Consider the following 72,089-nt stretch of genomic DNA (forward strand, 5'->3'; position numbering starts at 1 on the left):
AACAATCTCCTGCTACTCTGCTTGAATTTACTTTATAGTATTTATCACCACCTGTGATTCCATCATATGCCTTTCTTCAGACTCTCTACTAAGATCTAAGTCATGAGACAGGAATGTTGTGTGGCAGTGGTCCCCAACCTTTTTAGCATCAGGGACTGGTTTTGTGGAAGACAATTTTTCCACACACTTGGGGGAGGGGGGTAGGGATGGTTTCAGGATGATTCAAGTGTACATCATTTATTGAGCACTTAATTTCTATTATTATTTCATTGTAACATATATAATAAAATAATTATACAACTCACCATAAGAAAAGATGTGGATGGAAATGGTAAATAAAACAATGGGTGGGCCATGTGTGAACTAAAACAGTGTCAGATTCTGACTTAAAGCATGCCACCAGATGCAGCTGTACAATTAGAGTACATCAACTCACTTGCCACTCACTGATAGGGTTTTGATATGAGTCTGCAAGCAATTATGGTCTCTGTGCAGTCAAACCTCACTACTAATGTTAATCTGTATTTGCAGCTGTTCCCCAGCACTAGCATCACTACCTCAGCTCCACCTCAGATGATCAGGCATTAGATTTTCATAAGAAGTATGAAACCTAGATCTCTCACATGTGCAGTTCACAATAGGATTCATGCTCCTATGACCAATCTGACAGGAGGTAGAGTTGAGGCAGTAATGCGAGCTATGAGGAATGGCTATAAATACAGATGAAGCTTTACTCATTTGCCCACCGCACAGTTCACCTCCTGCTTTGTGGCCCAGTTTTTAACAGGCCATGGACCAGTACCTTTCTTGATTAGTTACTGCTTTGTCACCGGCATATGGAACAGGCCTGATATATTGAGGACTTACATGAATTACGCAGAATGAACAGCTCTACAACTAATTTATGGATATACTGAAGATATAATGATCTTCTAAAGAATATATTAAAAGAATTTATGTTTTGGAAAAATCTTGAAAAAAGTGGAGAAAGCATTATATATAATCAAAATATACCTTATTCATTTTAAAAATTGATCACAAAAATTTATGAGCAAAAAATTTTTCTAGGCTGGGCACATTGGCTCATGCCTGTAAATTCTAGCACTCTTAGAGGCTGAGGTGAGGGAATTGCTTGAGTCCAGGAGTTCTAGACCAGCCTGGGCAACATAGTGAGACCTCATCCCTATAAAAAAAATTCGAAAACTGGTAAGTCAGCATTGGCCTTATTTGATACTCAGTGACAATACTTATCATAACTTTACAGTGTAGATCCTCTAGGCAAACTTGTAAACACAACTTTAATATGTTCCATTTAATAAAATGTTTTGCAGGTCATCACTATACTAACACTAGAGAAAATCATTATACTAACAATGGAGAAAATGAAATACAAATAGGATTAAGATTCTCAAGAGAGGAGTAACATCAATGCAAGCTGGTTGATTGGCTGACTATAGATGTCTGGTGCTCGCTCTGTCACCCCCCTTCCCCAGGAAAGGACTAAAGCAATAAACAGTTAAAACTTGACTAGAGTGTTGATGTGAGAACGCTGGAATACAGTAGGAAAGTGGAGACACATAGCACCCAGCTCCCTTGCCCAGATGCAATTGGCTAAGAGTCAGGAGTGGCTTCCCTTTGTGTGGAAAAGGTAAGCAGAAGTTTCTCACCATTGCCACCAGAAACACCTACAGTTCTTACTACAGGAGAATCTCACAGTCCTCACAAGCTGTCAGCCCAGTTGGGAGAACTGCTGGGAATTCATGCAGCTGCATTGTCCCAGATTAGGAACACAAAGTATGCACTCTCCACCTCTGAGCATGCATACGCTACACACTTGCCGGGTTAAACTTTCTATTCTGGGGACACAGTCACTGCGCTGACCTGATGGAATTGTCTCTGGAAGATACGGAAGGGAAAAAATTGGGAAATAGTGCTGGAAACACTGGAAAACCAGGACTCAGTCACCTGAGCTCAAAGGCCATCTTACTTTTATTCACTTATTTTCAGGTATGGTTTCCTTGATGTTTATTCAGAAATATTTTTTGGTTGTCACAATGATGAGGAGGGGGAATTTTCCATTGGCATCTAGTAGGTAGAGGCCAGAGATGTGCTAAACATCTTAAAGTGCACAGTACAGCTCCTTAAAGAATTATTCAGTCTAAAATGTTAGTCAAATCAAGGTTGAGAAACCCTGGGTTATAGTTACAACTAGGGTTTATCATTGTTCCTTCCCAGTTATTTTGAAAAACTAGAAGTATCTGATTTAAAGAAAAAAAAGAAGAGGAACATGTCTGTTCATATGCAAGTAGAGACCCTTCTTAGCCTGAGATAGTGCATATTAGAGGTTTAAGAGCATGGATTCTGGAGCCAGATGACCCGGGTAGAATGCCAGGTCTTCCACTCAACAGCTGGGTAATCTTGAGCAAGTCACCTATTCACTCTCTTGCTTCAGACTTCTCAACTATAAAATGTAGACAACAACAACAGTTCTTCCCTCATAGGTCAGTGCATATACGAAAGATTCATATATGTAAATAATGTACATCAATCCTAATTTACTATATAGCACTACATATATTACTAACCATTGACTTTGTCAAGACTCTGATTTCTGGCCATCTTAATGTTTTAATCCTAGATATATATAATGAGAATTTCTTACAGCGCGGTTGGAGAAAAATAGAATAACACACAATTGAAAACTGGAAAACATCATACAAATATAAGTGGATATAATTCCAGGGAACTCTGCTGCCAATTCTTGAACCACAAATACTTAAAAAGCCTGCTTCTGGGATGGGTGGGAACCTTCTTCTAGTATGTAGAATCAAAGTCATAATTTGCTTAAGTAATCTTTTTTCTTAAAATCCAAACTGCCTATTTTCTAGGGTCAATGGGAGATTGGGAGACTCCCAGTTATCAAGAAAAAGGGAAAGGGTACATCTGTGAGGTCATCTATGTCTCTGCACCTTGGCCTGCAATTCACAGAGTTCTAACCTACTGAGAGGTGGTCAGAAAAGATGACAGACTGAAGGCCAAGAACCCAGGCACAATATGATTAAAGTCCTCATGTTCTGATTCTAGGACAAGGACACATTTTCTTTTCTCACAGTTCTACATCATACTAGTACTGATATCTCCATAGGGAACAGAAAGGAGAAACACTGACATTGGGTTCTGTATAGGGTTTTAATAGACAGATGGTGCTGGGGAGGGAGGGAAGAGACTAAGAGATGCATTGGTAGTGTTTTTTCATACCTCTGTGACCACACCTTTTCCTCTTCCTCTTAGCTGCACCTCACCTCTGCAATCTTATATGCTCACTTATCACCGAGCTGTTTGAGGGATTCGATACTGTTGACCATTCTCCTGTAGATGCTGTCTCATCTAATGACTTCATTGGAACTGTCTCCTGTTTTTCTCTCCTTCACTCTGTTCCAGTTTATGGAAGAGGCACATCTGTCCCTTCATGTTGCTGTTATATAGGATTTCTGTTCTCCTCACACACTCTTTACTCTTTCTGTCATCTATAACAGCTTCAATTATCTTTTTTTGTTAATGATTTTCTAATTTGTAACCTTTACCTAGGCTTTTTTTTCCCTGAGAAAATCTTTATCTAGACTTCTCATCTCATACTCAACATGTCCCAGTTGAGCTCCTCCACTCACCTAGTATCACTATGCTTCCCTACCTGTATTCCCAGTCTTGGTGCATTTCATCCACAAACACTTCATGGCAAAGATTCCCATGATCAATCACCTCAGGTCCTTTGCTCACTGTTTCTGTAGGAAGCTTGCTTATTTCATCTCCACTGTCACTATAGCTTCATATCATTTTCATTCAGTGTGCTGTGTCATCATTAACTCTTGTCACCTTCTCTGAACCTTCATCCACAGTGCTGTCAGAGAGAACTTTCTAAATGAGGTCACTGCTTAAAATCCTTCAGGGACTCTGCATTATTTACAGGCTAAAACTCTACCTCATGTGACGTTCAAACTTGTGTAATTGGAGCCCCTCCTACTCCAGGGACATGTCACTGCTCCCACTTGTGCTCCGTGCTCTGCCCAGCCTGAACACCCTCTTGTATTCCATGAATTTGCCTGACTTCCCTTTGTACCTCTCCACATGCCACTCTCTCCATATGGTAAGTCCTCCCCTCTCTTTCTCTGATGTATTGAAAACTGACTTAAGACATTTGCCCTGAGAAACCCTCTCTGATCCCTAATTTGGACTGAGAGCCTCCTTTATGCTTCCAAGGTACCTCTTCATTATCATTATCATTATTATTATTATTTTGAGGTGGAGTCTCACTCTGTCGCCCAGACTGGAGTCCAGTGGCCGCTCCCGGCCACCGCAGCCTTGACCTGCTGGGCTCCGGCGATCCTTCCGCCTCAGCCTTCCGAGTAGCTGGAACTACAGGCGCGCGCTACCACGCCCAGCTAACATTATCATTATTTATGTGTGTTTCCTTACTAGTGTTCCACCCACTCGATGGGAGGCACCATCAGAACTGATCCACTGATGTGTTCTCAATTTCTAAGCCTAATCACAGAATGAATAAGCAAATGGATGATTTAATGATATCAAATGTATTTAAAATCTGCAGAGACATAAGGTGGTTGACAAAAACACACCCAGAGAGATGTCATTTGAGAAAAGGCTTGAATAAAATGGGTAAAGAACTGCAAGCGGGTCTGGGGGAAACAGGTAGTATAAAGACCTGTGGTAGGAACAAGGACAGTGTATTTGTGGAGCAAGAAGGCTAGTGGGGTGGGAATGGAAAGTGTGTTAGTGCTGGGAGATGAGGTTAGGGAAAAGGACTGAGTCGACTGAGGCATTCTGAATATCATGAAAAGCCACTGCAGGTTTTCAAGTAGGGAAAAGATGATCAGATTTGTGTGTTTTAAAAGGCAACTCTGGATGCTGTGTAATTATTCTGTAGGGGGATAAAAGTGGAATTGAGAGATTATTATAGTAAAGACAGAAAAGATCTCAAGAAAACAGATCAGTTGGTGACCCAAGAAAACTGAGTGAAAATGTTGTGGGAAGGATGGTGGCTTGACCAGGGTGGTGCTGGTGGAAGTGATGAGAAGGGGTCAGATTTGGGGTATATTGTGAAGGTAAAAGTGGTAGGACTTGCTGCTGAACTGAATGTGTGGTGTGAGGGAGAAAGAGATATTAAGGATGACTTCTAGGTTTCAGATCTGAAGAATTGAGCAGTGGTATCACTCAGATGAATACTGGGAGAACAGGTTTGGGTTTGGGAGATACTAAGTCTGGAGGTCAACTTAAAATTTAGTTCACATACAAGTAGGAGCCCAGTGAATAGGGGATCAATATCTGAATATATTTTTCTAAAATTTTAAGCCACACACACTATTGATTATGCAACAATCTGATCCTTGAGAAAGTGTGTCATATCCCAGAACTGCACGAGTACACAGTGTCCAGTTTGCTCCTGATACACAGGCAGAACCTGTCCATTAAGGTGTGTGTGTGTGTGTGTGTGTGTGTGTGTGTGTGTGTAAAATCTCTGTAATTGCTGGTGTGATGGGCATTTATAGTGTATTTGTGATAGCCATTCATTGTAAACATTTATGCTGTGTGATATACTGAAATATGACTAAAAGAACAACTTTGCTTGAGATTTAATTGCTATTTTCATCCAATCACATAATTCATGAACTCTTGTTAACAGTTTTCTGTTAACAAGAGAGTATGTAGTATTGTTAGCAAAGGAATACGTAGCTCCAGTTTTCAACAGTAGAGCAATCTGCCAATGATACCAATTGAGAGATTATGTGAAATAAATCAGTGTTTCAACATTCCCAAATAATGCGCACTGGTGTGTGTGCACATGCATGTTTCAATCAGTTTTTACTGAGGTACAGTGTTCTGTGAATAAAGAACTTTAAGAAAACTACATTGATGAGTTTCACGAACTTACATCCCTATAATTCTTATAGGAGAATGAAACTGCACAGGAATGTGAGCTGATAACACTTGACACTGAGTAATTAGTTCATGGAGTGATCTTGTATTATTCTGTCTAGTTTTTGCTGTATTAAAATTTCCATTAATAAGAGTAAAATAAAATGAAGAACAAAGACAAATGGGTCTTTTCATCAAGATATCTCTGGCTGGCATATCTGGGAAAGATGGACACTCAATATATGTGGGTTAGGACTTTAAGGAAAATTTTAGAGTCCTACAACAAAACCTTTTCTCTTGAGGGAAAGGAGAAATACTTCATTGGATTCCCCCAAATGAGGAGTAAGTGGTGGATATTCAGGAGGAAAAAGCATCAAAGGACTCTTGGAAAGTAAAATTTTGACTCCTGCTAAGTCCTGAGACCCATGTAGGCTCAGAACATTGGGAAGAAAATTCATGTAAACAAGTCAGTGTTCTCAAGAAAACAGGGATCAGTTGGTGACCCAAGAAAACTGAGTGAAAATGTTGTGGGAACAATGTTTGAGTGCAGAAAAACCCACAGTTAACAGCCAAGTATGTAGCTCCAGTTTTCAACAGTAGAGCAATCTACCAATGCTGCCAATCGAGAAAGCCTGCAAAACAAATCAGTGTTTTAACATTCCCAAATAATGGGCACTAGTGTGTGTTTGCACATGCATACATGTCTCAGTTTTATTGCAGTACAAGTTATATACAATAAAATCCCATTTATGTAAATAGTTCAATGAATGTGGTCATGTAGCCACCCCAACTGAGAGAACATTCCCATCCCTCATGACTTTGCAGTCAACCACCTTCTTCCCACAACCACTGAACTTTCTTTCATTATAGATTTGCCTCTTCTAGGATTTCCTATATGCTTTGCAGCATTTTGAGCCTGCTTTCTTTCACTTAGCCTAATGCTTTTGAAATTCACCTTTGTATCAGTAGCTTCTTTTTATTTTGAAAAAGGTATTGTACTATATGGATACTCCATAATTTGTTTACTCTTTCACCTGTTGATACATAGGTTGTCCCCATTATGAGTATTATGTCTGTTATGAGTAAGCCTGCTGTGAACATTCACATAAAGGCCGTGGAAGAGCATATATTTTCACTACTCTTACATACCTAGGAATGGGATTGTCACATGGCCGTATCGTTTTGCATCTGCACCAGCACCGGCACCTTGCTCTAATTCTTGTCAACCCTGGTATTATGCCTTTTAAATTGTAGTTCTACCAGGTGTTTATGGTATCTCATTGTGGTTTCAACCTGCACTTCTCCAATGATTAATAATGCTGAGCACCTTTTGATGAGCTGGCCATTTGCATGTCTTCCTTAATAAAATGCCCATTCAAATATTTTGTCCAATTTTTAGTTAGGTTGTCTTTTTATTACTGGGTTGTAAGAGTTTTTAAAAATATACTATTCTGCATATGAATCCTTTATCAGGTATATGTTCTGCAAATATTTCCCCTCACTCCATAACTTTTTTCTTAATATGAAGTTCCAAACAACAAAAGTTTTAAAACTAATGAAATTCAACTTAATTCTTCCTTAAAAAATTTTCTTCTCCTATGTAATGGATTTTTAGAAACTTTTTTTAAAGTTTATGTTTATATTATTCATTTTTCAATACAAATATTCAGTATCTTTGTTGAAAACCAATTGAAAATGTATGGGTAGGCCTAATTCTGTTCCACATATCTATATATCTATCTTAACTCTAATACCACACTATTACTATAGCTTTAGTCTTGAAAGAAGTTTCAACTTAAAAAAATTGTTTGACTTTCTAGGTCCTTAAGATTTATAATGCATGAATGTGATATATATACTTATTTAAGACTTCTTTACTTTCTTTAAGCATTGTTTTGTAGACTTAGGAATACAGGTCAGGCACATGTTCTGATAATTTTATCCCTAAATATATCTCATGATTTTGATGCTGTGATATTTTTATTAAACTTTAAATGTTTATACCAATATATTAAGCCTGTATCATGTGACCTTACTAAACTCAATGATTAGCTTTAAAAATGTTTTAATAGCTTTCTATACTTTTCTATATAATCATGTCACAGCAAATAGTTTTACATGTTTCAAATTCTGTATCCTTTTATTGTCTTATTGCACTGGCTAGAACATCTGGCACAGAGTCGACTGGAAATGGTGAGAGTAGACATCTTCCCAATCTTAGGAGGAAGGTGTTCTACTTCACCACTGAGTAGGATGTTGGATGTAGGTTCTCCTACAGATGCCCTTTATTAGATAAAGGAAACTTCCTTTAATTCCTAATTAACTGAGAGGTTTTATTATGAATGGGTGTTGCAGTTTTGCAAATGTTTTTCTATATTTAAAACAGATTATATGGTTTTTCTTTTTTAGTATATTAATATGATGAAACACATTGGTTTCTGAATTTTAAAGCAATCTTGCAATTCTAGGATAAACCCTACTTGGCCATATGTACTATTATCCTTTTATAGATTGTGCTTTTTTTTTTTTGAGTTGGAGTCTCACTCTGTCCAGACTGGAGTGCAGTGGCCGCTCCCAGCCACTGCAGCCTCGACTTGCTGGGCTCTGGCGATCCTTCCGCCTCAGCCTTCCAAGTAGCTGGAACTACAGATGCACGCTACCACGCCCAGCTAATTTTTTGATTTATTGTAGAGATGAGTTCTCTCCAAGTTGCCCAGGTGGGTCTTGAACCCGCGGGCTCAGGCAATCCCACTCATCTCAGCCTCCCAAAGGCGCGGGATTTCAGGCTGAGCCACCAAGCTGGCTTAGATTGAGCTTTCAACTTGCTGTTTTAAAAATAATTTTTACATCCATGTTCATGAGAGATATTGATCTATGTTTTTCTTGTGATGTCCTTTCTGGCTCTGGTAACTGGATTATATTGATCTCATGACTTCTGTGGGAAGGTTGTCAGCTACAACTTCCATTTAATAGGGCTACTCAAGTTATCTCTTTCTTCGTAAGTGAATTTTAGTTATGTGTGCCTTTCAAGGAACTTTTCCATTTCATCTAAGTTGTTGAATTTATTGACTATAGGACCTGTAGTGATGTTTCATTCCTGAGATTGGCAATTCTTTTAGTCTTTTCAAAGAGCAAGGTTTTGATTCCATTGAATTTCCTCTATTGTTTGCCCATTGCTATTTCATGACTGTTTAGCTTTTAACTTTATCATCTCCTATTCTTTTTGCTTTGTGTTAAATCTGCTATTTTTTGGTTTCTTATGGTGGGAGTTTAGATTATTGTTTTGAGATCTTTCTTTTTACATACTATAACTATTTAAAGGTATGATTTTTCCCTCTAAGCATTGCTTTAGCTGTATTCCACAAATTTTGATATAGTCATTCAGTTTGTAATATTTCCAATTTTTTAAAGTTATTGTCTCTTTAGCCTGTTGCCCATTTAGGAGTGTGCTGTTTAATTTCCAAGTAGTTGGAGATTCTTCAGACATCATTGTATAATTTTCATTCTTTAAATATTTTTATTTTTTAATGTATGTATTTCATTTTAAAGATGTGGGTACAAGTCAGGATTATGTATCATTCTTTAAATATTTTTAAGACTTTTCTTTTTTTTTGAGGTAGGTTCTCACTCTGTCATCCAGGCTAGAGTACAGTGGCACCATCATGACTCACCAGAGCCTTGACATCCTGGGATCAAGAAAGATGATCCTTCTGTCTCAGTCTCCCAAGTAGCTGGGACTACAAGCACACACTACCACACCCAGCTAATTTTTTGTAGAGATGAGGTCTTGCTATGTTGTCTAGGCTGGTTTTGAACTCCTGGGCTCAAAGAGTCCTCCCTCCTTGGCCTCCTGAAGTGCTAGGTTTACAGGCATGAGCCACTGTGCTTGGCCAAGACTTGTTTTATAGTCCATAATAGGTGCACTTGAAAAGAACGCATATTATGCTGTTAAGTGTTCTATAGGTGCCAATTAGTCAAGTTAGTTGATAATGCTATTCTAGTCTTATATATCCTTACTGACTTTCTAATTGTGCTATAAATTACTTGATTATTGAAATATCTAGTTATAATTTAGAGGTTGCTTCTTTAAATTCTATCAGTTTTTATTTCATGAATTTTGAATGCTTTGTTATATGTATATATTAGAGCTGGAAAGATAGCTGCTTTACTGTTGGCTTCCCAGATGCCAGAATATAGAGGTCTTTTCTCTGGTGCCAATCAACGGCTGCAGAGAAGAAACTTCCCATCTCTTGCTGGAGGATAAACCCCTGGTTGGCCATGCATGCACAAAGTTTGCAGAGGAGTATGCTATGTGATTGGGGGGGGGATGTTCCACATACTACTGGCTATTAGTTTCAATGCTTTCTCTTCATGTCTTACTCCCATCCTCCAGTGTTAAGCATTTCTGAGCCTAGATCCAAACTGGTTCCTTTTTTTTTTTTAAAAAAAACCTTATCTCCATATGCAAGCAGCATAACTGTGCCTGCTTCTACTTTGATACAACAGTTATCCTCCCGTCTTTTTCATCTTTCACATTTGTTTTGAGATCTTGTGTGCTGATGGTTTTTCTCCTGTTCTTATTATTGCTGTGCTTTTATAAATTTAAAAAATTTCATTCCTAGCATTTTAATGCTGTCCAGAGAGATCAGATATGTGTAACAAAAGCACATTCTCTAGTACTTTCTGTGCTAGCCAATTTTAGTTTACAAAGCCCAACATGAGTTCATAGGCTTTGGTGGTCAGCTGCCACAATGCTTCCTATGTATTAGCTTTCCCAAGCCCTGCTTCATTTGTTGGTACTACCTGCTCTCAGGTACCACCCTTCTATGCCCGCTTTACTCTGGCTAACTATTTTAGGTATGTTGCTTTGGACCTTCCTTTGCTTTCACTCTGGAAGTACCTCAGTAAACTAGCTATACTCAGGAAAGAGTAACTTATGTTCCTGAACAGTTCCCTGGGAGGGAAGGGGTTGTTTGACTTCCTGTCAAAATTGTATATGGGGGTATACTGTATGAATAACCCTTCTCCATCTCCTTGTTGTGTGGTCAGAAACTACTGTACATTTTTGCAATAAACACAAGAGATTTCCATGTCCATTATATCTCCAACCACCCCCTCAGCCTAAAATGAACATACTGAAAATCAAAGTTTGGAGAGGGTGAAGCAGGATTGGAAGGAAGCATAGATAACAAAAGGCACATAATTTCAAGAGAAACCAGAGTTTCAATTTCTCAGAGAATGTCAACAAAGGGAAACATGCCCTGTTTGGACAAATATAAAGTTCTTGCAGTTAAAAATGCTGGGTAGTTCTAATAACACTGGCTGAATTGCAAAGTACAGAAGTTTTCATTCTACCCACCTGAGAAACCAGAACAATCTATTCATTATATAGTATAACAAAGTGCTTGGTACTTAAATACTTCAAATGAATGGATAATTTTTCAGTAAGGGAACATATCTGAATACCCCTTACCATCTCCTTTTAAACTATAAAGGTAAGAATGATATTACAAATATTTAACAGTTTTTACAGTAAGAGCACTCTGAAGACCTGAGTGGGTTCACATCACTTAACAGGGATCTTTCCTGTGAACACGCTGATGGATATGAAGGTTTGAGCTCTGGCTGAAGCCCTTTCCACACTTGCTGCACTCATAGGGCTTCTCCCCAGTATGCACCCTCTGGTGGATGAGGAGTTTGGAACTCTGACTAAATCCCTTCCCACACTTGCCGCAGTGATAGGGCTTCTCTCCAGTGTGGACTCTGAGATGGATGCGAAGATCTGAGCTCTGGCTGAAGCCCTTCCCACACTCATAGCATTGGTAAGGCTTCTCTCCTGTATGGATGCACCGGTGAATGTGAAGGTTTGAGCTCTGACTGAAGCCCTTCCCACACTCACCACACTTGTAGGGCCTCTCTCCTGTGTGGACTCGCTGGTGGATGTGCAGGTTTGAGCGCTGACTGAAGCTCATACCACACTCCCCACACTCATAGGGCTTCTCCCCAGTGTGGACTCGCTGGTGGATATGCAGTTTGGAGCTCTGACTAAAGCCCTTCCCACACTTGTCACATTTATAAGGTTTCTCGCCTGTGTGGACGGCATGATGAATGAGCAGACTTGAGCTCCTGGTGAAACCCTTCCCACACTTGTCGCATTTATAAGGTTTCTCATCTGTGTGGACTGCTTGATGGATGAGCAGACTTGAGCTCCTTGTGAAGCCCTTCCCACACTGCTCACATTTGTAGGGTTTTTCTTCTGTATGGTCTCTCTGGTGAAGCAGTAGCTTTGAGCTTTGACTAAAGTCCTTACCACACTGATCACATCTGTACAGTTTCTCTGCAGTGAGGATTTTCTCATATGGATGAACATCTGGGTTGATGTTCAGTGTTTTCCCACAGTCATTATGGTTACTGGGTTTCTCCTCTGTATGAGCTGCCTGCCGACTACAACTGACCAAGTGTGATTTCCATCCATAAATGCCTTTGCAGTTACAGTTAAAGGGATCCAAAGATTCTTTCAATTGACCATTCTGGCAAATTGCCTCACCACTGTACAATGGTGAAGCCAATTCTGCTACCTCAGACAAAAGTCTAACTTGAAGGTTCTCTGAACAATGGTCCATGGAAGAACATTCCACCCTTATTACTTTTCTCTCTGTGCTTTCTTCAGTTACAAAGATATGTTTGCTTTCCAGAGGATCTTGAGGCTCACCCTTATGGAACTTCACTGAAGAGTCTTGTGTAGCCGTTTGGCGTGGGAATTTCCAAGACAAATATTTTTCACTTTCAATGTTTTTGAAATCATCACTTGGAAGAGTCAACACACTGTTCTTGTTTCTGGAAATGTGAGAAGATGCTTCTCCCCACATTTGACAAGGCGACAGATCTAGTTCAGACTTTCCATACACCTCCCCTGGAAAACTCACAATACAATCCTGACTTCCATTTGTTGTACTGGCCATCTCTTCCAAAATTAGCCAGCAGGAAAGCTCATGTAACAGAGATCCCGAAGTCCTTTTTTTTGGAAGATGCTCCACAGGATTTTCGTTCAAGTCTCCTAGGAAACAAAGATAATTCAGTGATAAGAATAAAGGATATATTTAAAGATTTCAGAATGGAAGTACCTAATGCCTGAAGACTTAGTAACTAGAAAAACGTTCAGTTTGTGCTTACAGTCATGTCCTTTGGATTAATTCAGTAGAGAAGACCCGGGTACAGAAGACAGAAATTTTTTCTCAGCTTTTAAGCTCAGGTAATAAAGGTATTCCTTTACTAATCCCAGAGAAAGCTATGAATCCTATATCCTTGCCAGTAATAACATTTCATTTCACTTCCCCTTATTTTAAGTAAATTTGCTTTTATTTGGTATTCTACTTTTATAGATTTTAGGGATACAAAAAGGAAAACAGAAATTCTTTAGCTTAACAAGCTAATGCCTCCTGGGAAGAAAGACAAATATACCAAATAATGATAAGGTTTCAGTTGAATGCTCCTACTCTGTGGCTCTTGTGGCTGGTTGTGTATACATCTGTTGTACTGTCTTTTACTATACATTCCTCTATACCAAGTAATAGTACAACACAACCAGCCACAAGAGCACAGAGTAGGAGCATTCAACTGAAACCGTAGGACCCTGGGAAGATTTCTGAAAGAAAATGACAAGGAAAAAATGTGAAATGTGGAGAGAAAATATAATGTGTTCAAGAAAACTACAAGCAGCTTCTTTTGCAGGAGGTTAAAAAAGGAAACAGTGTGCCCCAGAGGAATATGGGAGCCGGAGAAAAGGGCTTGATGTTTAATACTAAGGATCTTAAGGCTAAACCATGTAGGGACTGAAAACTATTAAATAACTGAAATTTGGAGTGAATGACTTTGTGATTATAAACACCACTGGAAAGCAGCCTTTAGTTAGAGAGACAGCTGCTATAGTAAATGAGAAGAAAAATGGCAAGGATGATAGTTGTTGAAAGTTGTAGATCACATGATGACAAATTAAACATGGAAGGCAAGGGAAAGGAGGCACAAAGCTTGCTCCCCTGGTTCCTTGCCTGAGTGGTGCTATAAAATAAGATAGGAAATACAAGAAGAAAAGGCTAGAGTGGGGAAGCAGACAAATAATAAACTCAAATCTGCCTTGCTTAATTTGTGGTGTTGGTGAAGAATTCTTGTTACACTGTTCAGTAAGCATGAGATATATGGGTCTGGAACTCCTGCAAGAGAACTGTTCTAGGAATACAGAGCTTAGACTTTCTGGTATATAGGAGGGAAAAGAAAAACCCCAGACTTATCTGTGTCAAAACAGATGGAGTGAATAACCTAATATTATACTGAAATGAGAAGAAATCCACAATAACCTTGGAGAGATATAACGGTTGTCATCACCAGAATGTAAATGTTCAGGAACTCCTATATGATAAAGAATAGCTGGAATAGAAATGATGGAGAAACTAGGGGAAAAAATGTAAAGTTCAAAATTATGTACAGGAGAAGGCTTCTTTAGGGGTAAGGCATATTCTTAAGAAGTCCTAGAAATTCAAATTAGAAATTCAAATTCCAAATGCAGAATCAACAATTATAAAGTAAGAGAGTATTGACTCCATTTCTCTGGAGTCTGCGTGTCCCAGAAAATCAATCAATCAACAATTATAAAGAAAGACATTTATTAATTCAAGTTAGGCATTCCTAATGGCTGGACTAATTGTTGCCATCAGCAGCATCACTCTCTCAACCTTCCTTTTCTTTTAAAAACAAAAATATTGGGTGGCTAACAGAAGTGGTCCCATATAAAGCCTCGAGAATAAGATAAATGATCTATCAAAGAAAGGTTGCAAAAGTATTGACTGGGCTGAAGAGAGAAGCAGAGGTTGAAGTAATGATGAACCACACAATGATATGATTGGTTAAAGTACCAATAAAAACCAAAAACCAAAAAACAAAAAAACCCCCAAAAAACCAATTGTCAGTATGTGCCCAGGATGAAGCCTCATGCTAACCTCTGAAGTGGGAGTTCTGATAAAACATATAGAGCACAGCTGGAACTGAAGAAGCAGGACATGCCCAGATAATTTACCGGTATGAAGAGGTGGTCTTAAAAAATAGCCTGTACCATCTACCATGTGGATTTTTATTACCTCACTCCTAAGCCCAGTCAGCAGAAGCATTCCCAAAAGCAGAATACACATTTGTGCCAAGTGAGTTGAGCATCAGCTAAGGATGCACAGTCCAGTATCATACTGAGAAAACAAATTTTTGAAAAAAATATATAAACAGACAATTAAAAAAATATATAAGCAGACATCTCCACAAAAGTAGAAAACTAACAAGAGAGGCACAAGAAATAGTAAACAGAGGAAACAAAATTGAAAAGCTAATTAAAATCTCAGAGAAATCAAAAGAGGATATCACACTTAAACACAATCTAATAATAAAATATAAACACACTACTATGAAAATGATAATTCTAAATTAATAAAATGACTAAAGAAGATGATAATCATAAGTAATGCCTACTGTGTAAGACTGAAGCACTCAGGCACTGATTGCACAATCTTATGTGACAGGGAACTATGAGGATACTGATTTAGCTCATGAAGAAACCAAAGTTGAAAGAGGTTAAGTTAGCTGGGCTTGGTGGCTCAGCCTGTAATCCCGTGCTTTGGGAGGCTGAGGTGAGTGGATTGCCTGAGCCCGCGGGTTCGAGACCCGCCTAGACAACTTGGCGAGACCTCATCTCTACAATAAATCAAATATCAGCTGGGAGAGGTAGCACATGCCTGTATTTCCAGCTACTTGGAAGGCTGAGGCAGAAGGATTGCCGGAGCCTAACAGGTCGAGGCTGCGGTGGCCGAGAGCGGCCACTGCACTCCAGTCTGGGCGACAGAGTGAGACTCCAACTCAAAAAAAAAAAAAGAAAAAAAAAGAAAGAATTTAAGTTATTTGCTTTATAGTTGAGTGTCTGGCTGTCTTAGCCTGAGAACTGTAATCTAGGTGGGTTAAATAGCAAAATGAAAACATGGTAAAGATGGGAGATTGAGTAATTCTCCAAGAATGCATATCAAAGGATAGGCAAACAGAAAAATAGAAAAGCCCATTTCCAAGGAGTTCCATGAGGACAGTGAAGATACAACGAAGGGAGAGAAAATGATCAAAGAAATAACAGAAACAAAGTTTCCTAGAACTCAAGATTCAGGGCTCACTGAATGTTAAAAATGATATGTGAAAAGACACCCAACTGAACACAACTTTTAAAACCTCAGTACCTTGGGGAAGGGGGGACACACCTCATCAACAAGGGTACCCACATAATGAATATTTGTATACCTAATCCTGAATTGTACCTCACATCTTTAAAATAAAAAAATTAAAAGAGAAAAAAGCCAAAACACTTTTAGGATTAAAAAAAAAAAAAACAAAAACAACCCCTCAGGACTTCAAGGAAAAAAAAAAATCCCAGAAAATGCTAAAAGCATCCAGACAGATAAACCAGATTATGTACAAATAAATGAGAGTTATACTGACTTTGAATTACTAATTGGCAATGTTCCTAACGTGAAACTAATAGAGCAATAATTTCAGTTTTGGAGAAAAAGTTATTGTGAAATTATAATTATATACCCAAACCATTCAATGGGAGGGAAAAATAGAGACTTTTTCAGACAAGAAAGAATTTAATTACTGAAACAATTACTCAGGGATATGCTGTAGCAAAATTTTTAAAAAACTAAGAAAAATATATATGATACAGGAAGTAGCAGTAAGCAGTCAATAAAATACATAATTTAATTAATTGTTGATACATATAAGAAAAAATACTAAAAACTCTAAAGTAACACATGTAATGAAAATTCCCCAAATAAGGAATATTTTTAAAAAGCATGTATTCACTTCAGGGGGAAAAAAAAGGAACTGTAATCATAGTATACTACTTGACTATACAGTGAACAATTATTATAACATCAAAGCAATGTAAGCATTAATCACTGACAGGACTCTAACGTAAATTCTTGGGAGGCTGGGCATGTTGGGAGGTAATATAAAAAAGCTATATCTTCATCTATGAAATAAGGACATCAATATAAAATATAAAATATTGATAATTCAAAGTATATCACAATACAATAAATTCAAGTTAAAATGATACTGAGATACCATTTTCTGTTATATGAACACCAATCAGAAGTTGAAGATAAGCATTGCTTGTGAGTGCAAACTGGTATCATGAAGGACAAACATTTTGACAATTATCTATCAAAATCACAAATGTATGCATTTAGCATTCCAGCTTGGAAGTTTTACTCTTCAAATTTCTAGGCATAGTTGTGAAATGACATTTATATGAGATTACTCACTGCAGATGCTGTATAAAAGCCAACTGATTGATCACAACCTGGATAGACAGAAGTTACAGACATGAAAAAACTTCTCATTGTGTAACTTTTTGTACTTCTTTTTTAAACCACGTGAATGCATTTATAAGAGAGAGAGAAAGAGAGAGAGAGAGAGTGAGAAAGAAAAAACATGCTGTTTGGAAGTATGAAGACAAACCCAATAAGAAAGTTGAAAGGATTAAAACACAGGGCCTTTGAGAAGCCACACTATGGATGAAGGATCAGCAGAACTTGGGAATATTTTCATTATAAGCCTGTTGATACAACTTGCTTTACCCAGGTGACTGTATCACTTTGTTTACAAATTTCAAAAGTAATGGCAAAAATAAAAAAGAAAAACGATAAAAGAAAAACAGCACAGCTTGTAGCAGGGAAATCATGAGGTGGGCCAAAATTATTAAACAGTTAAAGAATATTGCTTCAACATCCCTATTGTCTACTAATTGGGAATGGCTAGTGGCTGCAGAAATTGTAGGCATATGATGAATATCAGTGGAGGAGGAATTTTCTTAATGGTATGTTCTCTCTTTTTTTTTTTTTGAGTTGGAGTCTCACTCTGTTACTTAGGTTGGAGTGCAATGGCACACTCATGGCCACTGCAACCTCACTCACGGTCATTGCAACCTCGACCTGCTGGGCTCAGATGATCCTTCCCCCTTAGCCTTCTAACTAGCTGGAATTACAGGCGCAAGCTACCATGCCCAGATTATTTTTTGATTTATTGAAGAGACGAGGTCTTACCAAGCCCAGGCTGGTCTTGAACCCCTGGACTCAGGCAATCCTCACACCTTGGTCTCCCAAAGTGCTGGGATTATAGGCTTGAGCCACCATGCCCGGCCTAATGGTATATTTTCATAAGCAGTAGTAAAACTTTATGATATTAGTATTTTTAATATTTAACATAATATGAAGAATGAGTGGACAACAGAAACTGCTGGCACAGAGAAAGGGCTTCTTTTACAGGTAGTTAGCATGGAATAAAAAAGCTGTTTAACATATATTGTGTAAAACAGCAAACTAAAAAATACAGCATAATCTCATAAAATTTTAACATATATTTGTAATATGAATACATATGTATAGAGTACACAGAAAAACTATTAGTGATTTGATTTCATATTATACTTTTAGTTTTGAAATTTTGAGACTTTTATATCTTACATGCATAAAACAAAATGTTGAACAACTATGTTCAATGTTATATCAAAATGAAAACCTAGAGCAGAACTTAAAATTGGAACCTAATCTCCTACTTCATTTTTGCCCCTATGTAAACCACTCTGCAAAGCAGTCACAGTGATCCTGGGTCAATCAGAGCATACCATTTCCTTGATCCAATGGCTGCCCATAGAACTTAACATAAATTCACTTTTTACCAGTACCTTCATTGCCATGAGTGAGCCAGGCCCTGCCCACCACTCCTCCTTCCAGGTCTTTGGGTCTCCCCTTACATGGTTCCCCCTGCCTGGAATGTTCTTCCCCTCTCCAGTCACCTGCTTAAACAATTAATCCTTTAGTGCCTGGTTTAAATGTCACTTCAGAGGCTTTTCCTAAAACTATCAGCAACACACATATAACCCTCATCCCATCATGTGCCTTTATTCTCTCAGGGCACTGTTCTATCCTTCACAGGATTTGTCAAAATTATAGTATTATGTTGTGCTTCCTTAATGTTTCTCCCACAGACTATAAAAGTAAATCCTGTAGCAGTCAATTATTAAATATATCAAATATTGACTATGTACCCATAGCATTGGAAGTATTAAATACATTGCCTTCTCTCCAGGAATGTGGTTGGGAACAAGGAAAATAAATCAGAACTGTAGATCCAATGGTTAAAAGAAAAGCATAAAAATGAATATGTAATCAGGTCTGAGACTGTGAGATATAAATGGAAAATTTGAGAAGGGGGTCAAGTGGAGGGGCAGCCAAAGATTTCACATAGGAAATGGTCTTCAAATAAAATCTTAAAGGACAAAATTAATCAGAACATGGGATAATCAAAGTTTCCAGAGCAAAAAAAAAAAAAAAAAAAAAAGCATGGAATACCTCAGGAGAATGGAATTAGCTAGAAAGGAAAGTAAATTTGAAGCAGTAGAAAACAGTGCCAGGCCACCAAGGACCTCGAATGCCAGACAAAGAGTTTAGAAACTTGATGCCAGTGGCTAAGGGTAATTTCAGTTTTTCATCCAAAGAGTGATGTGATAAGAAATATGTTTAAGGCAGACAAGTCTACTTGCGATATCTAACTTAAGCTTGAAAAAATGATGGCAACAATTTGACTAATTTTTACCATAATTCAAGCATTAAATAGATCAATTTTAGAGTGATATCTGTGGAATTTAAGAGTATTGATAAATGTAAAAGAAATTAAAGTTAAAAAAGAATTGGTTGCAAAAAAAAGAGAAAGAATTGGTGAAAGACTTTCAGACACTGAGGACAGGAAGAGAGAAACTTAATATAGTAATGGTCTATTCTAAACTAGGGAACTAGAATAACTTTAATACTGACAAAAATGGGAAATAGGAAAGGAAATTTAAAAGGAAAAGAATTTTTAAAATTATCAACGCACTGAACATAAAGTAGCGCTGGATATTTCAGTATAGATATCCCATAGACAAGAAAATACACGGAATAGAATTTAATACAATAGGAAATTAAGGGTTATTAAACTAGAAATGATACTTGAAGCCAATAAATGTGTACTAGCTCTTTATACAAATTGTACGTACACATACACCATTCTCATCAGGGGCAATATTGCCCCCAATGGATGAGAACTGGTTCTTAGGGGGCACAAAAAATCTTACCTATGTACTGGCTTGTGGCCCACAAAAACACAGTACTACCTGACAAAATCTTATTCCTTAGTATTTAATTTCTCTAAAGGAGAAATTTAATTTGTCTCCTTTTGGTGAGGGAGAAACATTGATGTATAGTGAATGAAAAGCAAAGAGCCCTTTGGGATTTTCAAAGTTAGTGGAAACACAGAGAAGCCACTGGATCTGCAGAGAAAAGGAGTAAGAGAAAAGCCAGGGAAAACAGAAAAACTATGATTTCATACAAGACAAAGAATTTTAAAAGAAGGCCAATGCTATAAAAGCCATCAGTAAAACTGACAATAGTAAATACTCTAAAAGAAGAGGACAAAAATTCAGTGGTGACCTTCAAGTGAGCAATTTTGGCACAAAGAAAGAGCATAGGCACTGGGTTTATATAAAGAAAATGGAAATGCTGGATTCACCACCTGAAGGCAACAACTTTACTGCTCTGTAGCACTCTCCTCACTCCTCAGGCTTAGCTGAGAATGGAGGCTGAAGAGCCACGGTCAAGGGGCAAGAACCAAGGCCCTCCTGTGGCCTAAGGAAGGAAAAATTCTGAAAGCCAGCATGAAGGCATACTTCTTTTCAGTGTTTTTTGTAAAGTGTCTGCTTTTGACTACAAAATGGAAATTTCACATGTTTCTACGTAGTAGGTACACATTCATCTTCCCACCTAATTAAAATTATTTATCAACATACTTTAATGGCTACATACTTTTCTATGATCCATGACAATGTCTGACCAATCACTTGTGATACATTTAGTGAGTAACTAATTTTTTCACTGTTTAAATAATTCCATATTGACCATCTTTGTATACTATTTTCAGTTGAAGTTACTGTTTCTTTTGGATAGATACCTAAAAGTGAATTACTTCATTTGAAAATGCTTAAGGCACTTTGATTCAGGCAAAGTGTTTTCTAGGAAAACTGTCAATTATACCCTTATCTATTTCTATCTTGTCCTACCACAAGCTTTGATCATCTTCAGGAGGCAAGACGGATGAATTCCTGAATATGAATGAAAAGAAATAATGGAAACTAAATATTGCGAGCCACGAGAAGGATATTCAATGAAAAATTAAGTCCAAGCAAAGATAATACAAGATCAATGTGGGGGAAACATGGGACAAGATAAGAGTACAGAGAAGAAAGTCATTGGATAGGAAAAACCATAACCTTCTGCAGAGGCAGAAGGGGGAGTACGTGAATGGATCCTGGTAGAGCATATAGAAAGCACCCCAGAAGCCACTATTTTCTAGACAGACCAGAGGATTTTTGGAACATTTCCGAAGAGATTCCTCTTTCATGGATTAGCCTGGGCTTGTAACTTGTCATGATGCCTGCTGTTCTTTGGAGTTCATTCTCCATTATACAACGATCTTTATCTTGCTCCAACTGAGAGATCGTATCTTGGAAACTCACAGTGATTGTGCAGAAAGCAAAATCAGTCCCACCTCTGGTTTATGAGATGGAGCAGATAGGATTTCTGAGTCAACTTAGTAAAGCTACCATTCTTCAATTCTTACCAAGTAAATTTCTCTAAATGCTTAGAATAGTCGGAAAACATCCTTTTGTGCCAAAAAGGAATTAGGAAATAAAAACTTCAATGGGTAGGTATCCAGATTCATATGTTCTTACCCACTGAGACCACGTTCCTGTAGTTTCCCAGCATCACAGCTCTGCACAGCTTCCTCTGAGCAGGGTCCAGGCAACCCCACTCCTCCTCGGTGAAGGCCACAGAGATATCCGTGAATGTGACTGATTCCTAAAACATTAAGCACATTCCTCCTCAACCAACAGCCACCTGCACAAATGCCCTGGAAGTAGAGTGAAGTTGATAGCATTGGAAAAGGTAAGAAAGTATAGAAGAAGTTTGCAATTCATGGGATCTGAGTAAACTAAGCCAAATTTTGTTGGAAAGTCTTCCCTTTCTCACCTATTTTGCTACTTCTAGGCTATTAGCAACTGAATCTTTCCTTGTCACTGTTATCTTGTGTTATTGCTGAAACTCTTCACCCCATTCCCAGCATTATCCTGACAACCTCAATACTCATGAGAACAATTTACCCAATGCTCTAACTTCCTTTTTTCTTTTATTTTCTTCTTTTTGAGTTGGAGTCTTGCTCTATCACTCAGGTTAGAGTGCTCTGGCACAATCACAGTTCACCACAGCCTTGACCTCCTGGGCTCAGGTGATCCTTCTGACTCAGCTTCCTGAGTAGCTGGGACTACAGGCACATACCACCAGCCTGGCTAACTTTTTTATTTTTGGGGGTAGAGATTTGGTCTATGTTGCCTAGACTGGTCTCCAGCTCCTGGGCTCAAGCAATCCTCCTGCTTTGGCCTCCCAAAGTGCGGGATTACAGGCATATGCCACCATGCCCAGCCCCATTTCTTGATCTCCACAGTGCCAAGGATCTCTGGCTCATTTCATCAAACTGCAATAACATAACTAGGCCTAGTCCACTATTTGCACTTCTGCTTTTAAAATATTAATCTCTTTATATCCTACACCTTAAAAATCTCCTTTTTGAAACCATTGCAGTCTGCAGTAAAGAAAACAACAAAGTCTCTTCCTATTCTTTCTGTTCTTCCCTTCCCTCACATCTGCTTTATCAAGATTACTATCCTTTAACCTTTCCTCTTTTTTTTCCTCTCAGCTAAAACACGCTTCTGATCTCAAGGTTTTCCCTCACTATATCAATCATATGTGCTTTCTTCTTCTAAACTAAGTCATTTTGAACATTACTAAAAAATAAAGCAGTACATATACATACAACTATAAAACACTCTCTTTAAGTATCCTTGTCAATCCCTTGGCTTAAAATACCTTCGACAGCTAAATACGAGAGGGTCTTAAAAAAAGCCCAGAATTACTTTTTGGGGGGCAGCCCCTTGTAGCACAGGCTTACCCTGCTAGCTAAGTGTACTAGAAACCTGTCAGCATCAGTGTACCAGCTAGCATTGTTGTGAGAGGCTGTGTTTGACACCAGTGAATGCTTTTTGGAGATTTTTTTCTATGCATTTGCCCATTTCATGATAGGTGGTTTACAAGTGTACTTGCCACACTGTGCTGAGTGTTCAGCAGTTTTAGACCCAAATGGCATGACCTCCATGCCCTTCTCTCCCTATTCACCTGATCTTGCCCCAGCAACTTTTTTTTTTTGTTTCCCTGGGTGAAAAAAATACTCAAAGGGAAGTGTTTTGTTGATGTGGAAGCTGTCAAACAAAAATCAGCAGAAGCCCTAAAAGGCATCAAAATTGACAGTTCAAAAATTTTTGCTCAGTGGAAAAAGTGTCTCAGTAGGTGTATTGCATCAAATGGAGAATACTTTGAAGGTGACTGAAGTTTAAACATGTAAGAAACAATACACAATTTTTAAATAAATAAATTATGGCTTCTTTGGATCCCTCCTTATATTTATCTCTGGCCCTAACTTTTTCCCTCAACTTGACTTCAACTTTTCACTTAACATCTACATTAGAATATCTAAAAAGTGCTTAAAGATAAATAGGCCCTAAAAGAACTCTTGCCCCTGGCAATCTCTATCAATATCTGGTCTTCCCCAGACATCCTCATTTTAGTAAACAGCCACATCACTCACCCAATTGCTCAAACCCAAATCCCAGAAGTCATTTGATTTTCTTCTGTCTTTATCATGTCTCACCCATTACTAAATCCCATCTCCTCTATTACTAAAGCTTATCTGCATCTGTCCACCTCTCCCCATCCTGCACAGTTAACACTACAGGCCCAGCCATTACTAACTCTCACCCACACCAACTTCCTGCCTTGTCGGTTTCTATTCTTGCTTCCCTACACACGAGTTTTCCAATTAGCAGCCAGGGTAATCTTTTAAAACACAAAACAGGTTAGGCATGAAACCTTTAAAAGGTTTTTCAGTGAGGATTGAGTAAAATCCAGACTGTTCATCCTGGCCTGCAAAGCTCTGCAGACCTGGTTCCTGTCACCTCCTCAACTTCTGCCTGAGTCACTCCTCTCTTATGATCACAATTGGCCCCAGAGACCTTGCAGGACCTTGAACCACATCAAATTCCTTCTCAACTTAGGGCCTTTGCACTAACTGCCCTCTCTGCCCAGAATGTTCTTTGTCCATATCTTTCTGTATCCAGTTCCTTATCATTTAAGTCTCAGTCCAACTCTTGCCTCCTCAGAAAAGTATTTCCTTGACCATCTAATCCACAGTAGCACCCAGTAACTATCATTTTCCTGGTTTTAATTTCTTCCTATTACCTATACCTTACTTTATTATGTATTCATTTTCTTTCTTATTTATTGTCTGTTTCTCCCACTTAGAGCTAATTCACGGAGAACTGAAAGGCTATCTGATTTGTTCACTACTGAATACTCAAGGTCTCAAGCAGGGCCTGGCACATAAAAGGAGTTCAAATATCATTCAGTTAACTTCAGTCAATCTGGTTCCCTCCAGGGTTGTCTGATGAAGCAACACTTCTCAAACTACCTGTAGTAAAGAATAAGCCTTTTGTTTTTTAAGCAAATATTCTCAATTTCTGTACTTATGTCTGCATGGTACATGGGCTGGCACTAGTCCATAAGCCATACTTTGAAAAGGGGAGTGATAGAATATATAAAAAATAATGAGGGATGCCTCATAATTTGGATCAGCTATGCCAGCTTTGGCTTGAGGCTGAAGAGGTATCATTCATTACCTTCTCAAGCCTGCCCTGCAGGAGTGTCATGACTTACTCAACTAGTCACCAATGGAGAAGGTAAGAATGAAGGAAAACAGGGTTTTTTCCTAAGCTTTCTTATCAAGGTCACTCACTGGTTTCCACTCTGAGGAAGAGGGCTGAAGAAGCCTACAAGCTCCTGAGAAAAAGGTGAGACAAAGAGGAGGTTGCTGCCTTAAAGCTCCATAACCACATCCTTTAGCAAAGCAACTCAGAGAATATCAAGCAAGTGGATGGGTCGTTCCTCTCAACCAGACCTTTTTTCCCACACCAGTGAAAAGAGGTTTCTTTCTGTTCATAATTAGTATCTCCCTGTGGATTCTAGGTCAAATTCCTTCTTCTCTCTTCAGAGAGTCGATGCCCTTTATTTTTAACCCATCTTCTACCCGGTTGTCTGGGTTGTCTAAGCCTCCTTCTCTATCTCAACAATATTCAAACCACTTCAGATTTTGTCAATTCTACCTCCTAAATTTTGTTCCAACATGTTACCTCTTTCCCTTTTCCACTGCCACTGTCTTTGTAAGGCATGCATGTGCGCTCTCTCTCTGCAGTAACTCTTACCAAGTCTTCATAGTACAAGTTTTGTCATCTTTCAATTCATAGATCACACAGTCATTCAGTTTTTAATATCTTACAGATAATGTGGTGGGGGGAATTCCATACTGAGAATGGAAAGAATATGTGATGAACTATGAAGTTTGCAGTAGGTAAAAAACAAGAGTTGACCAAATGGGAGGAATCATTGTGACAGGAGAAGACAGAAAGGGAAAGAAAATAGTGCTCTTGTTAAAGCAAGACAAAGCGGGGACTGAAAGACTCCCCTGATATCAGTGGAGTTAGCAAGTTACCCTGAGGCTGAACTCCTGCTTCCAGAGGGGAAGTGGACTTAATATCCTGAAAGTCAACCAAGGAAGGTCACCAGTAGTTCATTGTTTCCACCAGACAAATGTGAAACTCTTCAGAACTACATATACTTCATCATATGGCCTTCCACTTCTTTCTAGAGGCCATCTCTGCTTTACTCAACAATTTACTTAGAAGCAGGAAACAGTAATGCAGAAGGGGGCAAACAAGGACTATAGTCACACTGGATTACCTGGAGTCATCCAAACACATCATGGTCAGGTCTAGCACAGCCCCTTCCACGTTGCTTCTGCTTTGACATAGAATTCTCCCATCCATTTTAGAACTCCTTTCAGTCTCAGGACAATAAACAACCTCCTTTTTGAAGCATGAGAATGAGTTAGGTGCCTATTTCTCCAAGATCTTATAGCACATTTCACATATCTCTACTATAGCTATTAAATCTATCTCCCAAGTTGGCTATGAGATTCTAAAGGTCAAGAGCCATGCTCAATTCATCTTCAAGTTCCCAACAACAAACATAGCTGACTTGGAATCTAAATAATAAACACTTATAAACTAATATTCAATTTAAATTAATGAAATAATATACCTGAGAGTCTAAACATCATCAACCCTAACACTGTCAGTTTGCAGATGAGAAAACCAAGGTTCATAATGGTGAAATGACTTAGCCAAGGTCACAGAAGTAGGAAGTAGGTAAACTAAGACTCCTGTCTGTCAGCAGAGTCAAGGGCAATGTCTGTTACATAGAAAGTATGCACTAAAGATTGGAATAAAGCTCTTTCTTTAAATACAAAAATGTATTATGTGGCCAGTCATGGTGGCCCACACCTATAATCCCAGAACTTTGGGAAGCTGAGGCAGGATCACTTGAGGCCACAAGTTTGAGACAAACCTGGGCAACATAGTGAGACTCCATCTCTACTAGCAATCCCCAAGTGCAGCCAGCAGCGAATAATTACTATGTATGTGAGGACTGTATTTGCCAAGCAAAAAAGATGGCTTTTGCTGGTAGTGTTAAGAACCAATTATATTTTTTTCCTTAAAATTCAGCCTGATACTTTATTCAAATAACTTCTGGTGTGAAGATCTATTTAGTAATGGAGAAAGAACAACACCATGGAGTTAGAAAACATATGAGGTTAACTTCCAGCTCTGCTGCTTTCTGCATCAGAGCATAAGGCACTTTCCTTCAGCACCCTTAGAGCTCTCTTCTGTAAAATGCCAGGATGAGGCAGAGGGGCCAGCTAACCCCTTTCATCCCAAACACTCTACAATTCTAGTGTCAATATTTTTTTTTTTTTAACTTTTTTTTTGAAAGCAGGATTTATTGAGAGGACAGAAAAACTTCCACAGTGGGAGGGGACCCCAGGGGGTTACCCCTTTTTTAAAACTATTACTCAGAATTTAATTTTTAAATTTGGTTGACTCTGTGCCTGCACCTTCAATACAATTTTCTGCTCAGTGATAAGGAAAAAATGTTTGATCCTGTCATGAACACATCTGGCACACATGAAACCACCATAGGCCCTGCTGACATGTTTTTTTTTGTTGTTTTTTGGATAACCTCATAAGAACTTTAGGCCTCACAGCACAAACTCCTTGAAGTCTGTCTAAGCACATGCCACAGGCAGATTTGGATGCTTTTCCAACCTTCTTGGCATATAGGTAAACTACTGTTACCAAGGGTTTGGGACAGCCTACTTTTGTTAGAGGCTGTATTGTAGGAAAGACTACAGCAGTAAGTCAAATGCTGAATCATTCTGAGTTGTTCTAGACTGTGTCCCTGGAAGCGTGTCAATCTTGAGATAATATCCTACAAATGGTTTATGGAGACAAATGAGAAATTTTTTTTTTAAAGTGCTACTTAGTAATTTAAAATTTATTGTACCAATTAAATTTGTAGACACAGTGAAAGGGAACAAATCAACCAGTGCATAAAAGATAAATAACTCATTTTATCCACCTTAGAGACATTTTTATAGAGTATGTAGAGAGATATTTCACAATAAATGCAATAAATCTTTGGATGTACAAAAATCACTGGGATTAAAGGAGTGAAATTCTGCTTTCAGCAGGTCTGGAGGAGAGGGTCAGAAATCTTAGTTGTTTAAAAACACTACAGATAATTCTGATGTACAGTCTAGTTGAGAAGCATTTCTAAGAATTTTGTAATTACTGTGCTGCCATTTAACAAATTTTCTCATGTTTTAAATTCTTTTACAGTTAATAAATGATCATCATTAATATGCATACTTTTTGTGTACAGGTAATCTGCTCATCAAGATGGTAAACTCTGAAGAAAAATACCGTAGCTTGTAATTCTATTTGTTTTGCTGAGACTACTTAGCACTGGGCTGAACATGGAGTAGCTTTTCATGACTTTCAAGGCAAGCTTTGAGAGGACTGGAAAAAGATGCTCTTTTGATAAAAGAGCAAAGCCCAGTGTTCTGAGGAGTGGACCAAACTCATGGAGATAGGGTGGTACAGTGAAAACAATATTTGTGCTGAGCCTGGTAATATCATATGCTAGCTATATGCCCTTAGCATCTTAATGACCACTCAGCTATAAAATACTGTATGCCTCACCCTGAAGTCTGACAATAAAGAAAAAAACAACACACAGTACACGGACATTTCAGAGAGATGGCATTTTAGGAAAAAAGAAACCCCAAGTCACCTGGACCTTAGTCATTTCCTCCTCTCCGGGAGGAATTCCTGGAAAGGCAGAGTTAGGGAAAGAGAAAAAGCCAAGAAAATCAAGCCCACTTTGCAAGATGCGGACTAGCTAGCCCAACAAGGCTGTAGGGAAAAATTATTAAGCTCCTGCTACTGACCGCTCTTCAATCTATCCTCTCGCAGTCCTTTTCCTGAGACGTCTTTCCTGTCACCTTCTTCATCTCTCACCACAGGGTTTTGAATCAAACAGGTCAAGTCTCCCTCCCAAAACTCACGAGGCTAAGTAAGTTCTGCAGCCATCAGATTCCGCCCTAAAGTTCTAGCTAGAGCAGGAGCTCTTAGGTTATATGTGTCACCTATCGGGATAGATTTCAGTTGCCCAAGACACCCTCCCCGACCTCATTCGCAGAAGCCTGACAAGTTTCTGCAGTATAGGGAATCAGACGCAAACTCTTTTTACCGAGGGCAGTGCGTGGCACAGAAACCTCGATCCCTCACAGGAGCCCCTCTCCGTCGCCTAACGTCCACCGAAAACCTCCTTGCAATAAGGCAGGCTGCTGGCACGGAAAGGGCCTGTGTGGCTCACTACTAAGCCCTCAGCTGGCCCAGGCCAAAGCTCGGCCAGGCGATGGAAGAGGCCCTTGGAGCCGTGGCCTGCTCAGCTGTAGGGGCCACCTGGCCTCTGTGTGACCGCACCCGGGCCTTGGGGGAACCCAAACTCTCGGAATTGTGGCGCCCCGACACACGTGCTGTCCGGGGCCGCGCCTCCGCTGGTCGCACGTCCTCCCACGGCCGCCCCGCCCGGTTTCCGGGGCTCAGCAACCTCTCTCGCGGCACACCCACATTCTGACCCCGGGACGCCTCTGCCGGAGGCTTAGGCAGCCTGGCCTGTCTCACCTCCCACGTGGAATTCGCATACCTGGAAGCGCCAGATTCCGGACACTGACGGCTACCGCGTTGAGGGTCGCGAACTACAAGTTCCAGCAAGCCATGGGTGGTGCCACGCCCACTTCCGGGCGGCCACTTCCGGCATTGGGTCCGGGGCTTTCTCTGCGGCGCCTCGCTGAGCTCGGTTCCGGGCTGTAGAAATCGGTCTTCCTGTTTTTTGAGGTCGGTGACGGGTTCATTCGAGTTATTCTCGTTTTGTTTTGTTTTTTTTAAAATTAAAATTACAAATGAATAAGAATTACTTTAGGAATACATACTGGAGAAAAAGGACGCAGATTCACCCATAATTTTGTCTTTACCTTTAAAAATATTCTGAAATAAAGTTAATCATATGGTAACTTTCATCTCACCTCTGAAATTTATTCATTTAACAAATATTACTTGAGGGCCAACTGTGTTTCAGGAGCTGTTCAGACTCTTACACAAAAATCACTACCCTCGTGGACGTTAAATTCTAGAGAAGGAAACAAGCAATCCATAAATAGAATGAGTAGCATAGTGTTTTAGAAGGTGATACGTCCATATTACAGAAAAAATAGAGCTGAGTTGGGGGTGTTGAGCGGTGCTTTTGTGAGTGTTTGTGGGTTGGGGGTGCACTTTGCAATTTTAAATAGTGGATTTGGAGTGAAGACTGAGGAATTGAGGGAATTAGTCATGCAGCTCCCAGAAGTAAGAACTCTATCCTAAAGGTATACAGACACAACTGTTTATACACATATACTTCTTAAACAAAAGTTGGGTCGTGCCATATATATGGGCCTATTGTTTCATTTTTAAAATTAAATAATGCTGTGTATCATAGTCTCATGGGGAAACAAATCTTGCCTCCTGAGATCCTTTTAGTTACTTATGCATTTAAGGGAGGTGGCACCAACATTCTCCACTTTCCTCTCTGAGTTACACAGAGCCAACTGTTTGGTCTTGTCCCAATTCCTTTCCTTCTGATTTATTTTGGTGGTGAAAGAGCTGTTACCTAGACAGCCCTTCTACATTTTCCCCTTGCTTTGTGTATTAGTTTCCAGTTGTTGTAATGAACTGCCACAAACTTAGTGGTGTACAACAAACAAATTTATTCTCTTATTCTTATGGGGGTCAGTCATCTGAAATCAGTTTCACTGGGCTTTTGCCTGGGGAACCAAAATATCTCTGTGGACCTTACCCCTCTCCAAAATCTTCAGTAAAAAACTACAGAACTGGCCTGGCTGGGTGGTTCAGCCTGTAATCCCAGCACTTTGGGAGGCCAAGGTGAGTGGATTGTCTGAGCCTACAGGTTCGAGACCAGCCCGGACAACTTGGGGAGACCTAGTCTCTACAATAAATAAAAAATTAGCTGGGCGTGGTAGTGTGCGCCTGTAGTTCTGGCTACCTGGAAGGCTGAGGTCTTGGAAGCATCACCATAGCCCAGCAGGTTGATGCTGGGGTGTCTGTGAGCATGCCACTGCACTCCTGCCTGGCTACGGAGTGAGACTCCAACTCAAACAAACACAAAAACCAAAAAACTCCTTTATTACTCTTGCCCTCATGTGCTCAGTTCCGCCTCTTGCAATTTAGAGGCCATGGCACATCATTATGATTAGAGCTTTGCATATACAGGTAGCATGAACTCTCTTGTCCCATACTTGGTTTTATTCTCCTGATAAAACCACAAAACCCGATGAATCCAATTCCCTACCTGTGCCTGTGTGGCAGAAGTGGCCTGAGTAAAGCATATGACCCTGATGATTGGTCTCACTTTGATTTTTTGACCAATAAGGTGAAGGAGACCTTCGTGCTGCCCAGCTATTCTTCCACATTTATTAGTCCATTTTCCTAAATGATTATTTGACAGCTTTTGTTCTCTCTTCAAGCCTCCAACAACTTTTTCTCTCATCTCACTGAAAGCTGATGACTTTTCTGTGTTACTGCCAAATAGGACTTCTGTGTCCTCTTGCTAGCACATCTTCCCACCTCTTGGGGTTGAAACCTATAAACTCTCCTTTCCATTTTGAGTGAATGGCCCTGGTTCCTATTTAAGAACATTCTCTTCTTGCACCCCAGATGTTATCTCCTTTCTCATGCTTGAGGGTATTCTCTCTCTTTTGTATTATTAATTTTCATTCTTTACTGAATTACCAACATACTAATGAATATGTTGTAATATCGTCCATAAAATATCCCCTTGTCTGCCACCCCATTTCTTTCTAATTATTACCCCATTTCTTTGCTTCCCTTCATAGCATAACTCCTAAAATAATTGCCTCTAAGGGTTGTTTCCAATTCCTTTTCACCCATATTTCTCTTGTTGCTACATGAAAAATCAAAATTTAATGTTTAAATTATTTCTTTTTTATTGATACATAATGTACATATTTTGAGGGTACTTTATACTATGTATAAAGGTCAAATCAGGGAAATTGGGATATCCATCATTTTAAATACTCCTTTATGGTAGGAATATTCAAATTATTCTCTTCTAGCTATTTAAAAATATATAGCAGATTCATGTTAGCTATAGTCACCCTACTAATCTATCCAACATTAGGTCTTATTTATTCTATCTAATTGTATGTTATATCCCTGAATTAACTTCTTCTCTTCAACCCTTACCACACCCTTCCCGGCTTCTGGTAACCATCAATCTACTCTCTATCTTCATCAGATCCAGTTTTTTATTTAGCTCCACTTATGAGTGAAAACATGTGATATTTGTCTGTCTGTACCTGTCTTACTTCACTTAACATTGTGACCTCTAGTTCCATCCATGTTGCTGCAAATGACAAGATGTTATTCTTCTTTTATAACTGAATAATATTCCATCGTGTATATATACTACATTTTCTTTATTCGTTTGTCCGTTGATGGGCACCGAGGTTGATTTCATATTTTGGCTGTTGTGAGTGGTGCTGCAGTAAACATGAGAGTGCAGATATATTTTTGATATATTGATTTTCTCTCTTTTGAATATATACCTAGTAGAATTGCTGGATCAAATGGTAGTTATACTTTTCATTTATGAGGCACCTCCATACTGTTTTCCACAGTGACTGTACTAATTTATATTCCCACTAACATTGTATGAGGGTTTCACATTCTCTACATCCTCACCAGCATCTATTAGTCCCTGTCTTTTTGATAAAAGTGATTTTAACTAGGGTGAGATAATATCTCATTTTGGTTTTGGTTTGCATTTCTCTGATTGTTAGTGATGCTGAGCATTCTTACATATACCGTTTGGCCATTTGTATGTCTTTCTTTGAGAAATGTCTACTCTGATGTTTTAAAATTGGATTTTTTTCAGTTGGAGTCTCACTCTGTTGCCCAGACTGGAGTGCAGTGGCATGCTCCTGGTCACTGCAGCCTCGACCTGCTGGGCTCCGGCGATCCTTCCACCTCAGCCTTCCAAGTAGCCGGAACTACAGGGGGTGCTACCATGCCTGGCTAATTTTTTTTTTCTACTGTATTGTCTGATAACCTTAAATATTCTGGGTATTAATCCCTTGTCAGATAGATGGTTTGCAGATATTTTCTCTCATTCTGTGGGTTGTCATTTTACTTTCTTGATTGTTTCCTTTGCTATGCAGAAGGTTTTTAGTTTAATGTAATTCCATTTGTCTATTTTTGCTTTTGTTACCTGTGCTTTTGAAATCTTACACAGAAAAATCTTTACAATGTATTTCCCCAATGTTTTCTTCTAGTAATTTCAGTTTCAGGAAGTCTTTAGTCCCTTTTGATTAGATTTCTCTATATGGTGAGAGGTATGGGTCTAGTTTCATTCTTCTGCATATGGTTATCCAGTTTTTCCAGCACTATTTATTAAAGAAACTGTCCTTCCCCATTGTTTGCTTGTGGCTCCTTTGTTGAAAATAGGTTGGCTGTAAATTCAAGGATTTATATCTGAGTTCTCCATTTTGTTCCTTTGGTATGTATGTTCAATGTGTTAATGCCAGTATCATGCTGATTTGGTGACTATACCTTTGTAGTGTATTTTGAAGTCAGATAGTGTGATGCCTCAAGTTTTGTTCTTTTTGCACAGGATTCCTTTGGTTATTTGGGATCTTTTGTGGTTTCATATGACTCTTAGGATTGTTTTTTCTATTCCTGTGAAGAATGTCTCTGGTATTTTTTTTTTTTTTTGAGTTGGAGTCTCACTCTGTCGCCCAGACTGTAGTGCAGTGGCCGCTTCCAGCCACTGCAACCTCGACCTGCTGGGCTCCGGTGATCCTTCCGCCTCAGCCTTCCAAGTAGCCGGAATTACAGGCATACGCTACCATGCCCGAATGGTTTTTTGATTTATTGTAGAGATGAGGTCTCGCTGCCCAGGTGGGTCTCGAACCCGTGGGCTCAGGCAATCCACTCACCTCAGCCTCCCAAAGGCGCAGGGTTATAGGCTGAGCCACCGGGCCCGGCTGTCACTGGTATTTTAATAGGGATTGCACTGAATCTGTAAATTACTTTGGGTAGAATTGTCATTTTAACAGTATTAATTTTTTCAATCCATATGCATGGAATTTGTGTGTGTGTGTCTTTAATTTTTTTCATCTGTGCTTTTTATAGTTTTGTTTGTATAGATTTCTCGCTTTTTGGATTAAATTTTATATCCTTTGTAACTATTGTAAATTGGATTGCTTTCTTGATTTATTTTTCAGATTGGTTGCTATTGACATACGTAAATGCTACTGATTTTTGAATGTTGATTTTGTATTCTGCAACTTTACTGAATTTGTTTACCAGTTCTAAGAGGTTTTGGTGGAGTCTTTAGGTTTTTCTTTATTGAACATACATCAGATCTTGTAGTCTGTCAGCTAGTCTAATTTGACTTTTTCATTTCCAATTTGGATGACTTTGTTTTCTTTTTCTTGCTTAATTGTTCTGGCCAGGACTTCCAGTATTATGTTGAATAAAAGTGATGAAAGAGGGCATCCTTATTTTGTTCTAGATCTTAGTGAAAAGGCTTTTAGTTTTTCTCTGTTCAGAATAATGTTGGTTGTGGGCTTGTCATATATGAAATCTATTATTTTAAGGTATGTTCCTTATACACCCAGTTATTTGAAGGTTTAAAAAAAGTTATTTATTTATTTTTTATTATAAAGATGTGGGGTACAATTCAGGGTTAGGTATACAAACATTTATTATGCATGTACCCTTGTTGATGAGGTATGCCCCTCCCTCCCCTAGCAGTTTCCCTCAACTACATCCTCTCTATATCCTCACTGGCATCTATTAGTCCCTGTCTTTTTGATAAAAGTCGTTTTAACTAGGGTGAGATGATATCTCATTTTGGTTTTGATTTGCATTTCTCTGATTGTTAGTGATGCTGAGCATTCTTACATACACCGTTTGGCCACTTGCATGTCTTTCTATGAGAAATGTCTATTCTGATGTTTTAAGATCCTACCACCCTCCCTGATAGCTTGCTATTACTGCCAATCATTTTCTTATAGCATTATAATTGTTCAAAGTCCGTTTATGAGTGAGAACATATGGAACTCTGTTCTTTGTTTCTGTGATAGATCACTGAGTATGATCGATTCCAAATCCATCCAAGTTGCTGCAAAGTCCATATATTTGTCCTTCTTTATGGCTGCATAATATTCCATTGTGTATATGTACCAAATTTTCTTTATCCAGTCCGGCTTCAATGGGCAACATGGTTGGTTCCATGTTTTTGCTATTGTGAATAGAGCTGCAACAAAAATACGGGTGCAGGTATCTTTTTTGTGAATGATTTGAGTTCCTCCGGGTATATTCCCAATAGGGGAATTGCTGGGTTATATGGAAGTTCAATTTCTAGTTCTTTCAGAAATCGCCACACTGTCTTCCAAAGAGGTTGCACTAGTTTGCATTCCCACCAGCAGTGTAGAAGCGTTCCTTTCTCTCCACATCCTTACCAGCATCTGTTGTTGTTTGTTTTATTAATGATGGCCATTCTTACTGGGATTAGGTGGTATCTCAATGTAGTTTTGATTTGCATTTCTCCGATGATGAGTGAGGCTGAACATTTTTTCATGTGTCTGTTGGCTGCCCATATATCTTCTTCTGAGAAATGTCTATTCATGTCTTTTGCCCACTTTATAAAGGGGCTGTTTGTTTTTTTCCTTTTGGCGCGTTTGAGTTCCTTGTATATCCTAGATGTTAGACTTTTGTCAGATATACAGTTGGCAAATCTTTTTTCCCATTCTGTGGACTGTCATCCTGCTCTCTTGATGGTTTCTTTTGCCTTGCAGAAGCTCATTAGCTTGATGAGGTCCCACTTATCTATCTTATTTCTTAAGGTTATGGCCTTTAGGGTTCTGAATAGTAATTGGTTATCAGTTCCAATTTCCATAAGGGTGTCTCCTGTGTTTTCTAAGATTCTTATAGTTTGAGGATTTACGTTTAGATCTTTGATCCCTTTAGAGTTAATTTTTGTGTATGGTGTTAGGTAGGGGTCCTGTTTCAATCTTCTGCATGTGGTCAGCCAGTTTTTCCAGCACCATTTACTGAATAGGTTCTCTTCTCCCCAGTGGTTGTTGTTGGAGGCTTTGTCAAAGATGAGTTGGTTGAGGAATTGAGGCTTTGTTTCTGGAATCTCTATCCTGTTCCATTGGTCTATGTGCCTGTTCTTATACCAATACCAAGCTGTTTTGATTACTGTAGCCTTATTGTAAAGTTTGAAGTCTGGAAGTGTGATCCCTCCTGCTTTGTTTCTTTTTGCTAAGGATTGTTTTGGCTATTTGTGGTTGTTTATGTTTCCATATGAATTTTTGTATTGTCATTCCAGATCTGAGAAGAATAATGTTGGTAACTTAATGGGTATTGTGTTGAATCTGTAGATTGCCTTGGGTAGGATGGACATTTTAACAATGTTGATTCTTCCTATCCATGAGTATGGGATATTTTTCCATTTGCTTGTGTCTTCTTGGCTTTCTTTGAGCAGCGTTTTGTAGTTCTCATTGTAAAGGTCTTTCACGTCTCTGGTTAGAAAGATGCTGAGGTATTTCATTTTTTTTTTGTGGCTATTGTGAATGGGACTGTGCTTTTTATTTGGGTCTCTGCCTGCTTGTTGTTGGTGTATAGGAATGCAACTTTTGCACGTTTGTTTTGTACCCAGAGACTTTGCCAAAGTCCTTTATCAGTGCAAGAAGGTTTTTGACAGACTTTCTTGGATTTTCAAGGTATAAGATCATATCATCAGCAAAGAGGGATAACTTGACTTCCTCTTTTCCTATTTGGATACCCCTGATTTCCTTCTGTTGTCTAACTGCTCGAGCTAGGACTTCCAACACAATATTGAGCAAGAGGGGTGAGAATGGGCAGCCTTGTCTTGTTCCAGTTTTCAGGGGAAATGTTTCCAGTTTCTGTCTGTTTAGCAATATGTTAGCTGTGGGTTTGTCATCGATGGTACTTTCTATTTTGCGGTATTTTCCTTCTGTACCTAGGTGTTTGAGGGTTTTTATCAAGAAGGGATGCTGGGTTTTATCAAACTTTTTTTTGCATATAATGAGATAATCATGTGGTTCTTGTTTTTATATCTGTTGATGAATTTAATGATATTTATGGTCTTGCGAATGTTAAACCAGCCGTGCATCCTGGGAATGAAGCCTACTTGGTCATGGTGGATGATTTTTTGGATGTGTTTTTGGATCCAATTTGCTAGAATCTTGTTGAGGATTTTTGCATCTATGTTCATAAGGGATATTGGCCTGTAGTTCTCTTTTTTTGTTGGATCTTTACCTGGTTTGGGTATAGGTGTGATGTTAGTTTTGTAAATGATTTGGGGAGAATTCCTTCTTTCTCAATTGCCTGGAATACTTTCTGTAGGATTGGTATTAGCTCCTCCTTGTATGTTTTGTAGAATTCTGCTGGAAAGCCATGCGGTCCAGGGCTTTTTTTGATAGGTAATATTCGTATGACAGAGTCAATTTCTGAGGTTGTTATTGGTCTATTTGGTGTCTCATTGTCTTCTTGTTTCAACGTGGGGAGGTTGTGAGATGTCAGAAAGTTCTCCATTTCATTTAGGTTATCAAGTGTATTTCCATATAGGTGTACATAGTAATCTCTGATAATCTTTTGTATTTCTTTGGGGTCAGTTGTGATGTGATCTTTTGTATTTCTGATTGTGTTTATTTGGGCTTTTTCTCTCTTTTTCTTGGGCATTCTACCCAGGGGCCCATTGATCGTGTTAATTCTTTCAAAGAACCAACTTTTTGTTTTGTTGATGTTTTCTGTGATATTTTTGTCTTCTGTGTCCCATATTTGGGCTCTTATTTTTGTGATTTGGATTCTTCTGCTAAAGTTGAGGTTTTGGTGGTCTTCTCTTTCCAGCTCCCTTAGGTGATTTGTTAGGCTCTCAACTTCTGATCTTTCTGTTTTCTTTTTTTTTTTGAGTTAGAGTCTCACACGGTTGCCCAGACTGGAGTGCAGTGGCCGCTCCCGGCCACTGCAGCCTTGCCTGCTGGGCTTCGGCGATCCTTCTGCCTCAGCCTTCTGAGTAGCCGGAATTACAGGCATGCGCTATCACGCCCAGCTGATTTTTTTTTGATTTTTTTGATTTATTGTAGAGATGAGATCTCGCTACTCAGGCAGGTCTCGAACCCATGGGCTCAGGCAATCCACTCACTTCAGCCTCCCAAAGCCATGGGATTACAGGCTGAGCCACCGAGCCCGGCTCTTTCTGTTTTCTTGATGTGTGCTTGTAGAGATATAAATTCCTCTCTGAGAACTGTTTCCAGGGCATCCCAGAGGTTTTGGTAAGATGTTTCTTCATTTTTCATTTGTTTCCAGGAATCTTTCCATTTCTGCTTTGATTTGTTTGACCCAGTAGTTGTTCAGCATCATGTTATGTAGTATCCATGTCTTTGTGGACTTTGGGGAAATGTTGTTGGTGTTGATATTTATTTTTATTCCACTGTGATCTGAGAATGTGCATGGCAATATTTCAAACTTATGGAATTTTTTTATGCTTGATTTATGGCCAAGGATGTGATCAATCTTGGTGTATGTTCCATGTGTTGATAAGTAGAATGTATATTCTGTGTTTGTTGGGTGGAATAATCTGTAGATATCTATTAAGTCCATTTGGTTGAGGGTCAAGTTTAGGTTCTGGATCTCCTTGTTGATTTTTTTGCCTCAGTGATCTATCTAGGGCTGTCAGTGTGGTATTCAAATCCTCTGCTATAATAGTGTTAGAGTCAATATCTTTTTTTATTTTACTTAGTAGCTGCTTTATAAATGCCTCTGTTCCTGTGTTGGGTGCGTATATGCTTAGGATGGATATTATTTGTTGATGGATTGAATGTTTTATCATTATGTAGTGTCCTTTTGCATCTTTTTAAATTCTTGATAGCTTAAAGGTTTTTTTTTTTTTTTGGTCTGATATTAAGATTGCAACTCCTGCCTTCTTTTGTGATCCATTTGCCTGAAAACTTGTTTTCCAACCTTTAACTTTGAATCTGTGTGCATCCCTTGAAGTGAGATGAGTCTCCTGGATGCAGCAAATAATTGGGTCATGGCTTCTTATCCAGTCTTCCATTCTGTGCCTTTTCAGTGGTGCATTTAGTTCATTCACATTCAGGTTGATTATTGAAATATGATTGTTTATCCCTGTCATGAGGTTCTTATAAAGTTTTTCCTTTGTTTATCTTTTGTTTTGGGGTTAATGTATTTGTGTGTTTTCAAGTTTCTTGTTGCACTGTATTCTCTACTGATTCTGTGCTCTGCTGTTCTCTTGGGAAGTATGTGGTCCATCTTTTTCTTCTTTCTTCTATGCTTAATACCTTTTTAAGTGTCTCCTGTACAGCTGGTCTGAAGTTGTCTAGTTTCTTAGGGAAGGATTATGTCTGGGAAGAATTTTAATTCTCCATCACTGATGAAGCTGAGTTTGGCTGGATAAGAAATTCTTGGTTGAAATGGTTTGTCTTTGAGGGCTTTGAATATAGGGCTCTAGTCCCTTCTTGCTTGTAGTGTTTCTGCTGATAGGTCTGCTGCTATTCTGATTCGTTTTCCCAGTAGGTAGTCTGACCTTTCTCTCTTGCTGCCTGTAGGATTTTTACTTTTGTACATACTTTGTGTAGGCAAATTACTATGTGTCTAGGGGTTGTTCTTCTCATTTGATGTCATGTGGGGGTTCTCTGTATCTTTTGTGCTTGACTAGTCACATCTCTAGTGAGATGGGGAAAGTATTTTTGGATTACCTTCTCGAATACTTGCTCCAAGTTGTTCTCCATTTCCCTTTCTTCTTCTAGGATACCAGTCAGGCATAGGTTTGGCCTCTTGATATAATCGCACATCTCTTATAGGCTTTGTTTTCTTTTTGAATCTTCTTTCTATGTTTTTACAGATCGGGTTATTTCCATATTCTGGTCTTCAAGTTCTGAGATTCTTTCTTCAGCTAGATTAATTCTGCTTTCCATGCTTGTCTTCTTGTTATTTATTTCCTGGATGAAATTTTTTATTGCCAAAATCTCTGTTACAAGTTATTTCAGTGTTGCATCTTGTCTTTCTTGAGTCCGATTCACTCTTTCCATCCATTCCCTACTCCCTGTCATATTCTGGGGACAGTCTTTGGTGACTTCTATTGTTCAGGCACCAAGGTCTGAGTTTTTGGGAATTTTGTCTTTGGTACACTTGAAATTGCCTGAGTTCTTCCTTTGGCTTTTCCTTATTTCTGACAGATCTCTTGTTTTTCTCTTTAGTTCTGTTACTCAGTGTCAGTGGGAGAGGCTTTCCCTTCTCCCATTTGCTCAGACCTCTGTTCTTCCCTGATCCAGGCTCTGGATTTGTTCTATTTTGAAATAGGATGGTGGATGGGAAGCTTTGCTGTCTCTTGTAGCTTTTGAAATTCGAATAAAGTGGGGAATGGGGCACTATGAATCAAATACTACTTGCAAATTAAAATGTTCACTTGTTATGGTGTGTGTTTCCTGAGTTCCACTCCCCACTACCACTCTATATGACGATGCAAAGCAGAAACCAATTGAACACATACACACACACTCTAAAACAAACTGGAATAATAGCAAAGTGAAACAAAACAATCTGCAACAAAAAGACCCCAAAGGCAATTAAACACACACACATATGCCTAGCACAAAGTGAATAGAGAAGAAAAACAGAAAGACCAAAGGAAAAAAAAGGAGGGGGGATTCAGGTCGAACCCTCACACATCTATTGACATATCCCTTAAGCTATAAAAAAAATATTAAAAAGACCCAGAAGAACAAAAGAGCAAAAATCAACAACCACAATAAAATCGAATGATAAACACTCGATCATTCACATACACACATAAACAGAAAACAACAAATAAGAGAAGAAAGAAACAGAAAAAGAAAAGAAAAATAAATGAAATTTTTTTGGGGGGGACTCAGATCAAACCCTTACATACACATTCATGTACAAAGGAAAAATATTTTTAAAATAGATGAACTAACAAGTAAACAGTCAAAAATTTTTTTTAAAATTAAAAAATAATTGGAAATTTAAAAAACAAAAACAAAAAACTAACCGACCAACCAACAAACAAAAAAACCTGCCTACTTGTGGCAGGATCTGTAATTGTTCTCTAATCAGGTCTCTCCTGCAGAGCCACTGCTTTCACTCTCTCCTCAGGGAAGGAAGCAGGGAAGGAGGAGGAACAGTGGAGGTGGGTGGAGCTGCAGGACCCCCCCCCCTCATTTGGTCAGGGAGATCTCTGGTGGGGAGGTAGGGATTATCTCTGCCCCAGGTATGTACTCTCCCTGAGGTGCCACAGCCAGGCCTGTCCTGGAATGGAGCTCGCCTATTGTGACTGACTCCAGCCTCTCCCTGGGTTTGTCCCTCTCAGTTGTGGCCCAGCTGTGTGGGTCTGACGTTCAGAGGATTTCTGGGAAGGAGGGGGTTTGCGTCAGCCCCGGACTCACCACTGATTTCTTTGGAGTTCTTCCTCCTCCTTTCTGGCCACAACCTTTGTTCCACAGCTGGATCAGGGTAGAGGATGGAGCATCTGGAACTCAGCACTCAGGCTCCTCTGAAGTTTGTGCTCTCAGGATATTCCCTTTGGGCCACATCAAGCCCTGAGTAGTCCATCGGCCAGTCACAGAGATCGGATCTGTTGATCCATGGTGAGCAAGTCACTTTCCTGTCCTGCCTTCAATATGGTGGTGGAGTGCCTCTCTTGTCCTCTTCTGTGGGAACTTGCCTCCGCACTCTGTTCATAGCCCCTTCCAGCGCCCTGCCAGGTGCTGAAGTGATGAGGCAAAGCCTTGAGCAGTCTCTCTCCTGCTTCAATAGTGTGGAAGTGCCTGGGGCAATAGTGCCTCCCCGCTGCTTTTCAAAAAGAAAACTTGTGTCCATTTAAAAAAAATAATGGTGTTTCATTTCTGCAACCTGAGAAGAGCCAGGGACAAAGTAGAGAAGCTGTAGCACCTGCTATTGCACCAGGGACCTGGCCACCTGCTCAAGATCCCTACTTAGACAGTCTCTTCCAGTGTTTTCTTGCCAGGGAGGGTTTGCTGATTAAAAAAAAAAAGAAGAAAACAAAAGAGTAAATGGCACTTGGTTTCTGCGTCCCAGGAATTTGCTAGGGTCCAAGCCCAGTGGCTGTGGCACCAGCTGCTGCACCGGGAGAGCCCTGGCTGCTAGCTCCCTAGCCCTCACTCAGTCAGCCACTCACACACCCACTTGCTCACCAGTACATACACAAAATTTTCCATACACTCACTTACTCACACAGGAACTCACATAGTCTGACTGGCACGGCTGCCATCTTTCCCGCCTCCCCTGAAGGTTTTTAATCATAAAGATGTGTTAAATATTATCAGATGCCTTTTGAGTATTGAAATAAGTATATGGTTTTTGTCTTGATACTGTTAATGTAGTGTATTGCATTTACTGATTTGCATGAATCAAACCATCCTTGCATACCTGGGGTGAATTCCACTTGATCATGGTGAATGGTCTTTTTAATGTGTTGTTGAATTGTTTGCTAATATTTTACTGGGAATTTTTGCATCTGTATTTGTTAGTAATACAGATCTCTAGTTGTCTTTTTTGTTGTTGTGTTTTTGTCTGGTTTTGATATCAGGGTGATTATGGCCTCATAGAATGGGTTTGGAAGTATTTCTTTCTCTTAAAAAATTTTGAAGCATTTAAATAGAATTGGTATTAGTTCTTCCTTAAATGTGTGTTATAATTTAGCAATGAAACTATTAAGTCCTAGACTTTTCTTTGATAGGAGACTTTTTATTATGCCTTTGATCTCTTTACTTGTTATTGATTTGTTAATGTTTTCTACTTCTTTTTTTTTTCTTTGAGTCAGAGTGTCACTTTTTTGCCCTGGTTGGAGTGCTCATGACCACCATAGCCTTGACCTGCTGGACTCTGGGGAGCCTTCTGCCTCAGTCTTCCAAGTAGATGAAACCACAGTCACATGCCACCATGCCCCACTGATTTTTTGTTTACTGTAGAGATAAGGTCTCACCAAATTGCCTAGGCTGGTCTCAAATACCTTGGCTCAGGCAACCGTCTTGCCTTCACTTCCCACAGTGCTGGGATTATAGGTATGAGCCACTGTGCCCAGCCTTTTCTTCATGATTTAATCTTTCTAGCCTATATGGGTCCAAGAATGTATTCACTTCTTTTAGGTTTTCCAATGTGTTGGTGTATAGTTGTTCATAATAGTCTCTGATGATTCTTTGTATTTCTGTGGTCTCAGTTATTATGTCTCCTTTTTTGTTTCTGATTTTATATATTTGAATCTTCTCTCTTTTTTTCTTGGGTAGTATAGCTAAAGGTTTATCAATTTTGTTTTTTTTTTTAAAAACAACTGTTTTGTTGATCTTCGGGTTTTTTTAGTCTCAATTTTTATTTATTTCTGCTCTGTTCTTTCTTTTTTTCCTACTGATTTTTGGTAGTAGAAGAATCTTGGGTAGATTATGGTTTGTTTTTTCTTTTCTAGTTCCTTGGGGGTACATTAATAAGTTGTTTATTTGAAGGTTTTCTCCTTTTTTTAGATGTAGGTGTTTATTACTGTAAGCTTATCTCTTACTACTGATTTTACAGTATTCCATAGATTTTGGTATGCTGTATTTCCATTTTCATTTGTTTTAAGAAATTTTAAAATTTCCTTCTTAATTTCTTTGTTAATCCTTTAGTACTCAGAAGCATATTGTTTAATTTCCATGTGTTTGTGATGTTTCTAGGGTTTTTCTTGCTATTGATGTCTAGTTTTATTCCATTGTTGTCAGAAAAGATACTTTGGGAGGCAGTGGTAAGAGGATTGCCCGAACCCAGGGGTTTGAGACCAGTCTGGGCAACCTGGCGAGACCTTGTCTCTACGATCAATAAAAAAATTAGCCAGGTGTGATCATGTACACCTGAAGTCTCAGCTACTTGGGAAGCTGAGGAGGAAGGATCACCTGAGCCCAGCAGGTCGAGGCTGTGGTACCTGTGAGCATGTCTCTGTGTTCCAGCCTGGGTGACAGAGTGAGACTCCAACTCAAAACAAAAAAAAAATCCAGTGTTTTTATATATATATATATATATGTATATATATATATTTACATATAAATATATATATATACATATAAATATATATATATATATATTTACAAATATTCTCTGTAGGAAATAGTAAAAATGGGAAACCGAGTGACTCATGATGGAAAGAGGGGAAGTCCGGGGCTGCAGAAGGTCCCTGGGTGAAGGCAGAGGCTAACACAGGGTTCAGAGTGACTGTGGCCATTGACTTGACCATCTTTGTACTCTCTGTCATCACCATTATCATCTGCTTCACCTGCTTTGGCTGATGTTTGTACAAGATGTGCTGCCAATGGCATCCAGTCGTGACCACCATCATGGCCACCACAGTGGGTGCATGCCCCTTACCTTTAGCCTCAAAGTGTGCCACCCAGCTATCCTGGACTGAGCTATCAGGGCTACCACTCCATGCCTCCCCAGCCAGGGATGCCAGAAGCAGTTCACACCACCCTACCTGGCCTAGCCCATGGACCCACTAGCCTACCATGAGACCTTGACTGGAGGTTCAGACATGCCCTACCCTGCTAGCCAGCCTCCTTACAACCCGGCCTACATGAATCCCCTCAAGGCAGCCCCCTGAGCATACACCTGCCTCTGGCTGCCACCTAACTCTATCATGTGTGTGAAAGGTATGCAGGCACAGTTCTTTACTGTCCTGTGCATGGTGTGTGTGTCTTATCTATACATGTGGCTTCCTCTGATGCCAGTGAGGTGGGGCCTATCCTTGCCAGAGTGGGCTGGGACCAAACTTTGCTCTCTTTCTCACTTGAAATTGCTTCCTAAAATCTCAAACCAAATTCAAAGAATGGGGCAGGAATTTTTTTCCAACTCAACCTCAGTGACCAAGCATGGCCTGTCACACTAGGATAGACCAGCTTTTTTTTTTTTTTGAGTTGGAGTCTCACTCTGTCACCCAGACTGGAGTGCAGTGGCTGCTCCCAGCCACCGCAGCCTCTACCTTCTGGGCTCCGGCAATCCTGCCTCAGCCTTCCAAGTAGCTGGGACTATAGGTGTGCGCTACCACACCTGGCTAATTTTTTGATTTATTGTAGAGATGAGGTCTCACCAAGTTGCCCAGATGGGTCTCGAACCCGCGGGCTCAGGCAATCCACTCACCTCAGCCTCCCAAGGTGTGGGCTTACAGGCTGAGCCACCGAGCCCAGCTAGACCGACTTTTTGTAGGCACAATACAGATGTGTACTAGATTTGGCAGAGCAGCCAGCTGCTGTTCAAGGTCATGGCTTGTCTCCAGTATTTGAGGTGGCTTTCTCAGAGCAAGGACCATGATGCTAGCAAGTAGGTGGAGCTTGGGGGATCTGACTGAGTTGGCTTTTGATCCTTTGAGCAGATGTTCCATTGCTCCCTGGAGCCTGCACCATGCCCTGGGGTCAGGCAACCAATTGATTCCAGAAGATTTCAGGCAGAGCCCTACTTCACCCCCAACAGCTGTCTACCTGGACATTCCCTGTATCCTTCCTGGGACCATCTGGAAGACCATATGCACTCACAGAATGGTTACCCATGGGGAAGCTTTCCAGGCCTTGCTAGCCGTGGTCCCTCTCACAGGTAGGCAACCAACATGCTCAGATCTTTTCCTGAAGTGTTTTCATTTTATTTGGAGCCAAACTTTTTGCCTGTTTTTTTTAAAATGTGTATGACAGTTGATGTGAGACTGAAACCCCCGGGTCCTGGAGGAAGTTGGCCTGCAGTGACAGATAACATGACACCTCTCATAGTCCCCATTTCCCCTGACACCAGCCTCATGGAATATCCAACTCCTGCACCCTAGTCCAAAGTTTGCCCTGGCATCAGGTACAAGGGGCCATCTGGACCACAGATGGGATGGGGGAGGCCCAGGGTGGCAACTCTGGCCTAGATATATATACCTTGATGTTCTCTGTCCCTCTCTTAATGTTTCACCAAATCTGTTTTAGCCTTGTTTCTGTTGATGTGTTTCTGAGAGTCTAGGGTCTGTACCCTTGTTTATAATAAACACAAATATTTGGGAAAAAAGTAGTAAAAAAAGATAACATTTACTGAGCTAACCCAACAAAGGTTAAGCTTTTCCCTTTTCCCTGGCTCTGAGAAAGGCACCTCAAACACTGAAGACAATCCATGGCCTTGAATAGCAGCTGGCTGCTCTGCCAAATCCAGTACACAACTGAATTGTGCCCACAAAAAGCTGGTCTATCCAGTGCGACAGGCCATGCCTGGTCGCCTTAGGTTAAATTGGAAAAGAATTAACCTTAACCCAAATAATTAAACCAAATAGTAGCTGAACACATTATACATCTCTAAATATGAATTCAGGGATTCAGGAGAAAACTTAGTTTTATGTATTGTTACAGTCTTTTTTTTTGAAAGAAGTTATGTGAAGTGAAATGCCTATTAATTTTCCCTCTTACTTTTTTTTTTCTTTCTGTAGAGTCAAGGTCTCACCATGTTGCCCAGGCTTATTTAGAATTCTCATCCTCAACTGATCCTCTCTCCTTGGCCTCCCAAAATGCTGGGATTACAGGCATGACCCACCATGCCCAGACTCCCTCCTACTCTTGATTTATGCTTCATTACTTTTCATTAGGAAAACCCATAATCCACAACAAACTTTTAACTGTTCCTTCTTAAAGGACAAATACTATTTCCTTTTAATCTGCATGATAAGGTCCTCATTCTTATTCAAATTATAAAATGTTTTGTTATTAAAGCATGCCTGGTATTTGGACAAAACCAGAATCTAATAAATTATAACCCGCAAGACATGTAGACTGTCATCAAATACTTGGTTTGAAGAGAAGCCGTGAGGAAAAGGAATAAAATGATACAATTTATAAGTGGATCAAGGAATAAAAGCCAAGAAAATTCTGAGAACAGAGGGCAAGAAACATCTCATCAGGATTCAAGAACAGTGCTGAACTTCAAATAGAAAAAAGTTGTTGCCTCAAGGATCAGGAAATAAGTTGGCTATTAGAGCCCCTAGTGTAAGCTGATCAAGTAAGAGGCAGTTAGAGATAAAGACTGGATTAAGTGAGAGAAGTCAGGGACTAGAAAGATTTTAGTTGTTCAACATAATTGAACAAAAACAAGACAGATCATGTAGTTGTAAATTTCCTATTACAGTCTGTTTCTGGGATTCTCAGTACAGAATCTCTAGGAATTAAGGCAGGAAGACAATGCTACTCCTTTTTTTTTTTTTTTTTTTTTGAGTTGGAGTCTTACTCTGTCGCCCAGGCTGGAGTGCAGTGGCCGCTCCCGGCCACCGCAGCCTTGACCTGCTGGGCTCCGGCGATCCTTCTGCCTCAGCCTTCCAAGGACAATGCTACTCTTAAGCTCCTTTGCTATGTAGAATGTTTTCCAGAGAAATAATATCTGAGAAATTGGGTAGAGTTATCTGCCCAGGGGCTACATTAAGTTCTTCAGTTCTCTCAAAACAACAACTTAAAATAACCATACAGTTTGTCTTTATAGTCTCTAAGCAGCTAAAACAAACTTTCAATAGAGAAGTAGTATAATAAAAATGGATCCTATACTGTGGCTTTAGGAACTGAACCAATGAGAAACTAAATGGAATGATTCTACCTAAAACCAACAGCTAGTGTACTTGAAGTTAACCTCTAGAAACATTAGTGATCCATTAAGTTTTCACCATTAAAATAATGCCTTATCATGCATCATTACTTGTTTTTCTCCTTGTTCTTTGCAGTTATGTATTTGTTTCCTTCTTGCATGTGAATAAGATCTCCGGGGCGGATTTTGGACATACTCTTCAGCAATGCAAATCTGTACCACTCCTATCTTAATCCCTCCTTGATAAATAATGTTAATCTTCCAGTACGAAAAAATGGAGTACATTGTCATTTAAGCACTATTTACCCAAACTTCTTACAAAGAAAGATATGGAGCCATCTTAAATATTTTGAATTCCTTAAAGACACTGGCTTTCTATTAAAATGTACTTTAATATATTTATATATACAATCTGTGAAGAATACACTGAAATGTGAATCACCTTATAATGAGAAGCTAAAAATGTATCCAAATTCATATAAATATAGGTAATCTATATTGACTAAATTGCATCCTCCAAATCTAGAGCATACGTTGTATAAACTGTATTGCAAACCAGCTAAGTTTGAAATTTTGTTTCAAAACATTGCTCAGTATTAAGTCTCAGAAGACACTTAACAGGAGCCATGAGTAATGTGTTGGCAGATGGCTGAGGAATGCCAATTACAAAGTCCAGACTTCTAAAGGCCTCAGGGTTGTCCTGAGACTGCTACATACCCCTAAGTATTTACTTTAGGAAGGACACTATTAAGTGATTCTTAAGTATAAAGACAGGTCAACTTATAAAGTACAGGCTAATGCATGCATGCTTGATTTTTAAAATCTTGGAACCTGGGCGACAGAGTGAGACTCCAACTTAAAAAATAAAATAAAATAAAAATAAAATAAAATCTTGGAACCTGTAGGCAATGTATTAGAATAAAAGTTAAGGCGTTCATACACCCTTTCAAAAGGAAAATCTGTTTAAAATGTAGCAATAAAGCTAAAAATGATAATGATCAGATAAAACAATTTAGGTGAAGCTTGTCTGAAAGATGAGGGGACTGGGCAGGTGGTCAAAAGGAAGCACAGTGTGCTTTCAACTTTGGATGAAAAACAATGTTCAGTTCGATGTTGCAAAACAATTCTTTTGGCTATATAAATTCTCTATTTTTTTCTTTTTTTAACTTTTAAATTTTAATGATGTGAGGTACAATTCAGGGTTAGGAATACAAATGTTCATTATGCAGGTACTCTTGCTAATGAGGTGTGCCCCGCCCCCGGCAGTTTCTCTCAGCTGCCAATCCGAACTCCCCCTCCCCTGATAGTCTCCCATTATTGCCAATCCCTTTCTTATAGTGTTATAAAAATTGTTCAAGGTTTGCTTAAGAGTAAGAACATATACGCGTTCTTTGTTTCTGTGATAGATCACTGAGTATGATAGACTCTAAATCTATCCAAGTTGCTGAGAAGTCTGAATGTTTGTCCTTCTTTATGGCTGCATAATATTCCATTGTGTATATGTACCATTTTTTTAAATCCAGTCCAGTTGCAATGAGCAGCATGGTTTTTGCTATTGTGAATAGAGCTGCAACAAACATGCATGTGCAGGTATCTTTTTTGTACAATTAAATCCTCTATTTCTAATTACCGACTGAATGCTTTACTAAAAACTCTGCTTCTGGCCTTTGTTTCGGGATCTGTTACTTTTCTTGCCACCTCCTGATCACTGTCCTTTGAAGCTTCAATTTCTGTCCCACTGTCCCCTAAAGCTGTTTCTGTCTTGCTGTCTCCTGTAACCTCGATTTCTTTCCTGCTTACCTCTGAATCCACTATATCTTTCCTGTGGTCCTTCTAGCTCCAGTTGCTCTGTGGCCACAGAGAGCTGCCAGCATTGCAAACATACCATTTCTCCTGTATTTTGGTTACTGATGAGGTAGGTACATCAAAACAAACACCTAGCTTCCCTTTGAGAAAGGCCATTCCTTTCACTTTGGAACAATCTTCTCACCCCACTGCTGTTTAAGTTCTTTCCAAGCATAACAAATGTTTGGCATTTCAGTTGAGCACTGCAAGATTATGGTCACAAAAACCTGCATTGAGTTGATCAAGGAGCGCTAATTTACACATGTGGCACCTGAAATATGAATGAGTGCTGCTGCCAGGGCTTCCACAGCTCCCTTTTTCACTGTCAGCTTCTCAGCTAACTGCTTGAAGTGACTGATGGCAGTGTGAGGCACACAATTGAAAAGCCTGATGGCATCTTTGCTGGAAGCTTTTATTATTTCTGTTGCAGAAGAAACACTTATTTGTTTAAATTTAATTCCTGCTTTTTTCTCCTCTTGTGCTAATTGCTATTCTTCTTTGGGCTGATAAAAGCAGATACACACCTCAGTCCTTCCTGTTCTACCTATTCTCTGAGAATGATGAATGTAGGACTCTATATCCATCCTTCGGTGGAGAGCTTTGTACAACCAAATCAACTTCAGGGATGTCTAACCCACGTGCAGTGACATTGGTTGCCATGCATACTCCAAAACTGCTATTTCTAAAACATTTCAGGATAATTTCCCTTTGTTTCTGTGGAATGTCTCCATGCAGTGACTGGGCATCCTGCTTTATAGACACGTTCAGTCTATATAGACAGATCTTGGTCTTCTTTTTTGATTTCACAGGAGATAATAGTGTCTCCTTGGTCATCATTATATACTCAGATCACATCTCCAATAACTGCTGCCCTCTGAGTCCAGTGGCACTTAGCTAGGTACTCCACAATTATTGCCGTTTTCTGAGTCTTTTTTTCTTTTTTAATCAATTAGATTCACCTGTTCATATGTGGATTTCATGTATTTCTTAGCAATATTAAATACCCAGTGAGGGTCAATTGCAGAAAAAAACAATGATTCAGGATTGTCTTCAGAATTTGTCTTGTATGCCACTTAAAATCTCTTCTACTTGATCAGTATAACCCATACCCAACATCTGGTCAACTCCATCCTGAACAACATGGTTAAGTTTGGTGAGATCTAGTTTGCCACTCTGTAGGTGGTCTTTAATACAGCTAGGTATCCCAACCAGGATATCAATTCTTTTTCCTCATGCATTCAAATTGACCTCCATAGGGAGTTCCACCATAAAAACAAGATACTGCCAACTTTTTTGTAATGTCACTGAAGTCCCTGCTTACTTGATTTGCCAACTCTCTTGCAGATTCAAGGACTAGTACCTGAGGGGGAACGGCCTCTCTTCCTACTGCACACATGATGGAATATCTTTGTTTGCATGGGAGATAGGAAGGTCACCCCTCGACCTTTGAGAAGCTTACTAGTCTCTTCAGATGTGGGGAAATTAGAAAAAGCTACTTCTTTTTGTTCCACGGGTATTGCCTGCTCTGTCTCACTGTTCGTTTCTTCTTGTTGGATTGATCCCTTTTTCATAATATAGTAACCATCTTTGTCTTTTTTATTGTTGTTAATTTGAAATCTGTTTTATCTGATATGAGAATGGCTATTCCTGCTTGTTTTTGGTTTCCATGTGCATGGTATATTTTCTCCCACTCCTTGTCTTGAGTCTATAGGCATCTTTGTGGGTTAAGTGGGTCTCTTGAAGTCAGTAGTTATTTGGGTTGTGTTTTTTTAATCCATTCTGCCAGTATATATATTTTTAGTGGGGCATTGAAACAATTTACATTCAGAGTAATAATTATATGTAAAGTACTATTCCATTCATCATACTGCTTGTTATCTGGCTGCTTTACTTATTTATTTTCTCTATTGTGTTAGTATTGAATAAGACTCGTGAACTATATAATTTCCAGCATTTTTCTATTGGTGTGCTTTGGCTTTTTGTTTCAATAGTTAGAACTTCCTTAAGTATTTCTTGTAGAGCTGATCTAGTGGTGACAAATTCCCTCAGTGTTTGCTTGTCTGTGAAGGACTTTTTTTCTCCTTTATTCATGAAATTTAGTTTTGCAGGATAAAAATCCTTGGTTGACTGTTATTCTGTTTGAAAAGATTAAAGATGGGGCCCCAATTCCTTCTAGTTTGTAAGATTTCTTTTAAGAAGTCTGCTGTTAGTCTGATAGGTTTACCTTTGTAAGTGAATTGATGCTTTTGTCTCACTGCTTTAAAAAATTTTAAAGCCAGATAGTTATATGCCTTGGGTATGACTTTTTAGAATGAATCTCCTGTGGATTCTTTGGGCTTTTTATATCTGGATGTTTAGATCTTTGGCAAGGCCAGGGAAATTTTCCTCCATTATTCCCTCAAAGAGGTTTTCCAACCTGTTGTTTTCTCTTCTTCCTCAAGAACACCTATCATTTTTAGGTTTGGGTATTTTGCATAATCCTACATTTCTTGGAGACATTGTTCCAATCTCTTGATTCTTTTTTCTTTATTGTCTGATTGGGTTAATTCAAAAGCCTTGTCTTCCAGTTCTGAGATTCTTTCTTCTGCTTGTTCTAAATTACTGTTAAAACTTCCCATTGCATTTTTTTACTTCCCTAAATGCTTATTTCACTTCCAGAATTCCAGGTATTTTTTTTTTTTAAGGTATCTGTGTTTGGAGAATTTTTCATTAATGTCATGAATTGTTTTTTAAATTTTTTTATGTTGGTTTTCTCTTTTTTTTGCGACTGGGTCTCATTCTGTCACCTAGGCTGGAGTGCAGTGGCACACTCACGGTCACTGCAGCTTCAACCTGCTGGGCTCAGGCTATCCTTTTGCCTTAGACTTCCAAGTAGCTGGAACTACAGGTGCACACCACCATGCCTGGCTAATTTTTTAATTTATTGCAGAGATGAGGTCTCACCAATTTGCCCAGGCTGGTCTTGAACCCTTGGGTTCAGGCAATCCTCTTGCCTCCACCTCCCAAAAAGTGCTAGGATTACAGATGTGAGCCATCATGCCTGGTGGTTTTCTTTTTGGCTGTTGTTGAATGAAATAATTTTAATGCAGAGACATTCACTGTTTAAACAATTTTCTCCAGAAGTTCATTAGTCAATTTTATAATCAACCTTTTGAATTCTCTGTCTGGAATTTCAAAAATTTCATTTCGGTTAGGGCTCATTGCTGAAGAGTTAGTGTGGTCTTTTGAGGGTGTTGAAGAACTCTGTCTTTTCATATTGTCAGAATAACTTTTCTGGTTCCTCTTCACTTGAGTAGATGCTTTCTTCTTATTTGAGGTTGGCAGGGGGATGCTGTAGGCATTGTAGAGTTCCTTTGTTTATACTGAGGGTGCCAAAAAAAAGTATATACATTTTAAGAAAGGAAAAAGCTGTATTAAAATTGTGATGCTCAATCACTAGCATTCATTTGATTGAAGCCATCTTTTGAGCGAACATCATACTACACATTGCTACCATAATTCAATTCAACTTTGAAAAGTAGTACATAGATAATATCTTTTAAAGTGTGCATACCCAGCCGGGTTCCATGGCTCAGCCTGTAATCCCGCGCTTTGGGAGGCTGAGGTGAGCAGATTGTCTGAGCCCATGGGTTCGAGACCCACCTGGGCAACTTGGTGAGACCTCATCTCTACAATAAATCAAAAAATTAGCTGGGCATGGTAGCGCATGCCTGTAGTTCCAGCTACTTGGAAGGCTGAGGCGGAAGGATCGCCGGAGCCCAGCAGGTTGAGGCTGCAGTGGCCAGGAGCGGCCACCGTACTCCAGTCTGGGCGACAGAGTGAGACTCCACCTCAAAAAAAAAAAAAAAAATCAATTTAAGCATTAGAGAAAAATGATATAGAAGGAAAAGAGCACACATTCAACCCAAGAAGCTAGAAAAGGCCAGATTTAATCAAAAGAAGCACAGTTGTACACACATACATGATTCTTAGTGAAAACTGGTTAAGCTGCTATGGATAACAATTTGGCAATATGAATCTAAATTTGCTAAATTTGTGTTCCCTTTGACCCAGAAATACCCTAACTATTTAGGGAAATAATTAGACTAGCTTACAGAGATTGTGTTGTTCATCATAGCAATAATAAAGAAGAATGTTATAGAAAAGGAAGGGATTAAGCATTCCTAAGCATATAAAAAATTTTGGAAAGAGGCAGGAAAAACACCCAAGTAGGGAAAGATTTAAATAAATAAAGAATGTTGATAGACCAGTATTCCAGTTACTATTGATGCATAATAAACCATTCCAAACCTAGTTGCCATTTTGTTATGCTCATAGATTTTGTGAGCCAAGAACTCAGAAAGGGCACAGCAGTAATATCTTTGTAACTCCATGATGCCTGGAGCTTTAGCTGGGAAAACCCAATGCTGGAGTTGACAGTTGACCAGTGGAATAATCTGAGTCTGCTATAATATGTAGCTACACATGGCTATTGAGCAGTTGAAATGAGGCTTTTCTGAATTGAGATGTGCTGTAAATGTAAAATATGCATCAGATTTTGATGCCTTAATATAAAATTAAAATATTTCAATGTTTGTGTCAATACATTTTGATATGATATTTGGAATATGTTTAGGTTAAATTAAATATATTATTATAGTCGATCTTCAATGTGACTACTAGGAAATTTAAAGTTACACATGTGACCTACATTTGTGGTTCACATATTTCTCTTAGACAACACTGATTTGAAGACTCTTGCAAATTTGGTGGTTGATGCTGTTGGCTGGGACCTCAGCTAAGGCTGTTGAGTAAGAACACCTAGACATGGCCTCTTCGTGTGGCTGCTTGGGCTTTCTCACAGCATGGTGCTTGGATTCCAGAGAATCAGACTGAGAAATAGTATTGCCTGTTGTGACCTAGCATCAGAAATAAGTATCACTTTTATAGTCAAGTCTACCCAAATTCAAGGGGGAAGGAAACATAGCCTTCATTTCTTGGGAGGAATCTCAGAGTCACATATTGCATGTGCATATTGGATTGCAACCATTTTGGAAAATACCAGCTACCACTGGAATATAATACAACCAATAAAAAAGGTAAAGTAGATATGTTAAGTAAGGAAGTAAGTTATAGAACAGTATCCACAGGCCTTATGACATACCCATTAGGAGCATAAGCTTTGAAGTCAGGGTGCAAGATGTAGCTTGCCTCTTTATATACTTTGGGAAATGGTTGTCAAGTTATGTAGCCTGAGAAAGCACCTATCATGTGCAGAGAAAAAACTTTGTTTAAAGGAGGTAATGTAGTAGAGTGCTTGACTAAATGCCAGATACATAGTAAGCACAAGGTAATTGTTAGCTGGTACTATGTTAGTGATAATCATTACTGTCTTTTAAAAATGTATATGTATATATATGAATATATGAGAGATTGCACAAGAACATGCTCCACCATCATCTGCATCATGTACACAAAGCTCTGGAGGGGCCAGTGGTTTTATCCAGAGTCAAGCACCATGAACATAGCCTGGGTACTGGCTTGTCTTATTGAGGAAACCTACTTTAACATATAAAAAATAATAAAATCTTTCAAAATGGTAATTATAGGATTTTGGGTCTTTTAAAAAATTTCCATAATAAAAGAGAGTAGTGTTTATTCAGAATGAAACAAGATAGAACAATAAAGGAAAGCTGATCAATACTCCTCATGAACACAGAAGCAAAAATCCTGAATAGAATATTAGCCAATCAACTCCAGTAATATATAAAAAGAATAATACATAATGATTAAGTCAGGTCTGTTCCAATAATTTAAGACTAGAACTTTGGAAATCCATCAATGTAATCTAGATTAAAAAAGATAAAAGGCTAAAGAGGAAAAAAAACCACCTGATCATACCAATTGATGTGGAAAAAATATTTGACAAAATATGGCACTCATTAATAATACAAGTTCTCAGTAAGCGAGGAGTAGAAGGCAACATCCTCAATCAAAAGGGCAAATACAAAGCCTACAGTTAACATCATACTTAATTGTGAAAGACGGAATGTTTTTCCTCTAAGATCAAAACAAGGTTAGGATGCCTGATCTGACCACTCTTATTTAACATGCTACTGGTAATATTGGCCAGTGCAATAAACCAAGAGAGGGAAATAAAAGACATACAGATTGGAAAGGAAATAATGTGTCTGTCTATATTTGCAAAGGACATGATTGAATATGCAGACTATCCTAAAGAACCTATAAAAAACAAAATAAAACTCTGAAACTAATTAGTGAGTTTAACAAGGTTATAGGATATATGGTCATACAAAAATTAATTAAATTTCTATACTCTAGCAATGTACCACTGAGAGTTGAACTTAACAATACAACTTACAGCAGCTAAAAAAATAAAATTCTTAGATGTAAATCAGAAAAAGCATGTATGGGATCTGTACACTAAGAACTATAAAATGTTAATGAAAGAAATGAAAGAATTAAATGGAAAGACATATATTCATTAATGGGAAGATTCAACATACCCAAGATGTCCATTCTCCACAAATGGATCTCTTGATTTAACAAAATACTGGTCAAAATCTTGGCAGGATTATTATTTAGGTGTAGACAAGTGGATTCTAAAAACATATATAAAAAGCAGAGGACCTAGAATAGATAAAAGTTTCACAAAATAAGAGGAAACTTGGACTCATACAATTTAGGACTTACTCTAAAGATAATCAAGACTGTGATATTAGTAAAGGCATAGAAACATAGATCAATGGAACAGAATAAAAAGTCTAGAAATGGACCCACACAAATATGGTCAATTAAAATTATTTTAACGTGAGTGCAAAAAATTCAATAGAGAAAGTGTAGCCTTTTTAACAAATGGTACTGGGGAAGTTGGACATCCATTAAAAAAAATCTTTGAGCTAAACCTCCTACCTTATACATAGATTAATCTAGAAAGGATTATAGATCTGAAAGTAAAGCATAAAACTATAAAAATTTTAGAAATAAACATAGGAAAAATCTTCATGATCTGAGGTTAGGTTCTTAGATGTGACATCAAAACCACAATCTGTGGAAAAAATTGATAAACTGAGCTTTATCCAAATTAAAAACCTTTGCTTGTACACGACACTGTTAAGAGAATGAAGACAAGCTACAGAATGGGGGAAAATATTATCTGACAAAGAACTTGTAACTGGAATGTAAAATATTTTCAAAACTCAATACAAGTAACCCAGTTAAAAAAGTTACAGAAGGCATTAATAGATATTTTACTAAAGAGTATATGAACATGGCAAATAGGCACAAGAAGAATTGTTTAATGTTGTTAGCCATTAGGAGAATGCAAGTTAAAATTAAGATACTACTATACATTTACTAGAATGGCTAACATAATATATATATATTTATATATGTAAATAATACCAAGTGCTTGTGAGGTTGTAGAGCAACTATAACTCTCTTATGTCGTTGGTGGAAGGCAGAATGGTATAGCCATCTGGAAAATAGTTTGACATTTTTAAAATGTATGACCCAGTAATCTCAGTCCTAGTAATTTACCCTAGAAAAAAGAAAAGTTTTGTTTACTTTAAAAAACTGTACAGTAATGTTTTTAGCAGCTTTATTTATAGTTAGTAAAAAACTGGAAACAATTCAAATATCCTTCATTAGGTATACTGATAAACTGGTACACTCATAAAATATAATACTACCACAGAAAAGAATAAATTATTGATTAACATAGTAATTTGGATAAATCTCAAGGACGTTACATTGAATGAAAGCCATTTTCCAAAGGTTATATACTGTATGATTCCACTTATACAACATTCTGAAAAATGTAAACTATAGGAATAAATAATAGATCAGCAATTTTCAGGGATTGTTGGGGGAGGGAGGAGTTGACTAAAAAGAGGCAGCATGTGAGAATTTTTTTGGGTTATAGAAACTGTTCTGTATCTTAAACACAGATCAGCCCATTTTCCCACCTGTTTACACACATGGCCCCTGGGTGGGCACTGTTTGACTTTTTGCCACTTTATTCTTGGCCTCAGTTGTACATTTTGAGTACTGCTCTGTAAGACTGTGGTGGGAAATGGGGAAGGCTGATACTTTTCTCTATTGATTGTGTATAAGGCTACAGTATCAGTTTTTACCGCTTTTTTTGATATTGTATTGGAAGTGCTAGCAAGAAAAAAATAATTAAAGGTATCCAGAATGGAAAGTAAGAAGTACAAAAGTCTTTATCTGCAGGCAACATGATCTTGTATGTAGAAAATCCTAAGGGATCTATTAAAAAAAAAAGTAGAACTAAGAAACACTCAGCAAGGTAGTGCAATACATGGTCAGTATATCAAAATCATTTGTATTTCTATATGCTAGTAATGAGTAATTCAAAATAAACAGTAGCTTCAAAAATAATTGTTTTAGTCTGTTTTGTGCCATTCACAGTAGCTTCAAAAATAATTGTTTTAGTCTGTTTTGTGCTTTTATAACAGAATACCAGTAATTTACAAAGAAAATAAATTTATTTCTCACAGTTCTGGAGGCTAGAGAGTCCAATAAGATGGTTCCAGCATCTGGTGAGGACTTTCTTGCTGTATCATCCTATGGTGGAAGATGAGAGGGTGAGAAAGAGAGTTAAAGGGGGCAGATTTCCACCCTTTTATAACACATCCACTCATGTGATAGCAGCACTAGTTCATTCAGTCTGCCTTCATGGCCTAATTACCTCTCAGTAGGCCTTACCTTCCAACACTGTTGCATTGGAAATTCCAACACATGCTTTTTGGGGGACATATTAAACCATAGTGACAACAAGATATTTTGGGATAAATTTGACAAAACAAATATATAAGAGCTGTAAACTGCAAACTGCAGCCATTCCAGAAAAAAATTTAAAATATCTAAATAAACACAGAAAATCACAAGGATGGAACTGAAGCTCAATATTTTAAGACTGCAAGACTCTCCAAACTGATCTATAGATTTAATTAAATACCTATCACATTCCCGGCAGGCTTTTTCTGTACAATTGACAAGCTGATTCTGAAATTTATGGAAAAGGCAAAGCATCAATAAGAGTAAAAATAAACTTGAAAAAGAACAAAGTTGGGGTATTTATACTTTCAATTTTCAGAGTAACTATAAATCTACTAAGCAGGAAAAACACAAACTGTCTTTTCTCTGGTCTCACACACAACAGTCAACACAGAGGACTTCTGTGACCAGATGTGGGACATTTTTTCCCCACACACCAAGAAAGCGATTAATTTTGTAGCAGACCCTAGCTGGGTGTTCTCCAATTCAATTCTGACACTGGTTAAGAGTTCATCCTACAAGACTGCCCTCCTTTTCAGATGCTAATTGCAAATTCAGGCTTCTAGAACTTCTGATCCATCAACTTAAAGTTGGGGTTTCCATGACCCCCTCTTTGGGTTCAATTAATATGCTAGAGAAACAAGAACTAAGGGAAATACATTATGAAATATATTACAGAGGATACAGATGAAGAGATGCATAGAATGAGGTTAGGGAAAGTGGTACAGAGCTTCCGTGCCCTCCAACCTCCCGGAGTGTCCAACCCTCCAGGAATCTCCATGTGTTTTGTTATCTGGAAGTTTTCTGAACACAATCTTTTTGGGTTTTTATGGAGGTTTTATTACATGATTGATTAAGTCATGATAGATTAAGCTATTGGTCATTGGTGATCAACTTAACCTTCAGTCCCTTTTCTTTTTGGGGGAATTTGGTTGGGGCTGAAGATCTCAACCCTCTAATCCTGTTTTGGTCTTTCTGGTTACCAGCCTCTATTCTGAAGCTACCCAGGGAGCTGTCAACTCATTAACATAACAAAAAACATCACTTTGGAGATTCTAAGGATTTTAAGAGTTGTATGCTAGGAAACCAAGTTGAAGACCAAATGTATCTTTCACAATATCATAGCTACATTAACCAAGATGGTGTGGTCCTGGCATAAAAGTAAACATAAAGACCAATCGAAAAGAATTGAGATTCTATAAATAAACCCTTACATTAAAAAAAAGTTTTTTACAAAATTAAAGATATTGGGTGCAATTCAGGATTAGGTACACAAGTGATCATTTTACAGGTAATGTTTGGGCCTCCCTTTGGTCCCTACTTTGCCTGATTTGAGATCAGTACACTTATTGATGCTGTGTGCCTAAACCTTGACATTTTTGGTCAATAGATTTTTGACAAATGTGCCAAGGCAGTTCCATGTAGGGTAAGCAGTAGTTTTGAAAAAATGGTTCAGCCGACTCGGTGGCTCAGCCTGTAATCCCGCGCCTTGGGAGGCTGAGGTGAGTGGATTGCCTGAGTCCGCGGGTTTGAGACCCGCCTGGGCAGCGAGACCTCATCTCTACAATAAATAAAAAAATTAGCCGGGCATGGTAGCGCTCGCCTGTAATTCCAGCTACTCGGAAGGCTGAGGCGGAAGGATTGCCAGTGCCCAGGAGGTCGAGGCTGCGGTGAATGGGAGTGGCCACTGCACTCCAGTCTGGATGACAGAGTGAGACTCCAACTCAAAAAAAAAAAATGGTTCTATTATAATTGAGTATCCACATATAAGAAGGATGAGTTTAGTCATTTCTCATCATACATAAAAATCAAGTCAAGAAAGATCATTGGTCTAAATATAGCTAAAACTATACGTCTCTTGGCTTAGGATGTAGAGGTGAAGAGAAAACTTTTCCAAAAGTCTCTGGAGATTTGCTGAAAATTACTGGCAAAGACAGATTAATAGGAGAAAAGGTAAACAAATGTATTTGATCATAGTTTTATATAACACTCAGGAGCTTTCAGAATGAAGACCCAAAGTTACAGGGGGAACTTCATTTTTTATGCTTAGGTTCAATGAAGTATAGACAGATGTGTAGAAATATGATTGGATATTGGATTGTATCTGATGTAAGGCAAAAAAAATTTTTTTTAAAGAAATATGACTGGTCAGGTGTGGTGACCCATGCCTGTAATCACGGAACTTTGGGAGGCTGAGGCAGGAGGATTGCATGGGCACAAGAGTTCCAGACCAGCCTGAGCAAAATAGCAAGACTGTGTCTCCACAAAAAATATATATAAATAAATAAAAACTAATTATCCAGGCATTGTGGCACATCTGTAGTCCAGCTATTTGGGAGGCTGAGGCAGAAGGATTTCCTGAGCCCAGGAGATTGATTCCGCCACTGCACACAAAGAAATATGACTGGACAAAAAAAAAGTATGACCTAATGCTAATAGACTGAGTGGGGAAACCCAGGCCTGTCTGTCTAGATTCTTCTTGGCCTCTCTGAGCAAACATTTCTTTTTTTCTGGGTTTGAGGCAGGACTCAATCAAACAAGGTAGGTCAGATAATTTTTTTATGGTTAGTTTTTACACAGAAAGGCAGGGCAAATTAAAGTAATGTTTTTAGGCTTAATGGCTGACATTGGGGAAGAGGGGTTCTGGCTTCTATGACCTGCCTTGGGGAAGAGAGATTCTAGTTTCTATGTCTAGCCTCAGGGAGAATGAAGGGCCAGAGACAGAAGGGTAGAAGGTCAGAGAGAGCTGCTTCTGAGGTCTTCATTTTGGAGTATCGTTTTCTGAGGCCCAGTAAGGTAATTGTTTCTTAGATAGGACTTCAAAAGTACAAGTGATGAAGAAAAAAGAAATGGATAAATTTGACTTCACCTAAATTAAAATTATTTTAATTTTAATGTATTTTATATTTATTTTAATATAAATTTTAATATATAATATATCTTAATAGTGTCACTTCAAAAGACACTATTTAGAAAGCCACAGACTGCGAGAAAATATTTACAAAGTATATATTTAATATAGGATTACATTCAGAATATATAAAAAACTCTAACAACTCAATAAGACAAATAGCTAAAAATGTCTTCAACATTTGAATGATTAAGGAAGTGAAAAAACAATCCATAGAATGGCATAGAAAATATTTGCAATTCATATTTCTGGTAAGGAGCTTGTATCTTGAGTACATACATAAAGAATTCTTATAACCCAATAATAAAAAGACATTTTAGAGTAGGTGTATTATTTTGCTAGGTCTGCCATAAAACATATAATTGACTGGGTGGCTTAAATAACAGAAATTTATTTTCTCACAATTCTGGAGACTTGATGTCTAAGATCAAGGTATCAGCAGGGCTGGTTTCCCCTAAGACCTCTCCCCTGGCTTGCAGATCACCATTTTCTCCCTGTGTTCTCACATTGTCTTCCCTCTGAGTGTATCTATGTCCTAATTTCCTATTTGTATAAGGACTCCATTTATGCTGGATTACGGGACACCTGAATTAGGGTCTACTTATCTTAATTATTCACCTCTTTAAAGACTCTATCTCCAAATACAGTTACATTCTGAGATACTGGAGATTAGTACTCCAATATATGATTTTTGGGGAACATAATTTAGCCCATAATAATGGATAAAGGATCTAAATAGGCATTTCTCCAAAGAAGATACACAAATTGTTAACAAGCACATGAGAAAATGCTTAGCATCAGTAGACATCAAGGAAATGCAAATCAAAACCACAATGAGAAACCACACCCACTAGGATGCTGTAATCAAAAAAACAGATGATAAGTGTTGGTGAGAATGTAGAGGAATTGGAGCCCTCATACATTGCTGGTGGGAATGGGAAATGGTCCATCTGGTTTGGAAAACAGTCTGAAAGTTCTTCAAAAGGTAAAACAAAATTATCATATGATTTAGAAATTCCATTCCCTGGTATATACCCAAGAGTAATGAAAATTTCCACCTACCCAAAAACTTGTACATAGATGTTTATAGCAGCATTATTAATAATAGCCACAAAATAGAAATAACCCAGATGTCTACCAACTGGTGAATGGAGAAATAAAATGTAGTATGTCCATACAAAGTAATATTATTCAGCAATGAAAAGGAATAAAATGCTGATACATGCTGCAACTCAAAGACCACATATTGTAAAACTGCATTTGTAGGAAATAGCCCCCAAAAGCAAATATGTACAGACAGAATACAGATTGGTGGTTGCCAAGAGGTGAGGGATGGAGGGTGGGGGAAATGGGGAGTGAATGGTATTAGGTTTTGGGTTTTTTTTTGGAGTGATGAAATGCTTTAAAATTGATTTCTGTGGTGATGTGATTAACAACTCTGAATATACAAAAAACCCCACTATACTTTATACTTGAAAAGGGTGAATTTTGTAGTATGTGAAATATGCCTTAAAGGATATGAGTGAGAATTTCACCCAAGAATATATAGCCCCACTTCACTTAATGACAGGGATGTGTTCTGAGAAATGTACCATTAGGCAATTTCATCATAGAATGAACTTACACAAACCTAGATAGTATAGCCTACTATACACCTACACTATAACCAATAGGTAATAGCCTATTGTTCCTAGACTACGAACACGTACAGCGTATTATTGTACTGAATGCTGTAGGTAGTAGTAACACAATGATAAATATCTGTGTATCTAAACATAGAAAAAGTACGCTAAAAATATGATACAATCTTATGGGTCCACAATTGTCTGTTGTTGGCTGAAATGTTATGCAGCTCATGACTATATATGAAAGTTCGAGAAGCACATGAAAACATCATTAAATATTAGAGAAATGCAAATTAAAGCACAATGAGATTCCACTTCATGACCCAAGGAATGTCTGTAATGAAAAAGACAGCCAATAATAAGTGTTAGGGGAGAATGTGGAGAAACTGGAATCTTTATACATTGTTAGTGGGAATGTAAAATGTCATTTTGACAACAGTTTTCCATTTTCTTAAAGTGTTAGTTATGGTTTTACCATATGATCCAGTGATCTATTCTGAGGTATGCTTAAGAGAAAAGAAAGCATATATCCACATAAAGACTTGCATGTGGATGTTCATAGCATCATTTAAAAATAATAGCCAAAAGTGTAAACAACCCATATGTCCATCAACAACTGGTTGGACAAACAATATGGTCTATATCCATACAATGGAATGCTATTCAACAACAAAAGGAATAAAGTGTACTGACACATGCTACTGTATGGATTGACCTCAAAAAACATACTAAGTAAGAGAAATCATATGCTAGATAACTCAGTTTATATGGAATATCTAAAAAAAGGCAGGTCTGTAGATACAGATGAGATTTATGGCTCTGTGGAGCAGATGATAGCAATGGGGGTCATTAAAAATGGAAATGAGGTTTGCTGCTGTTGTGGTTCTAACATTAGATTGTGATGTTGGTTAACTCTGTAAATTTTCTAAAAATAATTGAATTCACTTAAAATGAGTGAATATTATTATATGTAAATTATACCTAAAGAAAGCTGTTTTAAAAAATAATAGCAAGTATTTGAGGGTGTTTGCAAGTGTGTGATTAAAATGAAGGATCATGTAATGTAAGCTGGTAAAAAGGGGTGAGGAAAAGTGAGAGAGTAGCAGGATTAATGATTTATAGGGTGCGGCTGACAAATTATTGGAGTCAGTTTACTAGAGGGAGTGAGATACAAAGACAGGAGTTGATAATTGGAAAATGGGATAATTGCAGTTCAGATCATTGTTGGATTGGTAATGAATAAGTTAAAAAAAACATGGATTGAGATGAGTGGCTCTGGTCATATGGAAAGGAAGATCATTGGAACTAAGGAGAAAAAGTGGTTAAAAGATCTTTTATAAGTACTTCAAGAGTTATGACAGTAGAGCTGGAGTGAGTGACAGTGATATGGGAACTAAAATCTTCAAAGATCAATAATATGTACAACAGCATTAAGACAGGAGATTCAAGGTTGGATTTAAGAGGAAGGGAGAGAGTATTGTCTTGAAGGAAGAATAGATAAGGTCAGAATACATTATAGTCAAGATTATATGAGACTTTGTAGAGGCAAAACTCCAAGAAATATCCTGAGTGGTTATGGTAATAGTCAAAACAATTTCCACATCTGTAGCTAGTGTTGAATGAGATGGATTGATTATAGTAGCCATCTAGGATAAAGCTAGCTAAGCTAATCAGGTTAGTGGCCATAAAGGGAACATAAAGGGAACATAGTAACATCTGGAAAAACCAGGTAGGTTTACCAGAACTTCTGGGAAGAGAGATACAAATTGGAAACCAAGGCAAATTTGGAACGATTTGCCCTCTTTAATCAGAGGAATGAAGCTCTCCAAGAATAAATCCAGTACTACAGAAATAAAAGTCTGGTAACAACTGAACTGTACATATTCCACTCTCTTGTTTGTCACTAAGTCCCTTATCCTAAGTGAACTGTACATATTCCACTCTCTTGTTTGTCACTAAGTCCCTTATCCTAAGTGAAGTAAACACAATTTTGGCAGGGTCACAGGTGATCTGAACTATAGCTTGGTGGATGGGATTGAAGGGAGTTTGGGGGAGACTTGTGCCCATGATAAAAGAGAAGATTAAAGTGTTCATTTGGGTCTGCATGTGTGGGGCCTTTTTGATACAGTTAATCTGTGCTCTTTCCTCTGACTTGAAGTCAAAATTAGGTAAGAAATCATGTATTTATTCATTTATGTTGACTTTTCTAGTCTACTGTGGCATTGATTCTTGAAGGGAAGTGCCAGTAATCAGGAATTGAGCATGGAAAAAGGAGGATGTGTACACTTTTGATGCTCTGTGTAAGGGATAGGGCAATCCAGGCCTGCTTAGACTTTTTTCCTGTTCTTTTCATTGCCCTGAAGGGAGTTTTGGGCCTGCCTAAAGAGGCTAGCAGGATTGAGAATCAAACTGTGCAGCTGGTGAAAAGAATGGGCTATTAACTTGTTTAAACACATACTATTTCTCCCTCCTTCTCCCTGCCTCCTGGTATCTTATTCAGTAGGTCTGGGACAGGACTGAGAGTTTGCATTTTCAGTAAGTTCACAGTTGATACTGATGTCCTTGGGAACCACTGTGTGTGTATTTCTGCAAAAGGATTTTTTGAGTTGGAGTCTCGCACTCTTGCCCAGACTGGAGTGCAGTGGCACAGTCATGGCTCACTGCTGCCTCAATCTCCTGGGCTCAGGCGATCCTTCTGCCTTAGCCTCCTGAGTAGCTGGGACTACAGCTACCATGTCTGGCTAATTTTCTGATTTTTTTTTTTGCAGAGATGAGGTTTTGCTGTGTTTTTCGGGCCGGTCTTGAACTCCTGGACTCAAGGGATCTTCCTGCCTTGGCCTCCCAAAGTGCTGGGATTATAGTCATGAGCCACTGCACCCAGTCCTTGATACTGTAATCCCAGCAATTTTGGAGGCTGAGGACTGAGGATTGCTTGAGCCTGGGTGTTCAAGGCTATCCTAGGCAACATAATGAGATGCTGTCTCTACAAAAAATCAACAAACAATAAAAATAATTTTTTTTCACAAATTAATATAAAATATTTCTTGTTTTATGGCACATGATTTTTGTTATATGAGGGTCAGTCCCACCTTAAGGCACACTGATATTTTATAATAGAAGTCAGTGGGAAACTAGATATTTGTTTTACCAGGACAAAATTCTGCACATTAGAGTAAGTTTGTTTTCTTAGTCTTAAGCTATTATTGGGTAAATTAGAAACTTTAGTCTAACATCTTAATCTAACATTTTGATATCTAATGATTTGTTTTAAGCATATTTTATGTAGTTGATTCTCATTATTCACAGTTCTATTCATGTTCTATAATATACCTGTGAACATTGATTTAGCAAATACTGAACCATTGTTCCTAGGATAAATACAGGATTAGGCTCCTGCGAGCTTTCAGTCACAACATTTTAATCAGTTGGTCAACATATAAGCTTGTTTTATGTCTGATTCTGTTTCTACTTTATTTAATATATATAACTGATTCATTAACATTGACCTCATGACCAACAACTGTATAACTCATGCCTGAACAAAACATATAATACACAAGTTTTTTCCAAAAGTCATATCACAGCTTACGAACAGTAGGTGGCACTTTAGCAATACATTTTAGGTCATTTTAAACAGCAAAATCATCAACAAAAAGCACAAATCTGTGAAAAACATGGCACTAAATATATTGTGAAAAGGACAATTGTTTACAGTATGAGAACTGAAACAAGAGGGCAGAATGACACTTTGATCTTAGCTGAAATTGTATGACTCAAATTTGTTGCTGTCTGCATTGAGTATTGCTTTTGGGGTTACAAATAAAATTTGTTGCTGTCTGCATTGAGTATTGATTTTGGGGTTACAAATAAAATTTAGCAAGTGTTTGCAAATATGGATGCATGAATAGTGAAGGTAAGCTATATACATACACATACGTACATACTCTTACATATATACATTTCCTTAATTGTGGAAATACCAGGTAAATGAAATAGATTTGGGTCTTTACTTTGAAGTACAGTAAATATGATGCTGTATTGGTGGAAAACTAGATTTTTCCAAGGCACATTAATTTTGCAAACCACACTTTATCATGAGGTATTATGTTTTTAATATATTGTTGGATTCAATTTACTAAGATATTAAGTATTTTTGTGTCTATGTTCATGAGGGTTGTTGATCTATAGTTTTTCTGTGATGTCTTTCATTTCAGGGTCAGAGTAATACTGACTTTACACAACAATTTGGGACATATGCTCTTACTTTCTGAAAAAAATGTGTAGGAATTATATTATTTTTATTAAAATGTTTGATAGGCTTTCTCAGTAAAGCAATTTTGTCCTGGAGTTTCCTTTGTGTAAGGTATTTGAATTTCTTTAATGGACATAGGGCTACCTGGATTTTGTATTTCTTCCTGTGTTAGTTTGGCAAGTTATGTCTTTTAAAGAATTTGTTTATTTCATTTATGTTGTTGAATTTATTGATGTAACATTGTTTATGTATACCTTCATTATCCCTTTAATATCTATGTAATTTGCAATGATGTCTTCTGTTATATTCCTGATATTTGCAATTTGTGTTTCTGTTTTAAATTAGTCTTGCTAGTTTATCAGTTTCATTAATTCTTTCAAAGAGCTAACTTCTGCTTTTCTGATATTCATTTTCATTGATTTCTTCTATTATGATTTGTTTTATTTTAACTTTGGTTTTGATTAACTTTTTTTCTCTAGCTTCTTAATTAGGTAACAGATCAGTAATTTTATTCTTTTTTTCTTTTCTAGTCTAGGCATTTTAAAGCTACAGTTCCTCTAAAAGCCTCTTTATCTATTTCCCCCAAACTTTGACATGTATTTTTGTTATCACTCAGTTCAAAATATTTTCTGATTTTGTGAATCTTTGAATTATGGGTTATTTAGAAGTGTATAGTTTAATCTTCAAACAGTTGGAGGACTTTCCACATATTTTATTATTGACTTCTGATTTAATGCTGTAGTGGCCAGAGAATATGCTCTGAATAATTTAAATGTAGGTTTTTTAAACTTTGTGGCCCTGTATATCATCTATTTTGGTGAAGGTTGCATGTGTACTTGAGAGGAATGTATATGCTGCTTTTGATGAATTTAGTGTCCCATAATATTAATGCATCAAGTTAGTTGATAGTGCTGCTTAATTCTTCCATATCCTCATAGATTTTTTTTTCTATTTGACCAGTTATTGAGAGAGGAGTGTCAACATCTCCAACTATTATTTAGGTGGTATCTGCATTTCCTGTGTTCTCTCAATTTTTGCTTTATATATTTGGGACCTATGATATTGTGAAATATATATATTTGGTCTTTGCCTCCATTTCCTGACATACAGCTCCTAAAACCCTTGGACTCTCTTGACAAGAGTGTCTTTTTTGTGCTAGTGAGATGACTGATGCCAGGGATCCCTAGAGAGGTTCAGGATGGGGCTGGTCACCATAAAGACCAAGGCAGGATTAGAAAGTTGGGACTTCCAGTGCCCGGAATTCTTCAACCTCCAGGGAGGAATGAGGGATTGAAGGTTAACTTAATCACCAGTGGTCAGTTATATATTTTCTGGCTTATTTACTCCTTATTTATTAATTCCTTTTTGCAAACTATGATACTGAGATTTTATAGATATATATTTCTGGGATTCTAAAATTATAAATATACATATGCATATTTTAAAATACATTCCTTATAGTGCGAGACTGCTGGAATCCAGTGTCTACTTCATTTTATAGCTTGGATTGGATCTGGGTTAACTAATCTATACCGTGCCTCTTATTTTGTCAAAGAGAATGTTTATTTTGAAACTTTAAGCTTTCTGGTGAATCCTAAATGATAATTTCCTGTTTTGATTTAACCAGATAATATCAAGTTGCTTCCCCAGAACTTTTCTTTTTTTACAATAGCTTATACTTTGTTCTATTATTGCCACATAACAAATGACCTGAAAATTCAGTGATATACAACCATAATGTTTCATTTTTCTCATGATTTTGTGTGATAGGAATTAAGTAAGGCAGTCTCACTTTGGGATCTCTCATGTAGTTTTGGCCAGATGTCAGGCTGGGGCTACAGTCATCTTAAGTTTCTACTGGGCTGAACCTGGACTCACTGACATGGCTGGGAGTTTATGCTGGCTTTTGGTTGGGAGCTCAGCTGAACCTGTCACCTGGAGCACTCATATACGGCTTGTCTATTATAGTGTTTTCAGGATAATTGGACATTTTACATTGTGGCTGGTTTCCCCTAAAGCAAATGTCCCATGAGAATCAGGCAGAAACGTTTCAGATATTTTAATTAATTAATTAGTTAAAAAGGGCTTGGCTCCCAATGTGGGGACTGGAGAACCTTTCCTTCTCTGTCAGGTCTTCTAAGGACTTTTTAGAACTGTCTTTGGTGTAGCATCCTTCTGTTGTGCTCTAGCCTGTTTTGAATCAAGGAGAATGACATAGACCACATCTCTTCATAGGATGAGTGCCAAAGAACTTGTGGGTGATATTCTTATACTGGTTCTTGGTTATTTGGGTATATTTTACATATAATAAAATGCACAGCTCTTAATTGTTGAATTCAATGAATTTTGATAATTGTTTAGACCCATGCATTTACCACCTTATGTAAGGTATTAAACATTTTTCACTCTATAAAATTCCCTTGTGTCCCATTCAAGTCAATCCTCACACATAGTTTTTTGTTCTGTGAGGTACATAAATGGAATTATACTCTCTATTTGTGTGTCTCTGTGTATTTGGCTTCTTTCACTCAAGGCTTTCAGATTCATCCATTGTTACATGTATCAGTTTGTTCTTTATTGCTGAGTTGAATTTTATTGTATGAGTATACCACAATTTTTTTATCCCTCACTTGTTATTGGATGTTTATTTTCAGAGTGGGTCTTAAGAATGAGAATGGTTTGAACATTCTTGTATACATCTTCAATTGTTATTGTATCTTTGGAAGTAATATTTCCTTATTATTGGATATTAGATACAATAACAATATACAATAACAATTAGATACAATAACAAGATACAATAACAATTGAAGATGTATACAAGAATGAGGATGGTTTGAACATTCTTGTATACATCTTCAGTTGTTATTGTATCTTTGGGAGTAATATTTCCTTATCATTAATATCCAAAGTGTTTCAAACTGTTTCAATGCTTAAATAAATTTACTTTTCTAGATGATATATCTTTGTTATCATAAGCTTTTGGGGATTAAGGATGCTCAAGTTTATAAGATCTACTAGAAAGAATGGAATGGTATCTTTCTCCCCACACTCCTTTCCATAACTCAGGGAAATTTTTTTTCCCTCTTAGGCTGTCGTCTTATCAAGAAAACCACAATCTAAACAATTCATCATTTCAATTTTAGCATGAAAAATTAGAGATGGCTAAGATTTTTAAAAATGGAAATTTCCCCTCAAAACCAATTTCTTTGTGCCAACCTTTTTCAAATCTCATTTTCTATAGCTTAAAAAAATTAATGGGTTATTTTTATTTTTTAACATTTAAAAATAATTTCGCCAGGAGAGAGCATACAGTCTCTTACCACTACAAGTTGCAGTCGCGTTTCCCACATTTGGGGCAATTGCAGGGGTCAGCACTTCCAGAGTACAATAAATAAGCCTCACCCTGGGAAAACCAACTTCGTGATCATGGTATTTCCCCTGCCACATAAGTATGGAGTGGGCTGTCTTTCCAAATTTATTTATTTTTTCTGTGTGTGTAGGAGGAAGAGCATAGTGTATTGCTGGAGAGTGGAATTTCATTATTGACTGCAAACTACAATTTGAGATCAGTAGTAAGGAAACGTCCTTTTTAGGTGACTTCAACTCTAGGATACTGCTCCTGTTGCCAAATAAGGAGTGAAGGTTATTGTGTCTGTCAGGAAGTAGAAGTCCCATTAATAGAGGGCATGATATAGGCTCACTATTCTTAAAAATTTGCAGTCATCTGTTCTTTGGCTATATCCTAATTAGCATGGAAGACTGAAGTACAGCTCAATGAACAAACTCCAAACATTTGCAGGCTTGGAAAAGAATCTTCTTTTGTAAGAAAAGGCTAGGCCCTTTGCTATGAACATGAGTAGTTTGTTAGAATAGGTTATTGGGAGTATTATCTAGGAAATAAAATATTTATTAACAAGATTGTTAATTAGATTTGTCCCATGGATTCTGCCATCTTGAATACAAAGCAAGATTAATTTGATTATGTAGGGAATAAAAGAAATGTGGGATTAATAAGGGCCGGATTTAAAAAAAAAAAAGCTGCTGGGCACAGTGGCTCACTCCTGTAATCTCAGCAATTAGAGAGGCTAAGGCAGGGCTCTACAAAATATAAAAAAATTAGCCAGTAGTCCTAGCTACTTGGGAGGCTGAGGTTGAAGGACTGCCTGAGCCCAGGAAGTTGAGGCTGTTGTGAGCCTTGATTGTGCCACTGTACTCCAGCCTCGGTGACACAGTGAAACCCCAATTCAAAAAAAAAAAAAAAAAAACTGATGGTGTCAATCACAAATTTAAAAATCTGTATGTACTACACACAGAACAATCTTTAGTGTGGCATTAGATTAATGAGAGTATCTTGGAAGTCAGATATAAATAAATAGAAATGATGAAACATGTGATAATGATAATAAACAAGACATTTATTTTTCATACTCATTTGGGAGGAAAAAAAGTCAGTTTGCCCTACCCAATGGTGGTCTTTCTGAAAGATTCTTCATTCATTCCACAGAATTGGATAGGTTGCTTGGTCTCAGAAGATTCTGTACTTTTGATTCATAAAGAGAACTTTTTGAAGAAAGTGGTCAAAGGGTGAGCCTTTGTGAGCAGCTTCGCTGGTGTACAGCCAGACTCCCTCTCTGAGTGAAGCTTTTTCCACATTGGCCGCAAAGATAGGGCGTCTCTCCTGTGTGGATTTTGCCATGCAGAATACAATTTCCTCTAGTGTGGAAACTCTTCCTGCACTGGGTACAGGCATAAGGCTTCAGGCCCGTGTGAACTCTGATGTGAACAATTAAGCTTCCTTTCTGACTGAAGGCTTTTCCACATTGATCACATCTATAGGGCTTCTCACCACTGTGAACTCTTCTGTGAACAGCAAGGTTACTTTGATTCCTGAAGCTTCTCTGACAAATAGCACACTCGTAGGGTTTCTGTCCAGTGTGGAGTCTCTCATGGACAGCCAGACTACCTCGCTGACTGAAGCTTTTCCCACACTCCTTGCATTGATAGGGCTTCTCTCCTGTGTGTATCCGCTGATGTGTAACAAGATTACCTTTGGCCCTGAAGCTTTTTCCACAGTGGGTACACTCAAAAGGCTTTTGACCAGTATGAATTCTCTCATGTAATGTTAGACTACCTTTTTGCCGGAAGGATTTTCCACACTCCTGGCACTCATAGACTCTCTGCCTTACTCCAGGTGAATCTTCCTGTAGTGTCTTAGAATCTGGGGATTTTTGTTCCAGCTTCTCTCTTCTGAAAGAATTCTGAAAA

At 38.3% G+C, this 72,089-nt stretch overlaps 2 protein-coding genes and 2 pseudogenes across 8 annotated transcripts in view; 1 reads left to right on the top strand and 3 right to left on the bottom strand.

Moving 5' to 3' along the window:
* Nucleotides 1–11,138: 11,138 nt before the first annotated feature.
* ZNF239 (zinc finger protein 239) lies at nucleotides 11,139–29,379 on the bottom strand. Of its 3 annotated transcripts, XM_008066257.1 has the most exons (3): nucleotides 29,300–29,379; nucleotides 21,786–21,908; nucleotides 11,139–12,988 (listed from the first exon to the last, which is right to left on the bottom strand). In XM_008066257.1, exon 3 carries the CDS (start codon nucleotides 12,891–12,893, stop codon nucleotides 11,502–11,504), a length of 1,392 nt encoding a protein of 463 aa, XP_008064448.1. In that variant the 5' UTR covers nucleotides 12,894–12,988; nucleotides 21,786–21,908; nucleotides 29,300–29,379; the 3' UTR covers nucleotides 11,139–11,501. The 3 variants fall into 3 exon arrangements, with proteins under 3 accessions (XP_008064448.1, XP_008064449.1, XP_021572348.1); XM_008066258.1 differs by lacking the exon at nucleotides 21,786–21,908; XM_021716673.1 differs by lacking the exon at nucleotides 29,300–29,379 and having other exon boundaries at nucleotides 21,782–21,815.
* Nucleotides 29,031–44,405, top strand: LOC110596396 (annotated as a pseudogene).
* Nucleotides 44,406–49,853: 5,448 nt separating this feature from the next.
* Nucleotides 49,854–54,381, bottom strand: LOC110596397 (annotated as a pseudogene).
* A 16,834-nt stretch (nucleotides 54,382–71,215) lies between these two features.
* The window catches only part of ZNF32 (zinc finger protein 32), a 5,005-nt gene continuing 4,131 nt past the window's right edge, over nucleotides 71,216–72,089 (bottom strand). For 3 of the 5 annotated variants that reach the window (XM_021716675.1, XM_008066260.2, XM_021716676.1), the window contains one exon: nucleotides 71,218–72,089. This exon is cut by the window's right edge and continues 64 nt beyond it. In XM_021716675.1, the coding sequence (XP_021572350.1) occupies nucleotides 71,402–72,089 (688 nt within the window). In that variant the 3' untranslated portion in view covers nucleotides 71,218–71,401. The other 2 variants (XM_008066259.2, XM_021716677.1) reach the window with 2 other exon arrangements.

Source organism: Carlito syrichta, unplaced genomic scaffold (genome assembly GCF_000164805.1).
Source record: "Carlito syrichta isolate Samal-C Ts95f unplaced genomic scaffold, Tarsius_syrichta-2.0.1 Scaffold308870, whole genome shotgun sequence".
In the NCBI taxonomy this organism is placed as follows: domain Eukaryota; kingdom Metazoa; phylum Chordata; class Mammalia; order Primates; family Tarsiidae; genus Carlito; species Carlito syrichta.

Coding starts and splice junctions, on each gene's coding strand:
- ZNF239 (XM_021716673.1), bottom strand. CDS start 21,815: ATGCTGGGAAACTACAGGAACGTGGTCTCAGTGG. Junction 12,989..21,781: donor CAGGAACGTGGTCTCAGTGG/GTAAGAACATAT, acceptor TTTGTTTCCTAG/GAGACTTGAACGAAAATCCT.